This window comes from Chroicocephalus ridibundus, chromosome 5, assembly GCF_963924245.1.
Source record: "Chroicocephalus ridibundus chromosome 5, bChrRid1.1, whole genome shotgun sequence".
Classification (NCBI taxonomy): domain Eukaryota; kingdom Metazoa; phylum Chordata; class Aves; order Charadriiformes; family Laridae; genus Chroicocephalus; species Chroicocephalus ridibundus.
In genome coordinates this window covers 77,636,360-77,697,307 of record NC_086288.1, presented here as the reverse complement: position 1 = coordinate 77,697,307, position 60,948 = coordinate 77,636,360, and the positions used below count along the sequence as shown (strand labels likewise).

The following is a 60,948-nucleotide window of genomic DNA, read 5'->3' as shown; positions in this document are numbered from 1 at the left end:
TCAAACTTCACTATATTAATTAAAGAAAAGGAACTAGAGCCTCCAGAGTGGACTAGTGAGTCCTGGCTGCCACCAAACACAGCCCAGCACAATCACTGCTGCTCAGTGGCTGGGGCCTGTTCCCAACAAAACTGTATGGCACCCTCAAAAACAAGAGACCTGAATTTTGATTTTTCAGTGACCTGAAAAAGAAGCCTGAATTTTGATATGTAGGCAAAACACCCCAGCAGTTAGGTCACTATTTAGATCATGAATTTCTTTTTTTCCCACAAGGCAGAGGCAGCATGGCAGCACATGTGTATTCTCCCTGGCTGAAGCGAGAAACAGAGTTAGGAGCTAAGAAATTAATAGATGAGTACGACGGGGGAAAAGAGCAACAATTTGAAGTTCAGACTTAAAGTTTAATGTTAAATAAAAATTATTGAAGTTGGTTAAGCCAAACTTAAGTCTTTACTTACTATTATTTTATTTATTATCATATATTGTATAGTGCATATTATTTATTATATTATATTATATACAATATTTTGTATATTATATATTATTGTGTATTACTTATTATTATTATTTTACTTCAGGATATGTAAACACTTCCCAATTTCTTTTCCTATTCGATCCCCCATTCATTCTATCTATTTTGAAGTTATTTAATATTACAGCGATGTTCAAAGGGCAATCGTACAACAGATCGATTTGAAAGAGGGATTTCAATCTCTGCTCCGGGCAATAGCAGCCGGTGGTGCCTGGAGTACCTGGTGGTGGTAACAGCAGTGCTGGCTGCAGGCTCTTAGCAGTGGTGACAATGTGTGACACCGAGGGTTCTCGTGCTGGTGGCAAGCGTTTCGTGCACTTTAAACCAGACGGAGCTGCCAGGGCCCCTCGCTGCCCTCCTGCGCTCTCTTTGCTTCTCCCTGGAGAGCTCAGCGCTGGCTCGTGCTGGCTGGCACACACCGCTTTTGTGTAAAAAGGGCAACAGGTGGCCACGCTGACCCGAAGGTCACGGAGGAGCCCCTCCCTGCTGCCTGGCACCTCGGTGGCCTGGGGACGAAAACTGCATTCGCATTCCCATCCCACCTGCAAGCGGGTACCCTTGCAGTCACACTTCCCATTCCCATTATATGAGGATTTGCTGACAGAACTTCAAAAAACCACGCGTTTCGGGCAAAACCACTTTTTTTTAAACTCTTATTTGCCTGAAGTGACCGCGGAGAATGAGGACCCAGGGGTGTCAGTGTGGAGCGCCGAGTACCTTTAAAAAAAAAAAAGGCAAGATTAAAATAGACTTGCAGCTGAAATTACTAAGGGTTGAAACATACGATTTGGCACAAATCCTTGAGGAATGCAGCAGATATCAGTTTGGCTCGACTGAGTTAATGACAAGCTGAAAATTATCTAATAAGCCCAGACCAGGAAGTATTTGCTTACTCGGTTTTGTGCTTCGGTTACTAACTGCACACCTACCAGGTTAAATACAGGTGCTGCTCTTTTCGCTAAACCCACGCTCTCTTAGAGGGAAACCACAAACTTCACAATTGTTTAGCAAATCTCAAAAGCGGTAAGAAGTTCAGCATCCTATACTTCCCCTTCAGGTTTTGACGTTAAAAAAAAAAAAATAATAAATTGCATGTGTGCGGGTTGCGTGGGCTCTTTCCCATTACAAGCGTGCCAATGCAAGCTTCCCTCCGCTCTCTTTGACTAACGCACCTCACCAGGCAATATAAGGTAACCTTTAGTTAACAATTTAGAGACTAGCTGGTAACAAATTAGAAAATTTAGAAATTTATGATTAGCGGTTCACAAAAAAAGGAAGGAAAAAAAAAATAATCCAAGCGCATGTAACCTTTCCAGAAAGTGGGATAATATTTTTTCCCATCATGGCAACTGCTTTATCACCTGTGATGGCCCAGCTCCGCTCTGCCGTCAGCTGGCCTCTGAGGTCCCCAGCCCCGGGAGCATGATCCCCGTGTTCTGCACCCCCTTTGGAAAGACAGCAACATTACACCAGGTGCATCCTGTAGCAAACACCCTCTTACGAAGCACAGGCTCATCTTGAACCGTCGGTGGTAACTGCTGAATCTGAAAAATATCTTTTAGCTTTGTGAAAACATGAGTTCATTCATTTTCCTTTGATAGACTCTGCATTCTCTTTTTGCTTTCAAAGGCTGATCGAATGCAACTGCCTCTCGACTGTTATCTACCCCATAGGCACAGAAAAAAAACCCTTTCAATATATCAAGCCTGGAGCAGCCACTGTCACAAAGTACGCTGAGTTATCAGAAATCTTGCTTTCACGGGGACAAAAGGACCTTTATCAGGTTCCCAGAAAGCGGCAGAGGGCATGGCTTTGCCCCGTGCAGAAGGACTTTTCCCTCCCATGGGAAGGTCTGAGCTTGCCTAGAATGCCACGAAAACTCGTCGGCGCCCAGCAGCATCGTGCGGATATTCAGAACACAAATTCAAAGCTCCATCATCCTAAACCTCAGGAAAATCTACCCGACTAAAGCACGCCAACTGATGTCTCCTGAAATCTGTTATCACCTACAGTAGCGTAGGGTGGCCAACCACGAGGACGTTTCTGACAGCTTAATTTGATAAGAGTTGCGAAATGGAAATACAAAAGGGGCAGGGGGGAGGTACACAGAGATCATCGTCAACGTTTTTCAACCAAGCCATATACAGTAATGGTCTCCTCCTCCTTATAACTATAGTAACTAATAAGCCAGCACTCAATTTTTACCAGTCCTTCAGCGTGATCCAACACATAGCCTCATTCGACTTCTTTTGGAGTTGATGAAAATCTTTCCCCTAGCTTCAACAGAATCTAGATTAGGATATTAATAATTCACAGCGGGTGCAGTGTACTGCCTAGAAGATCTATTGCTGCTCAGTGAATTTTTATCTACAGTAAGATGGCACTGGTTTTCCACACTGCCCTTGCTACAATCAGATTTTAGATACATGTATAGCTTAAGAACGTGTATTTCTTAAAATGCACATTCTCCAGCAAGTAAAAAATTCCCTTCAGCGTCCATAAAGGATTCCCCTAGAGTTTTGCCCAAAGCAAATGGGTTTTGACCAAAGCGCCTCTGACAATTTTAAAAACTTCAAGTATCCATGCAGTTAAAAAAAAACTTGTCAAGAAAGAACCACGATCGAGCTTTTCCACGGAGAGAGCACGTGGCGCGTTGGCAGAGCAGCAGCACCCTCCCGGCAAGCGGGGACTTCTCTGCGGGACGTGCAAATACGAAAGAGCCTCCTCCCCAGACTGCGGTTGTGTTGTGCCTCTGGTTAGAAGAACAGCAGTCGAAATCTTGAGAAGCAGAACGCTAGATGTGTTGTTGGTTTTGGTTTTTTTGGGGGGGGAGGGCCTTGTTTTTCACTCATTTGAGACCACAACTGTAAAAGTAATTAGTTCTTTATCCCGAAGGAATAAAAAAGTAAAACAAATTCAAAGTGAAAGGTCAAAAATACTGTTTCGGATTTATAGGAAGCTACTTGTATCTTTCAGATAACACTCCAGTTTTAAGATTTGTGTAAAATCATTTACAAGTGACTCCCAGTCCAATGGAGACAAGTTAACTTCTGGTGGTGTGGGACTCTCAGGTTAGTCTGGCTCTCTCAGCCCTATTTCCACTGAAATCCAGGACAAGATTCCCCTGGCTTTCCATATGGTAAGGTCTGGAAGGCCGTCTCCAACTTGTTTAACGTTTCCTCTTTGAAACAGGAACTCCAAATCCAGACCTAAATCCCTAATTAAAAAAAAAGGAAAAAAAAAAAAGGGTTCATTCTTCTTCCTCAGACACCCCCAAGGTACGCTTGCTCCTTCTTCCAGTAACTTTCCGGCACAAATGGGTTCCAACTTCTCAGTTAGGGAAAGTGTGGGGGTTTTTTACTAAAACCTGGTATTAGGATCCTTGTTTTTTCTTGCGAAGTGGGAAGAGCGCCAAGAGTGAGCAGACGTGGTCAGTGGGAAGAACCAGGGGGGATTTGCAGCCCTGGTAAATCCCCCTTTCTTCCCCAGGAGCCGCATTTCTGTCCTGCTTCCTTCCATGCAGAAAAAACTGATTCTTTTCCAAAGCAAGCAAACAAATGGGTTTTATTTCAATCCTTCGGGTCATAGAAAAGCACTTGCTTGGGATAGATTAGTCACGATTTGTAATTCTCTTTCCTGTTTGCAAGTATTAGAAATAAGTCTAGAACACACACGCCGTGTTTCAGCATGGTTATGAAACATTCATTTTCAACATGATGCTATCTTGTAGACTTTCATTTTCCTTTATCCGTTTTATTCATACGCAGTCTGCGTGCGTACATTTGAAGTAGACTTGTCCAGAAAACTACATGCATTTAATAATATTAGACTTGCTGATAGGACACAGGGTAACGGTTTCAAGCTGAAAGAGGGGAGATTTAGGTTGGATATCAGGAGAAATTCTTTGCTGTGAGGGTGGTGAGCCCCTGGCCCAGGTTGCCCAGAGAAGCTGTGGCTGCCCCATCCCTGGAGGGGTTCAAGGCCAGGCTGGACGGGGCTTGGAGCAACCTGGGCTGGTGGGAAGTGTCCCTGCCCAGGGCAGGGGGGTGGAAATGGATGGTCTTTAAGGTCCCTTCCAACTTAAACCATTCTGCTATGATTCTATGCTACAAATTTCGCAAGCCACAGGAATACAGAAAAAAAAAAGAAGCGTTCAACCAATATCCAGGTTTGTCAAGGGACTGACAAAGTGGGGAATATTCTCGTTTATATGTACAGCACCTGGAAGTACATAGTGCAGATGAAATTCAGAAAGATTGTGGAGAGATGTTTAATCAAAAGATCTTTGCACAACTGATAAGCATGCGATCGCTATCTTACCCTGACTGAAGGGGCTTGCAAATAAGTACAGGATGTAGTGACTACACACCTTATCAGTATTTTAACATCATAACTAAAGCACCAGGCATCTAATGGTATATCTATCCTAAATTTCATCAGGCTACTTGTCCTGATAACATCCAGAGTGTTTTCCAGGTAAAGTCAATAGCAGCAGCAAAATCTTTGGACTGTGGATAGGAAGGAGATATTGTCACAGTAAACCCATTACTTGATGAAAATCTGTTCTAATATCTTAATCGTGACTTCCTAACTTGTTTTTTGTCCCAGCGAGAGTCTCCGTATTGACAGCCCGCATGCTGTTGTCACACCACGACCACGTTTTCCAGGAGGAGCCCTTTCCTCCACTGCTACCCCAGCACGGTTATTCCACATCTCCCACACCAGGAACGCGGGCCAGTCTTGGCATCAACATTTATTCTATAGCATTAGAAATGATCAGTCTTACACAGGCTGCGTATCACATTGGTAAATTGTGGGCCAAGTTGAAAGATGCAGCGTTTAAAACAACATTTATCTGAGGCTCCGGTAGGGGACTACGGTATGTAACCAGGAACAGGCTGGAGCTGACACACGTACCACTGGGTTATCCAAATCCCAGGCTGAATAAAAAGAGCAAGCCAGCAAAGACTTCTGAGACCAGAATCACCGGGTTACTTATAACCCTCCATATACTCCTCTTCTCTCTCTGCAGCAGGGTCCCCCCGAGAGCTACTGTCACATCTGGACTGGGAATCGCTCCCAATTTGGCTCTCAGGAGCATGGCTGCGAGCCAGGAGAGATAAATCAGAAATGAAAACCTTCATGAGCAGCTGTCGGGTTAAGCAAGGTTATAAGGAAAGTAAACCAAGGAACTTTCCGCAAGCTGGGGTGGGGGGGGGGAAACCAAATCATCATTCTCGTGACAAAGCCCCCAGCCTGCGCCTTGGGTACAAAATCCCAACCCAGAGACATCTTCCAGAGCCTTTCCATTTGGTTCGCCCAGGAACCGCAGGCAGCTCACGTGCATCTGCACGTGGTGCAGCAAAATAAAGGAAGCACGGGTAGAAACTGGGTAAAAACCACCCAAATGAACAAGCGCTACAGAGAGATCTCCATGCTAGTGCTCTCAGTGGTACAAGACAATTAGGTAATTGGCAAGATTAGCCCAGGGCTGACTCAACTAGACAAATGATTCCAGATGGCTTTGAACAGCTGATTATCCAGCATCCTTGCGTAGAAAGAGCATGACCTGAGAAGCCCAAAGAACGCGGCTCCCTCTCTGCGGTCACTAGGAGCTGGAGAGGCTCAGCCTTCAGTGGCCATTTATCTCCTTGTCACAGCAGGAGAGGACACAGTGCCGCTCTTCAGACACTCCCTGTGCCCCAGACCGTGCTTTAGCTTTATTTCCCCCCCAATATGGCAGATCCAAGACTCCTCATAGTGAGCAGCACTCAGCATGGATCACCTGCAAGGGAACAGCAGCACATGAGCGACGGGCAAACGCTTGCCTTCACTTTGAGTTCCACTGCATGACCGTAGAGGGCTGTTCGGTACCATTTGGGGCAAATAGAAGGTGGGAAGTTGGTTAGTGCTATCCCTACTGTCATGCAGAAAGGGAAAAGCAGAGGCGTCTCCAACTCCAGGGAATTCTTCCAACATTTTCTACACTCTGCAGCATCCCACACCTTCAGGTGTAGTCCAAGGCCAAATATTGTATGTCAGTTAATTTGGCTTCTTCAAGAAAGCAGGCAGTTTTCTTCTCAAAAAGCCTGCAAGCTTCATTTATGTGAAGATAGACTAAACTTCTCCTTTAACCTTTAAGTTCTGGAAGAGATTAGGATCAATGAATGTTCTTTTCAGCCATCTTCTCTTCTACATAATGAGTTGAGCCCAAAGCGAAGCTCAATCACCCCCAGGCCTCCAAAGTTGTTCGAAGTCACACTGACCCTTTGCCGCAACAGGGTGCTCTTCCCTAACCCCCGACCCAGATTCACTTAAACAGCAACTTGAATTTTGAAACCTCATACCCTCACAAGCACCCTGCGCTGCTTGCACACACCACCGCTTGAAAGACCAAGCGTCTGAGCGGTATTTTGATGGAAATGCTGTAATATTAGCTCACCTGGATATTTCTATTTTCCTGCCTTCTGCTCCTCACATCTGTGTGTGGAAGGTCACATTCAGGCAGTACATCCAAACCCAGCATCAACTTCCATTAGACGATACAAGGCTCAACGACCGCTGGGCTCACAAGGTTTGCTGGCAAGCTTCCTTATGCCTTTTCTACGCTCCTACCAGTTGTGCTACCATTTTCCAGGGAACGCACTTCCATTTTCAATAGGAAATAACTAGTGCAAAGCATCTACAGATAGGAGGTTGATGAATTTTGGGTATAATATTGATATCTGTATCTCAAAAATCTACAGTCTTTTACCATCAAAGCAATTTACAAACACCAGTAACAAACCCTCAGTGAGACAGGAGTGGGTACTATAGTGCTAGGCTGGACCTGAAGACAGATGGCCCCAGATACCTCCCGACTGATAGGAAGGGCTGTTCTGACAAGTGCTACATTTAAGCAAACCATCAACGATCTTAACAGTTATTTAGGACCTCCTTTTTATGGTAGGGCCCAATGGGTTAAAATGCAAGCCTGGATTTTACGGTGAAGGCTTTATCATTTTAAGCAAAACAAAAAACTCAAGCACGCAGAAAGGAGAGCCCTTGGTGCTTGGGAGAGATGGACCAGATAAAAAGCAAGGCCGATTTTCAGCCAGTTGTGGCATTTCAACAGTGGCAGGGCACTCGACCACTATCCCTTGGGGGAGACAGCCCTCCAAAACCATAAAAACCGAGAGGGAATACCCACAAGGCGATGGGGAACAACGTTTTAAAACACAGTCCATCACACACAATTGGCCAGGGCACAACAGGAGAGGAGAGCACGACTGAAGGCAGTCATAACTACATCTCCAGGGGAGCTCTTAGTCTCCATAGGTAGCAACCACAATGCTGACCTACCCTCTTACCTGGCTCTGTACACAGCAGTCCCTCTCTTACCTCCTGACTAGCCCTGCTAGGAGGAAAAACTCCATGACTACCCAAACAAAATGTTAGCTACGGTAATATGTTGAAAGAAGTCATTCAAGTAGCTCCTACTCCCCTGCATTAGCTTTATCAGCTTATTCAGCGTGGATTGCTGATGCTTCATTTGTATGGTTACCCGCTCGCATCCACACCACACAGGCACGGATGGTGCTTACAGACAGCGGAGCTGAGAACCTGCAAGGCTTACAAAGTAATTTAAAGATGATGTGTTGGAAAGGATTTTTCATTTTTAACCGTGACTGTCTGGTAATTACGTACCTCTTGCTTCCTTTCTCCTTAACACAGGTGGACATAGTGATAGGAAATCCATCAGAGATTTAGCCTCCAACTCTAAACCCACCATGTCCAAGGGCAGCTCTCACATTTCTGCCCTACTGATGGCAGCCATCAAAACCAGACCATCTTCTGGATAAATTCAACAATAGTGGTAAAAGTCCACTGAACCCTTGGCACCTGCCCTCTCTTCTGGGTAAAAATATCTACTCTGTGGTCGGATCAAGGATTTTATATGTTAATAAGTTGGGAAGGGAAAAAGTGCTTAGGGTTAATTTTTTTCCAGGTGGGCTATTCCCTCCCTTTCCTGGCTGGAGAGAGGTACTTAGCGCTGAAAGGTTTGTTTATAGAGCTGATACCTCTTCAGAAAGGATGGAGCAGCCGGGTTCGGAATTCACCACCCCTCTCTGCAGTGGTGTTCCATAGCTTTGCCACTTTACAGCCCTGCTGCTGGGAAGGGCTTCACGCTGGAGCGATCTGATACAGCGAGGGCTTGAGCCACACATTCATCTGTGCTCCTTCTGAAAGCCCAAGAAAAATAGTATTTGTTCAGGTTTATATATGCACCGGCATGTTTGTTCAAGGACGTGTCAAAGAAACAAGGAGTCCTGAGCTGTCCTCTGCGGTACAAAGATATCCTAATACTGCAGCTGCCTTTAAGGAGGAACTCTTTTTGCTTCTGAGAGCTCTTGTGGTGCAAAGTCGGGGTCTGGGGTCTGACTGCATTAAGTTGTGCCACAGCAACCCTGAGACCAAACTGCCCTGACCAGCCTTCAAGCACTCAGATAAACTCGGCTCATTTACCCGAGTGTGGGCGGAAGGGAGAAAGCTTTCAATGCCATCAGGGAAGGACAGACAGAGTAAGAAGCGAAAGACTCCGCTGCACTGCAGTAAGGTCAGAAAAGTTTGGACAAACCTGAAAAATGAGTGCACAGACTCTGTATCTTAAAGCATCGATCACAGTTCTTAAACGGTAACAGAAATAACACCCAGTGCAGAAAACAGGAATTTGGGAGATGGGGCAGTACCTGACCCTTGCACAAATCTCAGCTCTAAAACTTGGTTGCTGACTTAACTGATTATTTGTTTTAAATATGTAGTTTGGCCAACGGTCAGATAGCAGCAGAGAAATAGTCTGACTTTTCCCTCAGACCCGCCGTGCCTGCGAGCACAAGCCAGCCGGCTGTCGAGCCTGCACTCGCCTTTCCAAGCAGGCTCTCCGTCAGCAGAGGGGCTTTCTCTCCCTTACTCCCAGGTGCTACGTTGGGTCAGTGATCACAAACGGCACTTGTACACCTGCTCCTGTCTCCCTCTCTTGTCAAGTATTCATAGAATCACAGGATGGTTAGAGTTGGAAGGCACCTTAAAGAGGTCATGGGCAGGGACACCTCCCACCAGCCCAGGTTGCTCCAAGCCCCGTCCAGCCTGGCCTTGAACCCCTCCAGGGATGGGGCAGCCACAGCTTCTCTGGGCAACCTGGGCCAGGGGCTCACCACCCTCACAGCAAAGAATTTCTTCCTAATATCTCATCTAAATCTCCCCTCTTCCAGTTTAAAACTGTTACCCCTCGTCCTATGGCTCCCCTCCCTGATCCAGAGTCCCTCCCCAGCTTTCCTGGAGCCCCTTTAGGGACTGGAAGGGGCTCGAAGGTCTCCCTGGAGCCTTCTCTTCTCCAGGCTGAACCCCCCCAGCTCTCTCAGCCTGTCCCCACAGCAGAGGGGCTCCAGCATCTTCATGGCCTCCTCTGCACTTGCTCCAACAGGTTCATGTCTTTCCTGTGCTGAGGCCCCAGGGCTGGAGGCAGCACTGCAGGTGGGGTCTCCCCATAGCGGAGCAGAGGGGCAGAATCCCCTCCCAGAGCGGGAGAATCACCTCTTCCTTCCTATTCTCTTTTCCCTGCCCTTTATTCCCAAGGCATACCCTCCCTCTCTCCTGGCAGTAGTTTTCCTGCTTGCCCTCCCTCTAAAACTCCAGCCATCTAACCCCAGCACATACCCTAACCTCCCTTCCCACGCCCAGCTCTTCTCCCCAGCACAGGACCAGCACGGTTTACACCCCCCAGCTTCAAGAGGACAACGCACAAACTTGCCATCACCCTTTTTTCCCCTGCTCTAAGCAGCAGACTGGACACACAGAGGGGAGAATAAATACCCAAGTAAAAATGTCTTTTAAACACCTCCAGGGATGGCAACTCCACCACTTCCCTGGGCAGCCTGTTCCAATGCTTGATAACCTCTTCAGTGAAGAAGATTTTCCTCATATCCATCCTAAACCTCCCCTGGCACAACCTGAAGCTGTTTCCTCTTGTCCTATCACTTAATAAGTGGGAGAAGAGACTGACCCCCGCTGGCTACCCCCTCCTTTCAGGGAGTTGCAGAGAGCGAGAAGGTCTCCCCTCAGCCTCCTCTTCTCCAGGCTGAACACCCCCAGCTCCCTCAGCCGCTCCTCACCAGACTTGTGCTCCAGACCCCTCACGTTGCCCTTCTCTGGACACGCTCCAGCACCTCAGTGTCTTTTTTTTGGTGGTGAGGGTCCCAAACTGGCCACAGCACTTGAGGTGGGGCCTCACCAGTGCCGAGTACAGGGGGACGGTCACTGCCCCAGTCCTGCTGGCCACACTATTGCTGATACAGGCCAGGATGCTGTTGGCCTTCTTGGCCACCTGGGCACACTCTGGCTCATATTCAGCCGGCTGTCGACCAGCACCCCCAGTATTTTTTCCACCAGGCAGCTCTCCAGCAGCTCTGCCCCAAGCCTGTAGTGTTCATGGGGTTGTTGTGACCCAAGTGCAGGACCCGGCACTTGGCCTTGTTGAACCTCACACCATTGGCCTTGGCCCATCGATCCAACCTGTCCAGATCCCTCTGTAGAGCCTTCCTACCCTCCAGCAGATCAACACTCCCGCCCAACTTGGTGTCATCTGAGAACTTACTAAGGGTGCACTCGATCCCCTTGTCCAGGTCATTGATAAAGATATTAAGAGAACTGGCCCCAGTGCTGAGCCCTGCATGGTGCAATGGATCACCAGCCTCTTACGCATGTGATGCAGTAAGAGAGAAGAGGAAGTCCTGACCCATTCTGTGTCAGCACAAGTGTCTGGTGTGTTAAGAAACTTCCTGGGGGCTGTGCAGCCAGCCAGCTGTGGTCAATGTAAGCCCGCAAATCCTGATGGCTTGAAACTGAAAGGAGACAATTTCACTTTTCACAATTTCACTCCTTGTATGCATTGGTTCTCTGATGACTACTTCCTACCCCGAGCACTGTTCAGAGAGAAACTGAGTATCCAGCTACATCAGCCAGCGGCTACGCAGGGAAAGCTCTGGCATGGAGCCCTTGCAAGGCTTGAATGGGGAATGGAGAGCTAGGAACAAGTACTTGTGAGGACACCAGCCTCCTATCACTCCAATAAACGCTCTCTGAGATCTTACTTTTCAGGTAATGTGTCACATTAGACCGAAGCCCTGCAGTGTGTCAAATGTCTTCTGCAGAGATTTCGTCTGATCTCCTTTTGCTGCCAGGGTAGTTTTGAAAAAAGATTCGATCTTCATCTAACCTGAAGTGTAGTCATTCAGATCTCTTCCCCTCAAAGCAGAGAGGAAGGAGGGCAATACCACGGGAGCTTAAAAGCCTCCACTCTGGCAGAAAGACAGTTTCCCACAGTGCAGGTACTGCCTGCAGGTATGTCTCTCTTCCCAGCATCTCCTCCAGGTCTAAGACGGGAGGTGGTGGGGCTATAAACAAACCACGGACAACTTTACAGGGTGCCCAGAGGGCAAGCTGGTGTGTGACTGAGGAGAGGCTGGTACAACTGAGCCAGCCTTTCAAGAACTCCCTTTGAAGTTGAATATATCTTATTTCCAATCATTAAAGAAGTCAATTCCTGTTTTCTTACAGAAAAGACTGTAATCGTCTCCTACTGCTCGGTCAACGTCCTTTTTTCTTTCACAACCACATTTCCTAATTTCCTTCCAGATCTACACAGAACCAACCACAAGACACATCTTTGATTACATCAAAAGCACATCTCCTTTAACAATGCAAATCTTTCCTCCTATTTCACGGTGTTATCGTCACTAGAAGAAAAGTCACAGTTTCAGCCTTACCCTCCCGAGGTCAATTTTTCTGCTGACACATACCCAGACCAAACCAGGCCCGCTCCCAACTAAGTCACAGTGATGCTGACTCCTTTAGGTTTCTGAAACTGTCCCGGGATTTGGCCCGCAGTGGCATTGCCCAGCCACCTCAAATCTCAGAGCAGCGTTATCTCCATTTCACAGATTGAGAAAGAAGGGCAAAGAGAAGCGTGCTGATTTGCCCACACAGCAAAAAGAATACCAAGAATAAGAGCAAAACCCCGAAATATTTCTGCCTCTATGCCTACTAGTAAGACTTCAATGAAAAGTGGCAAGATAAAAGTACATATTTGTTCTCTGTTACTGCAGTGCCCACTCATTCGAGAATAAGCTTGAAAATCAAAGGATCTTTACTTCTATTTCAAATTAAACAGATCAGATCTATGTTGCAAAACTTCTCTGGTGTAATTCAGGGAAAGGTGGCAAAAGATACAATCTCATATCAAGATAGTTTGGCAAGGATCCCTGGTGTCAACACAGCGACACTGGAAAGAGCTGGCATGGTTTATTGCACCCAGAAAAATAAGGAGTCTTGCCATGTCCACGCTGGTTGGTAGGCGCCATGGCAAAGCACTCTTTCCCCAGACTTGGCTGTGCTGCTCCACTCGGGATGGACTGCTGCAGCTGATATTTGCGTAACTCCCGCTGGTGCTAAAGTCACTTCTTGAGTACTAGCTAAAACAAAACCAACCCAAACCACCTACCCATTGTCTGTACTTTCTCTTTTGCACGTTTCCCAATATCAAGTATTTTTCTTAAAGAACACAAAAAGGGATAAAACAATTTTCGAAGCAGAATAACATCAGTACTCTAGTGTACTTCATAATTGTCAGCTTCCACCTTTTTCATTGTATAAAATGTATTCGATATAGAATCATAGAATGTGTTGTGTTGGAAGGGACCTCTAACGGCCATCTAGTCCAACCCCCTGCAGTCAGCAGGGACATCTGCAACTAGATCAGGTTGCCTCATCCAGCCCGGCCTTGAATGTCTCCAGGGATGGGGCCTCCACCACCTCCCTGGGCAACCTGGGCCAGTGTCTCACCACCCTCAGTGTAAAGAACTTCTTCCTAATGTCTGATCTAAACCTGCCCTGCTCTAGTTTAAACCATTGCCCCTCATCCTATCGCTACATGCCCTTGCAAACAGCCCCTCCACAGCTTTCTTGTAGGCCCCCTTCAGGTACTGGAAGGGGCTCTAAGGTCTCCCTGGAGCCTTCTCTTCTCCAGGCTGAACAACCCCAACTTTCTCAGCCTGTCTTCATAGGAGCATAGGAGAGGTGCTCCAGCCCTTGGATCATCTTCATGGCTCTCCTCTAATATCTAAGATTATTGTAATATCTAAGATTATTGCAAGAGGAGTCAGTAAAAACTAGCCTTCCTGTTGCAACCATAGCATTGACGTTTTTTACCCTCTTATTGCTCACAGCTCGACAAACTCCTGAATTTCTTCTCTTGCGGACGTCCTCAGAAACGATGTAGAAACAACTTGAATCACGCTGTCAACTCAGCGTCAAAGCTAGCGGGTCTCACATTCAAGTGAGCAGTGAAGTCATTAACTTAATCCTTGGGCTTTTCCTACTGACGAATACATCAGGTTGAGACCTCTTATATCTAAAAGGATACTCAGACCTTTGTACCCTCTGTAACCTTTCAGGATTCCCACAGTATAGTCGCAGCCAAGAGCGCAAAACGTGCCCATTCAGCTCTGTACGGTGATTGTAACAAAAGGAAGCAAAAAAGATTCTCTCTTCCAACAGTCAAGAAAAAGGTCTACAACATCCATGTTCAGGCAGAAACTACAGGTAAGACAGGAGTTTGCGCTCTGGGGGTTTTTGGCTCCTTTAAGCAGAATTATGTGTTGAAGGCAATGTTTTAGCTGACCTTTCTCCATCAAAAAAACCTAAGCCATAACAATAAAATATCTGAAGGAATGAAGCTAAGGCTGAGCGTAGAGTGGCTAATGTCATCAGCGCTGAGCTAATACGTGACTAAGCTTTCACTTACGTCGGACCCTCACACAAAGCTCTTCTGTGTCCTCTTCTTCTCGAAGCTCCCCGGCAGCTTTCGGCGGCACTTGCCCTTCCCAGGATTAGCCCGAATTAGGTCAGAGTTTATCTGAGGAGGGGAGGGACCCTCTTTTCTGCTTTCTGTTTGCACACTACCGGGGAAGAGAAGATCAGGGGCTCCTTCGAGCTGTCAAAAGAAGAACTAGTGTTAGGATCTGTCAGATGCGATGGCATAATTCCAGAAAATCTCTCAGGAGTTAATGATAATTGAGTGAAGAGGTGCAGATTTTGAAGTTCAATCTCAGGTTCCCATTTGTGACTTGTAACCCCCAGGATAACAGCACTGAGCTCCAGGAATTATTATCCCTTCAAACTGATGAACAGAAACCTGAAGTTCCAGTGGTGACATTTCATTTTTATCCTTTCATAAATTAATTTTTCAGGTAAATTTGGGGGTGGGGGGTGTCACTTGTGCTGAATTTTTTTATTTTTTATTTTTAAAGTGAATTTAAGCTCATTTGAACACCCCGAGAGATGTTAGAAACTTGTTCAAATTAGCCTGGTTCCAGGGTAAAGCCTCCATCCTACGCTGATCCACTATGGGCAAACCTCTTGGTCAACGCGAAGACCTTCTGGAATTTCAGGAAGAGTAAATTGCGGGAGGCAGAGTTAAATAAGCAGCATCGTTTTCCTTTAATGACCCACTAAAAATGACACAGCGCTGCAAGAAGATGTAGTGGAGACCATGTAAAGCCCAGGTGAAAACAGTAGTAAAAGGACTCCTGGATGCAAGGTTTGGGTAAAAACTTGGGTATCACTTGTGTGATAAGAGGTTCTCCAGACCTTCAGGTAGCATTCCCTGGACAGGTGTCCCACCGCTGGAACAGGCTTGAGACGTTATGTGACTGCGCACAGGAAGAACAGCAGAGATTATCACGGGAACAACAGGATCCTGGGGGAAAAAAAAGTGTCAGATTTGAGATTTACCTGAAAAATGTTGGGGGGAGGGCGGGCAGGAAAGAGGGAAGGAAGCCAAATGCAGCCCCACAGGATGTGAAGTAAAAGTAAATGTAAACTTCGTTTATGTACACACCGCTGCTTCCTGCGCTGGTTTTCTCACAAGCAGAATAGGAGTCACGTTCAGTTTGAACAGAAATATTATTTTTTTCAAAAAACACACAAACTGCCTAGTGAATAAAGAGAAGATCGTGAACTGAAAATCCATATTCTTCAGGAGACGGTAAAAATCCCTTCAAGTTACTGCAGTGCAGCTGTTGGCAGTTCCTCACGTGCCTGACGTTCGCTGTTTACAAAAATCTGCGAAATAACAACACTGGTTAAAAGTAGGGGCAGAAATTTCACCCAGTCAAGTGTGTGTGGTGGGGACCTTGCTGTCACTGGAAAGCCAGCAATCCTCTTTTGAATGTGACACAGTTATGGCCAGGTGGAAAAAAAAAAATTAAAAAAATTAAAACAATAAAAAAAAGATGTATCTTCTGAATGTCATTGCTAGGTCCGTTTTGGTACAATCCATCAGGAGACATTAGTGCAAGCGTGCGGTGATCCCAGGATTATAAAAAAGATAGCCCAAAGGGGTTTTGGACACGGACACATTTCAACTTTACTGCTTCGCAGAAAATAACGCCACCCTGGTGAAGGCAAAGCAGTGTCCCCACAGCCACTCGTTGAAAAGGACAGACACTATATAGGAATTTATACAATAAAGTAGTCATCAACACAAGCTAATGTAGATGCCTGTAATCCCGACAACTGCAACTGTTCAATTATTATTGCTTTCTGGAAGCAACTTGTGCTGACAATCAAAACCCAAGGCCTTGCAAAACAATTGGTGAGCAAAACAGACACGCAAGGTGAGATTCTGAGCAGTGTAGTTAGAGGAGAGGTTAAATCCACATCCAGAAAAAGTCATGCATAAAGTGATTTTAAATCCATTCATACTATTGTTTGGTTTCGTGACATGAGCTCCCCTCCTCCCACCACCCATCCAAAAAAAAAAGATAAAAGATTGGTAATTTTCTGTTTTCACTGCAAGCGTGTAACATCTGCCCAGCACCATCGGGGCGCAGCAGCAGGAGCAGCTCTCCCAATCTAAGCCCGTACAGCTTCTGTGTCGGCGCAGCCCCCGGCCCTCAGCCCTGCAGGGCTGTGCTCACCGCCCCGTCCCCTCCCCAGCTTCTGATGGTGAAGAGCAAGGGAGCTGAGCTCAACGAATCCAAAAGAACAAACTAAGATGACCTGAATAAATTCGTATAATCATAGAATGGTTCGGGTTGGGAGGGACCTTAAAGATCACCCAGTTCCAACCCCCTGCCCTGGGCAGGGACACCTCCCACCAGCCCAGGTTGCTCCAAGCCCCGTCCAGCCTGGCCTTGAACCCCTCCAGGGATGGGGCAGCCACAGCTTCTCTGGGCAACCTGGGCCAGGGGCTCACCGCCCTCACAGCAAAGAATTTCTCCTTGATATCTCATGTAAATCTCCCCTCTTCCAGTTTGAAGCCATTACCCCTTGTCCTATCACCACATGCCCTTGTAAAAAGTCCCCTCCGTCTTTCATGTAGGCCCCCTTTAGACACTGGAAAGCTGCTATAAAATGCACTTTGAATGTACTTTCTAACACATTACCAACCAACTAATTTGCTGTAATTTCAGGGTATGTGCATCCTGCTCTTGCAGACAATATCGCTTACGGGGAGCAACCCTGTTGCCTGCAGTCTGGTTATTTTTATTAATAAGGGTTTGTGGATCCTGCCCTCCACACATAAAACGATTCAAGCCACACGCAGACTAGGCCAAAAAGCGCAGCAGCGACAGCACAGTTTGCACCATGCTTTCACATGGCTTGCCGTGACATGACATTTCTCCCCACAAGCCCGCATTATTATTGCTTACAATGAAGATGTATAATAATCGACGGTTTAATAAACAAGAATTTTTAAAAACTACTTGACCCTTTACAAGGAAGAATCTCCCCACCCACTGCCTACAGAAATTATGGAAATATCAGTCACCTGCTGGTTTTAGGCAGAACTTATTATCAGTTTGTTAAACTCCTATTGAGTCATATGTATATACACACATATATGTGTAGCTGATATATATATATATATATATATATATATAAAAATCAGGCTGATATTTCTGTAATATCCATTAGTAGTCTACAGAAAACCCAGATTCACTAAGGCCAAGCACTGTTTTTCCTGCGGCGCTCCTTCCTAAGGAAAAGTAATTTCAGATGGTAAAGCTGAACTGGGGATTATCTTTATACAGCAAGATCTTGGCTGCATGACAGAAAAATTAAAGGGCCCTGCTGATCAGCTGAAATACTACCGCTCCAAGTATGTCTGGATGACAGCCAAAGTCTTGGAATTGTTTTGCCATGAAATCTGCTTTTAGACAGGAAGAACAGGAAAGTTTTCAGTCTGGAAGAGGCTTCGTGATGAAAAGCTTGGAAATCAAGCCCATTATTCACATCCAATCAAGTCTGCCCCTCCCTGCTCCTCGCCCACCCCCCCCCCCCCCACACTCCATCCCCAGCACGGGCATGCCCATGCAGACAAGCGCACCCCCACACACCGCACATGCCCCGTGCCTCTTACGTGCTTTTGGACTTTGTTGTCCACAAAGTCACTCAATATTTAATTCAAAATCGTGCTGCCGATTTGCCGTTTGAGCGAGCGACGCTTGGTTCACATAATACAGGTCATAGAGATGACTGTCCTTTAAAATCACAGAATGGCAGGGGTTGGAAGGGCCCTCTGGAGATCATCTAGTCCAACCCCCTGCCAGAGCAGGGTCACCCAGAGCAGGTGGCACAGGAATGCGTCCAGGCGGGTTTGGAATGTCTCCAGAGACGGAGACTCCACCACCTCTCTGGGCAGCCTGTGCCACCCTCATGAGTTATTTGCCAACATTCAAACCTTCTGGTAGACAGAGGTGGGAGGAAAAATGATGTCCTGAAGAAAGAGTCAGGTGGGGAAGGGGGACCAGGCAGGGAGACCCTGCAAATCTCAGATGAGGGGATTTATGGGCTGCAGGTTGGATGGTTCTCCCTTCTCCCTGGGTCAGCAGCTACATATATATATACACATATATATGTAAAGACAAACTAAGTTCAGGTGTTACAAAGAGGGTCCACCTGCTTTTTCTTCCGCCTGCCCGCACTGCATCCTTGATCCGTAGTGGCATCTCATGCATCACGTACTCCTATCTGACTCCCAGGTCTCTGCGCAGTCAGTTCCGCACAGGGCGGTAGTTAAGATGCGGGTGGTGTGTAGAACCGTCCTGCTCTTGCGGCCACAATACAGGTAGCTCCCCAGGGCCGCTGCTGCTGGTGGTGAATTATTGCAGTCGTGAAGTCAGCAAGAACCCAGGCCAGGGTCTAATCCTGGAAATTGCAGGCAATTAAAAAACAGAGCCTGCGCAGCTGTGAAACGCTGCCTGAAGCGGAGCATTTGGCTGGCTTTGCTTCACCTGGGACACCCAAGGAGCATCCTCCATCCCTACCCAGGCCCCCCCTGCTCCCAGCGAGGACTGGCGGCGGTGGAGAACAGCCCCAGTGGTTGCAAAACCACTGGCTCTGCACCGATCCCATCTTTCTTTCCATACAAAGCGTTCAAAAGGTTTTTCATAACACCAGCTCGTCACCACCCTAGATATTAGGCTGTATAGATATTGTTGTGGTTTCACAACCATAAATCTCGTTTCACAACTCCTGCTAGTGAACCAAAAATCACCTTGCATCAGATGGCGGCAGCCTAAGGTTTGCTAAGTCCAATTTCTGTAAGAAGGTATGACAAGTGAACTTTTTGGGCTAGCTCAGGTCCTGTCCCCTCCTCCTCTTTCACGCTGCCATGGGACGCCTGGATGCCACGAACTCCCCGTCAGCTGCTCTGGTGCGTTGGGTGGACAAGCAGCCGCGTGTCCTCGGCTGATCCGTGCCCTGCTATTTCCAGCACAGCGGTGTTAGCCTGCCCCAGCCGCGCCAAGCCGGAGTGCGTGCCTTGCCGATATCGCCCTGGAAAGCCGTGGGCACCACCATCGGGCACTGCCACCGGGGCTCCGACATTGCTCTCTGATTTGAATCCAGGTTTGATCAAGCCTGTCTCACACCCGGCATTGCCCTCGCTCCCCTTCTCCCAACAACAACTTCAACTGGATCTTAGCTCTGGATTTCAAGTAACCCACCTCCCCGCAAGTGGCGTAATAGCCACTTGTTGTAGAAAATGTACTTCCTTAAAGGATTTATTGGTGTGATTTACGTGATTGAAGTACAGCTTTTACAGCAGCACGTGTAGAGAAAAGAATTTCAAATTAACACATAGAGATCGTTTGCCTCTGAGTTATTTTTGTTCCCAGCTCGGGAGGGCATGACAATTGTCATACACACGTACGGCAGGGAAGGTGGCAGGGGTTTCAGTCACCAAAGGTTAGGCATGACTGAGAGACATTTCGGCATTGCTTTGAAGCCTTTTGTCTGTGCTGTGTCTATACTTAGCAACCTATAGGCAATTTCATCACTACAGTTTTACCCAGCTGTCTCTCGGATCACTTGCGGCTGCTACAGAAATGCTGAAGCGGTCACGCTTTGGCTTGGAGAACTGAAGAGAGAGAGTTCATTTCAACCCCAAATGTAGTTAGTTCACAGCTACTGAGCATCTCCTCGGCAAGCCATGGGGTGCAAAGTCTACCTACCTTGGCCCACAGAAGGCGTTTACAGCCACCAGCCGCTCGATCTCACCTTGTCCCTTCAGCCGTCGGAAGGAAGAGAGTCTGCAGAAAGGACAAGACAGCTCCTGTAGCTCTGAAAGAGTTGAACAAGGAACAAGTTCCACCTCCATGACCTGAAGCCCACAACGCTCCTCGCCCTGCTGCACAGGTGGGGTACTCTTGCCTACGGCCCTGACCTCATGGAGAACATCTTACAGGCTTTGAGGAGACTTCTTGGTGGAACCCCTCCAGCACACTTCTGATTTGGCTATATGTTTTATCTGTAAGCCACTTTCTCTTGTTGCAGAATCACCAGAATCCATGGATTTTACGCATTTACATCCTATACTACACTATACTTCATCCAGGTCATCAAATCCATCGTGTAGGTTTTTCAAATTCTTCTGCCATCAGCTCCAGGACAGCTGAGGACAGCTCCAGTGAAAAGGGCAGGTGGCCACACCACTCTCTAGTCTAACAGTGGTCAGCTGGCATGGGATACCTGGCTCTCCTGATCCACTCTGCAGTAGGGTGGCATGGATTTATCAATGGAAGGCATTGATCGACCAATGAAAGATAAAGTGAGGCATAGACCACTTCCAAAGACATGAACTTTCGCATCTTGGGCATGTTGTTATAACATTCTCAGAGTAGCAGGGGAAGTTGCCGCTATTCCTCACCTACTGCTGTCATGAAACCTGTTTAAATTGTCCTGAAATCTGTTTGCGTTGAAAGGGACTTTTTCTGTTGCAAGAACAATGCTAAAGTTCTGAAGATGACCAGTTGTTGACAACTTTTTTGTTACACGGGGTGATGTGCTTTTATATTATATTGCCTACCTGCTAGGAATATTTTGTTCATTACGTTATTTTGCTGCTTCATGACTTCTTTCTGATCCTGAATACCCTCAGAAAACAGATATCCCATTTAAATGCCTTTCCTGTCTTTCGAAACGTGCGGAATAAGCCATTACAAACATTCCCAAAGGCAGCGCCTCGGAGCGTGGTTTATTTCCTCTGAGCTCCGCTAACTAAGGTCATCTGAGTCATGGATTTTTCTGCCTGCTTAAGTCTGTGATCTAACTATTACCCCTAAATACAGCGCCGAAGCCCAGTGTTGCAAGTCCAAGGGTTTCTGTTTCCTTCTTACACGTAGCTTTGACTTTGCTCTGGCAGCCCCGTTGTAGCAATGGTTGGTCCTGAGTGCTCAGCGTTTCCCAGCAGCCTGGGCAAGGCTGAACTGTGCTCGCTCTGAGGATGAAGCAGAACGGCACGTCTTCCTCTCCCCTTCTGGAATGGTCAAAATTCAATTGGACAGCGGGGGCAGGAGGGCTCTGACAGACACTGCTGCCTCCGGGAGGATCACGGTACTAAAGGGAAGTGAGCTCCCTGATCCCAGGAGCAGGAGGTCATGGTCTAGTTCAGCTCTTTGCTAATTTTGTCCTTAGCATATTATCTTTGCTAATATGTCCACAGTATTCAGCCTGTTCTTGTTCCCTCCTCATCGCATGCAAAATACGTATATATGTGTGTGTGTGTCTATATATATATATATATATATATGTATAGACATGCTGACCTGGGGAGAAGGGAGGAGGGAAAACCAGACAACCTGCAGCCCATAAATCCCCTCACCTCACTGCTGGCATAACCTGAGATTTAGAAGGTCTGTCCACCTGGTCCCCCTTCCCCACACGACTCCTTCTTCAGGACATCATTTTTCCACCCACTTCAGTCTACCTTTGGGCAACTGTCAACTCTGCTTGCATCTAATGCCAGACTTAGATACTGCCAAGTAGTTTAACATACTACAAGGAGACAGAAATTCAGATACGACCTTGAAACCTAGTGTCAGCTCCTGACCAATTCACTCAGTATCGGTTTTCCCCTTCCCTAAAATCGAGTAACAACCAAGTTGTCCTTTGCAGACCACTGTGCTGGTACTAGCTAACAGTGATGAGGTACTGCGATCAACTGGTATCACAGTCCACAGAAATACCATCTATTTACTCTGGTCTTCCAAAAGGATCGCCTTTCCCAATTTATTGGCCGGCTTTGTAGTCGCTCGGGTGCGACAATGTCATGCTTACACGTGTTGGTACTGTCAAAGCATTTTGACATAGTGTGGCGCAAACAGACGTGTTACTGCATGAAAACTGACAGTTTGTCTGCACAAAGAACTCGGGTTCATTAGCCTAAAATAGCTTTCAGATTGGTTTCATTTGATAAATCTGTACAACTCCCCTTGGTGGATATTACTAAAAGTCTTTAAGAATACCTAGGTTGGCATCACATCATACCCCAATAGCAGAGAATTCGCAGAAAGGAATTCAGATGTTGAGCTGTCATGTATTAGCAGATACTATTCTATTAAATCAGATTTCATCTCAAGAGAGGTTGGGAAAGAGAAGGGGAAGGGATTGCTAGGTTATTATCGTTCTCTGCATCTATTTTGCGTTGTTAAGTTGGTTTATGGAATGGTTATAGGGGTATTCTTGCAAAACTAATTCTAATTCACTGCATAATCCTATTTGTTTACTTTGGCTCCAAAGAAAGCCGAGTGTAACATGTCAGTGTATGTATACTCAACACTAGGGCTCTCTTACATGTCACCACAGGTATATTTTATCTCACAGCTGGCATCTACATATTTATTTTATTCCCCAAACAGTCACAGGGGAATGGTTTCAGAGAGACAAAGGGAAAACATCTGTTCTGCTCAGGAGTCACAAGTGAGCAGGAAAAACTTAAGAGCCAGTAAAACTATACTACGGACCATGAGGTGAAAACAGAAGCCAGGCATTGTTTTGTTTACAGCTAAAGTCCAAAGTGACCCCAAATGATGCCAAGACCCAGCCCACTTTGGCTGAAAGAGGATCACAGCATCGGAAAGTGAGTCAAGAAAGAAAGGGATGCTTAATCACAGTCATGGCTTCTGCCTTCAAGCACTGCAGCTAGACTTACAAGGACAAATATACCCTGACTTGAAAACCCAGTACAGCATCTAATTTTTCTCACACTTCTCATCTTGGATCCAGCCCAAGAAAGGGAGGAGAAGAGACTTAAGGAGGCGGGTAGTCTCTGCTGTGTTGCTGCTGCTTGCAATCCCCACTATCTCCATCATCTTCAGGTAGGCCTGTACGTTCTCTTCTCTGCTGTGTTATTACCTGCACTTCACCTAGCTCTTTCCCCACCAGCCTTCTGACTCAAGACTTTTCTTCTTCTGCCTTCTCAATTTATCACAAATATCCACAGCAATTCCTTTTCTGCTCGAGGAACCACCCCATCCCTCAGTCGTATGCTTCATCATCATCACTAATTCTTTGAATTCACAGCCCTTTTTCCTTCCATTCAAAAGGAGGATGTTGAATTAAGATGTCCTTTGCAAACAGTTCCTCTCCGGTTTCTCATCTAATGTGTAGCAGCTGGTCTTTTGCCACCATCTCCCGAAGCTTTTTCCTGAAACACTCCTTCATTCTGCGAGATCTGGTTTGTGAACAGTGATTACACTTTGGCCCTTTCTTCTTTGCTTCATCTTTTTTTATCCATTAGCATGGTGCCATTTCTCTGCTTTCCATATCCTCTTCTGCTTTCGATTCCTTTCCCCTTCCCTCCTATGTCAACTTTTCTCCACCTAGCCCAGTCCTCCTGCTTCCTCCGCACCTGTCGCCTGGACTGATGCTGCAGATCATCTCTGAGAAAAATCCTGTGGCAAGGATGGTCTTCCTCATCACAACAGCGTTCTCTCCTCTTTAAGAGACACCACCTCCCCCAGTTTGCCCCCAGCCTCTAATATTATATCTTTCCACAAAGAGAACAAGATGTTACTGATTTCATCCAAGAAAATTTAACCGTATTCATTTCCCCACAACTCTCCTTTTATCCTCCCATGTCACCAGATCAGAATTTTTTCATCTTCACAGATCTTGATTCCAGCCTAGGACAACAAATGCCACCAATACTACAGCAGATTAAAAAAAAAAAAATAAAAAAAAAAACCCAACAATCCCACCACTCCCCCCCAAAACAAGCAAACCCCAAACTCCGTCAGCCAGAGCTTATTGCATAAACAAGAGGGGGAAAAGAGTATACAGATCCCCGAACAGAATACCCCAGCATCCTTTCAGAGCAAGCAGCAGTGCTTCCCTCAAAATAATCCCGAGGGGAGCCACTAGCTGCAAACACAGTTCTTCTGGGCAAGCAGTCCTGAGGGCAGCCTTGTGCTGGAGCCCAGTGTCTCAGGTAGGTATCACGCTCCTGGGCTCACTCCCAACACCTGCTTGCTACAGGACCAGCTGCTCCTTAAAAGCCTTTGCTCCCTCTTACACCGCCCTTTTCTCTAACTCCTCACTTGCACTGGTGGCCCCGTCCCACCCGAGTGATGGATGTAGCTCGCACCTGCTCCCATCTCCTCCCATCCCATCCCCTTCCCTCACCCTGGTCCTAAACCTGCCATTCTCCCCTCCCAGTGCAGACCTGAAAGGCTCTCCCAACTCGTGACATCCACACTTAGTCACTGCCTTCCTGAGATGTTTCCATATTTTCCCCACTTCCTTCCATCTCAAGGCTTTCTTAACGCACTGCTACACTAAGAAGACCTTCAGAAAGACCTTTAGAAAAGGTCTGTTGGCACCACCATCTATTAAGCTGTACTACAGCTTCTCAGTTTCCTTCTACCCTGCCAAAACACCTTTAGCCTTTGACACAAACTGAGCTCCTTGGTCTGGAAACCTATTAGCACCCGGTGCCAGAGCAACCCTCTAGGCCCTACAGTAATTAATAACAACAATTCAGTCACCTATGGCAGAACATTTCACAGCTTGACTGCCTTACATAAGGAGACAATACCTTCCTATTTTGTTTTTAAGTATCTGTTTTACTCAACTGTCTTACTGGCCCTCAGGCTAAGTGGGAGGAAAGGAGAAGCCTGAACGTAAATCTTAAGATGGATAAGCAGAACGGCAGTATTCATTGAAGGCAACAGCCTTCGTGCTGAAAATAATTTTGTCTGAACAATTACCGGTTTAATTCCTGGCTTGGTACACAGAGATTTCAAACCCATGATCTGTAGGTCATTGTGTTTTTCCCTGCAGCTCAGTAAAACTAGTCATAAATTTGCATCAATTTCAACAGTTTCAGGCCTCCAGCTCACCATTTGCTCACCACTACATTTTCTCTTTTCCTTTTGACATTTTCAATACAAAAGTTCAGCCTGTCATTTCAAACTACCCTTTCAAACTAAATTTAATTTTAAAACAGGCCGAAAGCAAAAAGGAGTGTTTTCTTCCAAGCCAGCATAGATTTGTGGGATCTCTGTTTCAGAAAAAAACCTGAAGACAAAACTTCCATCTCTCCAATTTTTTCACATTCTCACCAACCCCAAAAAAATGTTATTAACACAACTGCAGTCTGCAAACAACTGCCTTAGCCTGGATAGTACGTCACCTTCTCTTGGTTTCCAGTGCTGCAAAAAAATGGACAGATTTTAACATTATTTTTCCACCAACACTACCGGTGCCATTGCCACAGGAACCCCACTGCAGATTCCTGAGTGCCATCTGATGGCCCTCTACCTCGCCATGCCCTACACCTGTCCAAGCACACCTCGATGGCATGGTGCTCCACCAAAGCACAGGCTTGGGCTACGTGCCCGAGAGTCATCCCTGCAGGAAGCTGTGCAGGCAGACCGCCTGGGAAATTTCCCTGCAAACCCCGTGGCCGCGTCCCTGTGGCCATGTGTGTGCAGCAGCCAAGAGGGCTGGAGCCCCTCTGCTGTGAGGACAGGCTGAGAGAGCTGGGGGGGTTCAGCCTGGAGAAGGGAAGGCTCCGGGGAGACCTTAGAGCCCCTTCCAGTCCCTAAAGGGGCTACAGGAGAGATGGAGAGGGACTCTGGATCAGGGAGGGGAGCCATAGGACGAGGTTTTGAACTGAAAGAGGGAAGATTTAGATGAGATATAAGGAAGAAATTCTTTGCTGTGAGGGTGGTGAGCCCCTGGCCCAGGTCGCCCAGAGAAGCTGTGGCTGCCCCATCCCTGGAGGGGTTCAAGGCCAGGCTGGATGGGGCTTGGAGCAACCTGGTCTGGTGGGAGGTGTCCCTGCCCAGGGCAGGGAGTTGGAACTAGATGATGTCTAAGGTCCCTTCCAACCCAAAACATTCTATGATTCTATGAGTCTATATTGCAGGTGCCCTTCCCACGACAATCCATCAGCTTTGGACGAGACCATCCAACCCATCTGTGAGAAGACAAGGTCAGGTCCGTGAAGCTTGGCATGGACGCAAGCCGTATTTCAAACACACCAACCAGCAAAAGATATCTAAGGTGCATCCTCACCTTGCAGATCACATTAAATCTGCACAGCCAGGCTGAGCTGGGCTCCTTTCTTGGGGTCACCAGCACCATGGGCAAGAGGGGCAGGGCACGGCTTCCCACACTCCAGGCAGACTTTATGACCTTTATGCCTTCTGAGGCTCCAGCAGATTGAGTTTCCTGGGGCCTGGACTCGTCCTCTCCACACTGCCGCTGACGCTCACCTCTGCCTGACTTGCAAAACTGCTTTTTCCACAGCATTTCGTCAGAGTCTTGTAGCAATTCGGGCCCATACTCTCTTTCACTGCCAACCCCATTGTGACACTGTGTGTTGGAGCAACACGTACCCATCCATAAACTGCAAAACTACTTAAAGTGGTCGTCTTGGCAGTTTCTTAAGCAGCAAAGACTGCAGCATAACGTGTCGAGGAAGCCAGTATTTTGCAGGTAACACGTGTATGTCCTTTGCGTGAAACAAGTGTTATGTGTTTGCTGGGAATACACCTCAACCTTCTGCTCGGCCTCCAAGAGGGAATCATCGTTGTTATGGGACAAGTTATGTAGGCAAAAGGTTAAAATAATGTCATTGGCTTGGGCTTCCCGCAAGAACGCAACCAGTTGTCTGAGATCAGAGTTAACCATTCACAAATGCTGAGGTGCCCCGAGGGGACAAAATAGGATTGCTCCCCTCCCATTGGTACAGATAATTAGAGGTTACTCGGGAGAGGATCATCCAGGCCAGAGATAACCTAATAAAGAAGGGAGGAGGTTACAAAGGCCGGCTTTCATTTGCACAATAATGGTACAACCTGGGCAGGATGCCCATTAAGTGATTCTACATTCAAAACCAAAATGAACAAAACCCTCAGGTCTCCTGGGAATACGGCAAGACCAGTTTTCCGTGAAAAACACACAGAAACATTCATGTTCTTGCACATTACTACTCACATCTGCACGTTTCAACACGCTAACTCACCCCCGCTTCTCACTGTTGGCCCAGGGCCCACATAAATATAAATTATACGTATCATATTCTAGAGGTGGGCCCATAGACCGAAAGGGTAAACAGATCAGACTGGGTTTACACAACCCGGTCAAAGGCTGGAGGAGCCCCTGCGCAGCTCTCTGGCAGCTACGGCGGCTCTTTGGTCCCACTGAAATCCTTCTTCATCCCAAGCCACAAAATGTTCTCAACATGTCGCTGAGCAAAGCCGTGCGCGGCACGCCAGTTTATACCATTTTAACTCAGTCATCCTTTTGATGATCATACCTGTCTACTGCTTGTAGAGCTTATTTGTATTATGCTGTTTGTAAAAAATCTGGAAACAATGCTACGGTTCCGTATAAAACAGGGATGCGCACATTTGCAGGAGAGTATGCAGGCAGAGGTGCCCCGAAGCTGTTCTAGCACCATATCATGATGGCAATTTTAAACTATTTTTGTCGTGAAGACATTTAAGGTTTAAAAATACCCTTTTGCTCTTAAAATCCCTTATTACATTTAGAGACTTTTTAGTGAAAAATTCAAGTTAAAATTATTTTATCTAAAAATGCAAAGTTCAGACTGACTCAATCATGGTAATCTGTATTCAGCTAAAACTCCCGATTTCAATGACAGTTTCTTGAGTAACAGCAGAGGGCTTAGTAGCTAGATAAAAATCTACTTTCAAAGCAAGTAAACAGACCCATCTAAAGATCACCCCACCTTTCTAACCGGGGGAGCCTCTAGTTACAAGGCATAGATCAAAAGAAACACCTGGCAGAACATTGAGAAATGGCCATACTTCTAGGCATCCCACCTCAAGTAATTCCTAAGACATTCCATGTACACTACATTTTGGGTTAGTATTCCTCTTTCTTTTTGCACCCACAAAAGGGAAAAGAACTGCCTGAAGCGCAAGAGAAACACAATAAGGAAGTATGCCTGCAGGTGGATCAATATGATTTTTCGGTGCTGAAATGTCAAAATAATCCAGGTTTGCTCCTTGAGGTCCTCCTGAATGAAGTACGCTGCCCCACTAAAAACATCTACCAGTTCCATCAATGTCTTCCAAGGGTTGGACAGCTCATCGTGTTACCAACCAGAATACACCAGCCCAGCCCTACCTTCTCCACAGCTGGATTCCTCTTGAGCCATCACATCTCCTTTCTTTTCTCCAGTCCTCACTGGACTGACTGCCCGTCACACCCACGTGCAGAGTGAGAGGGCAAAAGCACGTCACTCTTGTAGGGAAACAGATCTTCATTAGGCTGCTGTAAAACCAGCCCTGGTGCTGCGCAGGTAGAGGTCAGGCACCAAAAGATGAGGATGTCCATCAGAGTCTTAGTGTTTAACGAACCCAGGAAAAGAAACCAGGAGAATCATCTCGGAGAAGACTTAACGGATGTTTTACCTACAAGCCCTGAGTCCCAGCAAAAAGGCAGGCAATCAGAAATCAGCTTAATTTCTGGTAACAGGCAGCTCAAAAGCCCTTTGTAGCAGCTTCCAGTTAACCAAGGCAGATGAAGCCAACTGTGAAACGTTAGACAAAAGAATGAAGAGTAACATGCCTCATAAAATTGAGACCTGTAAGCGCGATGGTTTTAAGTACAAAAAGGAAGGGGAAAGAGGGAGAGGATCTGTGACTGGTGAAGGTGAAGGTGAAGAGCTGCCTTTGAGAAGTTCGGTGAACCTCTAACAAGAGACATAAGTCAGATCTGGGACAAGAAGACATTTAGCAAGTTGCTACAGGGAGATTCAGAATTAACTTGGGACAAAGCAAAGAAAATTTGCCGGCCAAAGCAAGGCATCCCCGTCACACTGATACAGAGGAACTTCACAGTGTACGGCAGTACTCTGATACGGCAGGCAGAGTGGAGAATATAAAGTAGCAGACGAAAACAGACGTGAATCAGAGAGACATGAAGCCGAGCAGTGCCAAAGTCCACAAGAAATCAGAGAATACTCTGGAAAGATGGCCAGTGCCAAGTGTTTTTCTATATTGCACGTGTCAGCATTGTTGTGCCCTGAGCACGCCAAGCTGTTGCTGAAAGGGCCTCCCTCTCCCCCAGCTCCCTTGAAAAATGTTGACTTTTTAAATCCCCAAATAGATCATTTGTGATTTAGACTACAAACTTACTTAACTCGCAGAACGAAAGACCAGTGAAGGGCAAAGTCCAGAGCTGAGCTGACATGTCAGTCCAAGTCAAACACACGCTGTTTGGTCTCTCGTGGACTGTGAACTGCAGCCATCCGAGGAATTACTCTGGACCAAACCCTGAAGAAAGGCATCAAATCTCCTAGCATGGGATGGTCTGGCCAGCGTTTTTTGGGGCCTTATTATGAACCTAAAGAAGAGCTCTCAGAATAAACCCAGGTTTCATTTGAAGCACCAGGAGGCTAATTCATAGAACCATAGAGTGGTTTGGGTTGGAAGGGACCTTTAAGGGCCATCTAGTCCAACCCCCTGCCCTGGGCAGGGACACCTCCCACCAGACCAGGTTGCTCCAAGCCCCGTCCAACCTGGCCTTGAACCCCTCCAGGGATGGGGCAGCCACAGCTTCTCTGGGCAACCTGGGCCAGGGGCTCACCACCCTCACAACAAAGAATTTCTTCCTACTATCTGATCTTTCAGTAATTCCTAGCATGATGCATCAGAAAAGGTGAATGGCAACTGTGCAGAACTTGAAAAACCTCAACGAAATGCCTCAGATGGAAAGCAACACTGATGGCGCTGTAGAAGCAAACCTACCCCACAAAGAAAACACAAGAACTACGCAGGAGAAGGTGCCCAAAGGAAAGGCAGCACCGGTGCGTTGGTGTCAGAAGGAAGGCAGCCACTGTCTCCTATGTGCCTGGTGAGGGTAACCACCAGGCCGCGGCATGAAAGCGTCTCAACTCCAGGTGGGAGCCCTTTGAGGGACATAAGTTACCTTGAGCATTGCACAGGCCGTCCCTGTGATTGACTGAAGGGTCAGGACGCTGCTTCTCCAGTGAGACACCTGGGCTGAGGCTCAAAGCTCCTTTTCAAGCACAGCCCACAAATACCAAAAAGGTCAGATAGAGAAAACATGATTTTCTGCACAAAAGACAGTGAAAATTAGGTCAAATAGTGGAGAAACTCAAATCCACTGTTTATTCTGAACCTGGTGTTGCTGCAACAAGCCTGTATCTGTTGGAAGAACTTTCTTCATTCTGTGGGACATACCCTGGGTTGTTTACCGATCTTCAGAGCGTGTTTAGAGGTCAGGTTGTATCACCTTTCATGCGTGTTCTTTTCCAAGAACCACAGGAAAACAAAAAACCCTCGTAACAGCTTATTTAGCTATTCGGCTATTTGCTTATTGAGTTAAGCAGTTCACTGAGGAACCTTTCACACCGATTTAAGAGTACAAATTCCACTGGAAAAGGAACAGTCTTAAATGCAGGCTTTTTTTAGCAAAATACTTACACGAGTACCTGAGCTTAGCTGGCTTTAAATTTCTAAAAATCTTAAACTTTCTGACAATACATCTTGTGGATACCGAACACTGGCAATTAGCCTTCAGCAAGCTTATTACAAAATACGCTTCTGTGGGTCTGGAGACTAAAATTTACACTGCTAAAGAAAGGCACCCGACCTCCCAAAATAGTACTGGAAAATTAAGTTCTCAGAAAAAGAGGGAGAACTGTCTGACCTGAAAAAATATATGACTTCTGCTATCACAGCCGCTGCTGTTAATGTTCTGTGATTAGGGTGAAATTTAATAAGGATTACAAATGAAGAATTGCTTATTAAGCAATTTACTTCTCCCTTTTACCAGGCTTGGACAATTCCCTACACTGCTCCCTTGAGTTTTCTGCCCAGGGTGTTCAAAGATGACTGTTAATGCAGCTGCTTGGAAAGATTATGCCTTAGTAGAATAGATCGAATCAAGAAAATCAGTCTGATTGTCTTCCTAGATTTTCTTTTCGTGTCTTCTTCCTTCTCCCTTAACCTGTTTTGCCCGAGGCCGCGCTTTATCTCCCTCTCCAGCCACCTGATAACACATAAAAAAGTGCTTTGAATGAAAGAGAAGGTACGTGCCATGGTTTGGTAAACAGGACAACTTCCAGTGAGGAATGTCTGTATAAAAGTCACGAATGAAAGCTGCTTCTGTTTCTTTTCTGGACTCCCATAGCTTCGCCAAAAAAAAAAAAAAAAACCAAACCCCAAAACCAAACAAACCACAACAAAAAAAGAAGTTGAATATTTGCAATAACACTTCCAAAAGACCGCGAGCGGGTTCTTTTGCGTGGTGGTGGTGCCGCATTAAGTGTTCCCAGGTAGCACGAATGTGCCGTACAGCACCACACCGAGATGCCCGACCTGCCCAACAGGCTGCTCGATTTTTTTTTATTTTTTCTATTTATTTTTTTTTTAATTATTCCAGCTTTTAGCTTTTCTCCTGCTTCCCAGACAGGAGCTGATCCCTCTGTAGGCACCGTGGAGCACATGTGGCTGTGGGCTCCCGGCTGCGTGGTATCCCTTCCCGGGCTTTAGGATCCCTTACCGATCCTTCTCCTTCTGGCACCCATCTGGCAATTGCTTGTGCTTGAACATCAGCGTTAAAAGATATTTTTGCAGCTCAAGCAGTCTTTTATGCACTCAGTAGCTGTGAGCGAAGAAAAAATCTCTCTCTGCTACCAAACAGATCCCCAAGTCCTATTTTAGAGCTTTTGTCACACTGAGGTTAAAGACCAGAGCAGATTGAGAGCTGCCCGCAAACGTTTGATCGAATTTATCCCTAATACAAATTCACTAAATTCAGAGGCAATACAGCAGAGGTGAATTTAACCTGTTGATTCCACACATACCTGAAAAACCACAGCCCTCTTCGGACGTTAGCTGCCTTAAAAAATAAAGTTGCGTTTTTCCTGGAAATAAATATTTATTCAGTGCAAAAATCAGCACCATTATTAACAGAGAAAGTTTGTACTGACACGTCAGTGTTTTAACTCTGTGTTTAGAAAACCAAGAAGATGAACATGCAAGTGTAAAGAAAAACACTAAATAGGCTGAAACTGCCAACAAGTGAAAACAGAGGCTTTTAGTGCCAGCAGAGACATAATTTAATGCCCTCTGGTGCTAATGGAATGACTCCAGTAGATGCACATGGACTGTTTTGGAGTTAAAAGGCACAGTGATTGTAAAATAAAATTGGTTTTGCTCTGAAAGGGAACACCCGGGACCGAGAGCGGTGGTAGCCATGGCCCCTTTCCTCCTCCTGCTCATTGCCCTGCACCCTGCAGCACCCACAGCCCCGCGTCGCTGCCCAAGGCCGAGTCCTCCACTGTGGACAGTAGAGGGGCACCCAGGCAACATCCCCACACCAGGAAAACTGGTGAGAGGAAATAGCAAGAGAATCATAGAATCACAGAACAGTTTGGGTGGGAAGAGACCTTTAGCGACCATCTAATCCAACCCCCCTGCCATGAGCAGGGACATCTGCAACTAGATCAGGTTGCTCAGAGCCCCGTCCAGCCTGACCTTGACTGTTTCCAGGGATGGGGCACCTACCACCTCTCTGGGCAACCTGTTCCAGTGCCTCACCACCCTCAGCGTAAAACATTTCTTCCTTATATCTAGTCTAAATCTTCCCTCTTTTAGTTTAAAGCCACTACCCCTTGTGCTATCACATCAGGCCCTACTAAAACGTCTGTCCCCATCCTTCTTATAAGCCCCCTTTAAGTAGTGGATAGGCAGAAGGCTGCTTGCGCGCGTCCCAGACAAGGGTAAGTGGATGAAGAAGTGGAGGGAGGGGTTCCAAAGCACAAAAGAGAGGACAGAAAGGGAATGGAAACTGGCAGAAAGATGCTGGGAAAAGAGTCTTCTTGGGAAACCAGATGATCTTCCCTTCCCAGCCTATCTCTTATCCTTTTACACCTGCCATTAGGTATCCTATGTACCTGTGAATGCTGCTAAACACTATTTACTCCATCAGTATAAAATGGTTGTTAAAATTTCCCTGGACACCTTGTTACTATGCTCGTAAGATGCGGTATTTCCTCTCTGCCAATCTGCAGTGTTTGGGGAGTTTTCTCGGATTGGGACTCCGCTAAGAGAAGCTTGCAAGCACCTACCAAGCAGACCGGCAAGTTCACCGTGGACACACAAAGCTGTGACACAGCAGGCAAGAGGAAAACTTTCACTGTTTAAACACCGCTTACTCTCCCAGCTTTAATTTTTATCTCTCATCGCCCTTCTCCCTTATTATTCAATTAGCCGAGCAGGGGAGCCTGCTCGCCAGAGCGGTGGGGTGAGCTGCTGGCCTCCTCGCCGGGCTGGCAGCTTGCGCAACTCAGATCTGCTGCGACAGGACTCCTTCCTCGCCCTGTTTCTTCACGTGGGATTGGCAGTTGTCAAACTAGGCAGAAGGGATAGCTCGGGATGATACAGGTGCGAGAATTAAAGTCAATTAACTTTTACCACTTTGTAAATTATTATAAGGTTCTCTCCTCCCAGGTGGTGCACATGGCAACCAGGAGCAGGGCAGAGGGAAGACCATCTGAAGACAGCCTGCAGGGCAGAAGCTGGAACATGGGAAATTACGTCTGAACACGAGGAAAAACTTCTTTTCTTCAAGGGTGGCAGAGCCCTGGCACAGGCTGCCCAGAGAGGTGGTGGAGTCTCTGTCTCTGGAGACATTCCAACCCCGCCTGGACGCGTTCCTGTTCCACCTGCTCTGGGTGACCCTGCTCTGGCAGGGGGTTGGACTAGGTGATCTCCAGAGGTCCCTTCCAACCCCCGCCATTCTGTGATTCTCACCTTAAAGACCATCTAGTTCCAACCCCCTGCCCTGGGCAGGGACACCTCCCACCAGACCAGGTTGCTCCAAGCCCCGTCCAGCCTGGCCTTGAACCCCTCCAGGGATGGGGCAGCCACAGCTTCTCTGGGCAACCTGGGCCAGTGCCATTCTGTGAAGAAACACGGGGGTTTGCAAACCATGGTCTCCAGAAGGAGGAAGAGGCCAGTTATAACACAGGAGAAAGCTGCTAAGCTGCTCTTCCCCGAACTCTTCCTCTCCTTCCACCGTGTGGTTTCAGGTGGCAGCACACACTGTTGAAGTGCAGTACGTCGGTCCCATACGTTTGACTTGTACACCAAACACCTGCATTCACAGAAACAACAGCAAGGGACGTGCTCAAGCAGCAGCAGAGTCCGTCGTGTCACTGAGCTGCCATTTATGAGGTTTCCAAGGGTTTGGGACAATTCTCCTCTGGACTTTCTGGTTGGTCTCAGAGCCGTTACACTTACTGCAGGCTGATGGATGCACCTGGAGCAACTCTTTGTCCAAGGTGACCAGGATTTTCACATTTCAAATGTTGCACTCCTGAAGGTACCTCTCCATTTAATACCAAAAGGCATTGCCGTGGTCTGATTTTAGTGGAGATTGGGTTTTTCCAGATTCCCGGCTTTTGCTGGAATCAGTATGACTCCAATAAGAGTGGGAAGAACTTTTATCAGGTTCCTTCTGCACAGATCAATGCGGCAGCAGGGGAAGGAGGCTGTCAGGAGACTGGGGGGGGAAAAACAGCCTGCCTCAGGTTTATCCAGATTATAGGGATCCTGAAGTTACCCTAAAGTTACCCCACGACCTGGAAAAATCTGCTCTGTTGGCACAGCCCTTGGTGAGATCCCTCTTCGCCTTTTTGGATGGCCCAAGTGCCAGGTTAGGGGACATGAGACCTTCCTACCTCTGCAGTTGTCAGCCGTAAATGGGGTTATCTTCCAAGATATCTAGGACACGCTGAAAACCAAAGAAATTGAGAGGATGCAGTTTACTAAAGCACTGCCTTGCAGCAGACAAACATCATCTTCTTGTGGAGATGAGGGCAGAGCGCTGGTCCTCGTAGCCAGTAATTCTGCTGACATCTTAGGGAAATTACTGGAAATATTGGCATCTCCAGTACCGAGCTATTTTTAGGACCATTCAAGATCATTTCAAGACAAGTGATGTTGAATTTGGAACAACCCTCAAAACACAGAGTAGCTGTCAGCGTGGCTTATACAGAAGTGATTCAGGATGTGGAACGTGCTCTTCCCTCGCTCGCCGTTTTTTCCACCCAGGTTTTTTTGCTGTTCCCCTGCCCTCAGCTGAATGGTGAATCACGGTCCTCTGACAATCTCATGTTCGTGAAAAATCATTTGCTTTCTCTTTGCTCCAGAACGCTTCCTTGTAAGTCGTGTAAATCTGGGCTGTGCAAATTATCCTCACACCTTTATGGGGTTTGATATTGTGAGGTGCCGCAAAGCTGTTTTTGTTTTTTTTACAACAGGCAACTTTTTCTCTATAGGAAGCAGTCTGATCCGTAGATAAAGCGAAGATTTTATTACCCAACCATATCTCCAAATACATCAGTAGATTACACAAGAGACTCTGCTGCTGATGATTTCCTCCTACATCATATGGCGGATGCCAAGAACTTTTGTAACCTTTGCCCTACATAGCTCTGAAGGAAAAGTGGTGAAATACGAAGAAGTTGTACTTAAAGATGATGGTAAGCAGGGTTCATTGGCCTAGAAGGAAGAACACAAAAGGCGTGACAAGCTGCACTGTCCATACCTGTGACGGTCTCATGTCCCTGTGGAACTCCAGGGAGGAATTAAGCACGTTCATTTTGCTGAGTTGCGTTGCTGAACACAAGACAAAGCTGTTAACTACTCAATTAGTCTTCCAGGATAAAAGTGAAGGTGACTGTCTTTCCTTGTGTGCTTATTACACAGGCCAATTAAATCAACACACTTCTAGCTTTGAGGAAGGTCTTTACACTGAGGGTGGTGAGACACTGGCCCAGGTTGCCCAGAGAGGTGGTGGAGGCCCCATCCCTGGAGACATTCAAGGCCAGGCTGGATGAGGCTCTGAGCAACCTGCTCTAGTTGAAGATGTCCCTGCTGACTGCAGGGGGTTGGACCAGATGGCCTTCAGAGGTCCCTTCCAACCCAACACATTCTATGATTCTACAATTTGAGGGTCTCATATTTGTAGCCGTTCCACCTGCAGAGCTGCTCAACTGTCCCCAGGATACTCAGCTGTCCCCATCCCGTGGTCGTGGTCGTTGCTGTTCTACGATGAGCAACCCAGCTCGGTGCTAGACTTAATGAGGCCGTTTTTCTTAATTGATTCTCCTGCATTTAGCCTGGGAAATAGAGCAAAAATAGCCGTATCCTGGTCTGCTTTAAATTAGCTCCTAGCCAGGCTGACTGATAAGCGAAAAATTAAATAAACCCTCACGACTGCCCTCTAATGCCAACAGCAGAGCTCTGCTCAGACAGCGCTTGCATTACGTAAAACCTGATAAGAATTGACTTAGTCAGGGAACACGGCATTTTGAATCAATGGCTTGAGCAAAAAAGCACACATCCTTCTCTAATTAGTGAGCAATTGCTCATATGTTATAGCATTTCCCAATAGTCATTATTGTTGTTATTATTTTGAAAGGAGGGTGACTTGCTTATTATTAAAAGGCAGTATTTAAAATGCAGCGATGTTTTTATTGCTATCTATTGCTACCTATCACTAAGCTTATTCAAAGCAAGGTATATCTTTTTGTAAAGAATTGGAAAAGAACTAACTTAGGTGATAATATAAATGCCTAACACGGCATGTTTGGGTTGTGTGAGCTGTATTTTTAGAGATGTTATCTGCTGGCGTCTGCGCTAAGGACAGCCCCTGCCGTCACCTGGTGTAAATCCAGAGCTCGCGTGAATCAGCCACTGCTTCGTAATACAGAATTTCACGAATCTGATCACACACAAAGTTAATTTTAGCAACTGCATTTAAAAAAAAAAAAGAAAAGAAAAAAGAAAAGAAAAGAAAAGAAAAGAAAAAAAAGAAAAAAAAGAAAAGAAAAGAAAAGAAAAGAAAAGAAAAGAAAAGAAAAGAAAAGAAAAGAAAAGAAAAGAAAAGAAAAGAAAAGAAAAGAAAAGAAAAGAAAAGAAAAGAAAAGAAAAGAAAAGAAAAGAAAAGAAAAGAAAAGAAAAAAGAAAAAAGAAAAAAGAATAAAAGGTGTTAGAAAGTTTAGATGACGGTGAAGATCACTAGAGGGCAGTAGCCAACCCCGAATCTCCCCAGATTTTCCCCCAAAGCCTTTAACGCGAGGAAAGGGCCGAGCAGCCTCCCCAGCGAAGATGCTCGTGTATTGGAAGGCGAGAAAGAAACCTCCTGCTTTGACAACAGTGTTAACATACCGCAATATTAAGCCATTTTTTAAAAGTTCCTGGTGACAAGTAATCCAGTGCTGTTCCTTTATCTACTGGTGCCCACCTTTAGCACCAGAGAGGGGCTGTGGAAGATTCGGGGTGTTGCCTCCTCGCACATGCCGGGAGGAAACCGTGGGACTAATTCTCCGCTGCCTCCCATCGTGGCAGTCTCATGTGCCATTATGCCATTCCGATCTGCATTTTATATCAAACTTCGTGTGTGCATGTAACAGGACAGTGCAGAAATCAGTACTTTTTCTATCAGAGATTAGTATTTTTTATATCAAGGCCAGATATACGGATGCTTCAGTGAAATAATGCCAGACCGGTCGAACGGAGTATGTGATTCCAGTGCTTGGCACTGACAAACTCTTCCCATCTCTCTTTTCTGGCACGGGCACTGTCGTACTTGATTTTCCTTATCCCATCCCAAAACCACAGTTTATTAGAAAAGTCAGTGACTAATGTCTGAAGCGCCACGACAGGCTGGGTGCCCAGCCGTGCTCCTGTGTCATAGAATCATACTATCACAGAATGGTTTGGGTTAGAAGGGACCTTAAAGACCATCCAGTTCCACCCCCCTGCCCTGGGCAGGGACACCTCCCACCAGCCCAGGCTGCTCAAAGCCCCGGCCAGCCTGGCCTTGGAGGGGGTAGGTTAAGAATGTGAAGGCAGAATGGACCCTGAGACCATGCGTGAGGCGGCCGCACGCTCTTAGGTCACGTAGAATAACCTTCCAGCAAACAGCCCCTGGGGACAGACATGGCACTAAAGCCAGAGGGGACGTGGGCACTTCTTCCCGGCTGGTATAGTTAGTTCAAAAAATGAGCTGGATGAAATGAAAAGCGGTGGCACCATGTCTAGCACAGACACCCTTTCTAGCATTCCTAAAAACATCCTCTTTTCATTTAACAGTTTTACAGGCATTTATTTAGTGCTTCACATTTCTGCTTCGGGATCCACGGCTGACATAGAGTTTTCATAAAAATTACTTTTCTCTCCCAGCTGTTATGAGGAATGCTTGAAAAACTGAGTAACTGAGGCTGGAAAAGGAAAAACCAACAGTAGAAAACCACAGGAACATCCCACCTTCTGATGGATAATAATAATAATAATAATAATAATAATAATAATGCTGACAGTTTTAAGCTCTGATTTTTCAGTCATCATAACAGTTTGGGGGCTTGGCTCACGGCTTATGAACGCTGGGGTTTCGATATACTCTGAACGTTACCTGTTAAGTGGGACTGATCAGAGAAATATTTCATCACTATCTGATACCCCTGTGCCAGATCTACCCAGTTTTGGCAGAAGAATGGCCCTATGAGGTTGGACCAGAGCTCCGTTATCCTCCCTCTGACATTAGGTAGTGGTGCAATAGGGAGGAATTGAAGAACAGGGTGAGCAGGGGATGGTGCTTACCCCAAATACTTCGACAGCTTTTAAAGACGGTCTCTAATAGTCCTGTTTTGGCAGTGTAGCAGAGGAGGTCTTGCCTTGCTATTGCCAAAGGTGGACATACGCAAGAAGTGATTATTTAAAGCCAGGACATGCAATCAAATTCTACGCTTGTTTTTGCGGACTTTGTGGGTTATGTTATCATGTGATGTTGTTACGTTACCATAGCCTCTGGGTTGCCTTTGCGCCACGAGTTCACAAAGAGGAGAGGGCTCTTGGCAATGTTCAAAGACAAAGAACTTTGCTTGATGAAGGACAACCAGAAGCAGGACATTTTCCAGTGCTCGGCCAAGACAGGACTTCCACAGAACAAAGCCTCGGATAGCAATGGAAAGCCTTCAACTCTCGTAATGTACCTTTTCCCAGCAGGGACCAGAACAGTCCCTCCCAGTTGCACATCCCAGACCTCCCTTTCTGGTCATATCTATCTCTCCTCTCTTTGAAGAAACAAGCCACGCAAGACACTAGGTTACTCCAAGCAATTACAGGATTTGGTGCTAACGTTCAGAGAAGCGAGTGATGACTTGGTAAGATCTCTTTGAGATCTTACATTTATCCTGTTTGCCATAAGCTGACATTGGATAAACCTCACAGAAGCACACAGCGTACCATGCGAGACCACCGTTATCACCTCACTCTTCCTACAGAGGAAGGGAAATGGAGGGGCAGTTCCCATCATTGGGCCTCTTTTTCTGCGTGGATTTTTTTCTGCCGTGACTGTCACAAGCTTAACATTTAGACTTAAAAAGCTGGGCGCAGCCTGGCCACAAAGCACTCCCAACATTCAAAATCTCTCAGAGTCAGCAACAAGGGCACATTTCGGAAATAAAACCCAATGTAATAGGGAGTAGTGTTTGGTCTGCTCCACCCCTGGGAACTCAGAGCAAAGCTGGACTGATCTAAAGGTTATCGCTTCGCTGAAAAGAAATCCTTTAAGTTCCTCGTCATCGTAATAAGCTCAGTACTGCGGGTTCGTAATAGCAGTGTGCTTGAACTATGGCATTGCTAAATTAGTAGGCTTTGCAGAGTCCATAAATCTCTCACGGGGGTCCTCTTTTCCACTTCAGCTAGAAAGAAAGTCATGGCTAGGAGTCACAAAGGACTCTAGAGGGAATTAGGCTCTGAAGTCCTATTGAATTAGCATTGTTTACAAAGCAGTCATAAGTATAATGGCTGTTAACGAGTCTTTAATGAGACGTGATACAATGCAACACGTGGTGAAGTACAATAAACAAAAAGGCTGTGCTTCCCTCCCATTTATTCTGCCTGACACAGGTGTAGAAGCCCTGAATCTAAATGAATCACATCCTATTGAGAAGGGAGTAAAAGAGATCAATCTGGTCTGTAACTTAAAAAAAACCCAAACCATACATTTTCTTTATGCCAAACCAAACTGGGAGTGAATTACATCAGGACTAATCGTTCACACCGGCAGCTCACAGACTTACAGAACCACAGGATGGCTGAGGTTGGCAGGGGCTTCTTGGAGGTCATCTGGTCCAACCCCCCTGCTCAAGCGGGGCCACCTATAGATGGTTGCCCAGGACTATGTCCAGACAGCTTTTGAGTATCTCCAAGGACGGAGACTCCACAACTTCTCTGGGCAACTCGTTCCAGTGATTAGCCACCCTCAGGACAGAAAAGAGTTTTCCTTGTTTAGACAGAAACTCCTGTGTTTCAGTTTGTGCCCATTGCCCCTTGTCCTGTCCCTGTTCACCACTGAAAAAAGCCTGGCTCCATCCTCTTTGCACCCTCCCTTCAGGTATTTATGTACATTGATGAGATTCCCCCAGAGCCTTCTCTTCTCCAGGCTGAACAGTCCCAGCTCTCTCAGACCTTCCTCATGCCTGAGGTGCTCCAGACCCTTTATCATCCTTGTGGCCCTTTGTTGGACTCTCCAGTGCATCATGTCCATGTCTCTTGTACTGGGGAGCCCAGAACTGGGCCCAGCAGACCAGGCGTGGACCCCCCAGTGCTGAGCAAAGGGGACAGATCACCTCCCTTGACCTGCTGGCAACATTCCTCCTGGTGCAGCCCAGGATACCATTGCTACCCTTGCTGCAAGGGCATGTTGCTGGCTCATGTTCACCTTGGTGTCCATCAGGACCCCCAGGTCCTTTTCTGCAAAGCTGCCTTCCAGCCAGTCATCCCCCAGACTGTACTGGCGCATGAGGCAGTTCCTCCCCAGGTGCAGGACTTTGCACTTCTCCTTGTTAAACTTCATGAGGTCCCAGACAGCCCATTTCTCCAGCCTGTTGAGATCACTCTGGATGACAGCACAAACCTCTGGTGCATCAGCTGCTCCTCACAGTTTTGTGTCATCTGCAAACTTGCTGAGGGTATGCTCTGCCCCATCATCCAGATCATTAATGAAGATGTTAAACAGGACTGGACCCAGCATTGACCCTGGGGCTATGACACTAGTTCCTGGACACTAGACTTCCTACCACCCTCTAAGCTTGGCAATTCAGCCAGTTTTCAATCCATGTCATCAGCTTCTCTACGAGGATGTCCAAGACCAGGTTGGACGGGGCTTTGAGCAACCTGGTCTAGTGGGAGGTGTCCCTGCCCAGGGCAGGGGGGTTGGACTAGATGGTCTTTAAGGTCTCTTCTAACCTGAACCATTCTATGATCTTACGATTCCATGTTATAGGAGACAATGTCAAAAGGTACAACTTTTGACTACAGGTAGTCTGTCTACTACAGGTAGACAATATCCACTGCTCTTCCCTCATCCACCAAGCCACTCAGTTCATCTTAGAAGGTTATCAGGTGGACCAAGCATGACTTCCCCTCTGTGAAGCCATGCAGAGGGAAAGTTTTTATTGTTTTTAAGTATTTACTTTTTTTAGTTTTTAGGTTTTACTAAGACTGGAGAGGAGGGGGTAGACATTTTATCAGCATTATACACGTCATTGCAGAAAGAGCCCTTGGACTCTCTGTACCAAATCCTTCAGCCTTCATTCACACCAGGCGGCCAAGTCTAGCTGGTTGGTTATTTATACCACCTCGGTCACAAGGTATCTAAGGTACACCTCACCAAAAATTCAAGATTTTAGCACTCTGGTCTCATTTTGACAGGCTGTCATTTAAAGAGCAATGCATCCTGTCTTAACGGTGACATGAGGGAGATGACGACTGTCATCAGGAAAATTGTAACCATCTCGCCGCGGCTTTGGGGGCCTCAGCCTTGTGCAAACACCCAGTGCACGGTCTCAAGTTTTGCCATACACACACAAGCCTTTGACAAGTAAAAGCTGCATCAGGTCTTCTGTCGGTGTACATCAGCTTCTGCAAATGGGTATAACAAATATAACTACACCCGGCCTTGATCAGTCAAGCATTTTTTTCCTATATAATGCTGTACACATTAGCTATATTGCATATAAGTCTGAAATTTTATGTTTGACAAAAATAAAGTCAACCAAGGAGATATCACAAATTGCAGTAACATGAGAGAATGACTCCCAAATAATCCGTACTCCAAAAAACTTTGCTTTTTGAAGCACTGGTTTCTGCAGGCACCAGCCAGCATTTCTTTTTTCTAACTTTTTATGACAGGAGATATCCTGTCCGATTGCGCAGTGCTGTCAGCCAAACGGCACTGCTCCAGAAAGATCATCAATAAAAGATGGTTGTCAGTTCAGTAGAGAAAGAACGAGGCTGCAGACAAGGCAACGGTCACCTCTGTGTCATCGTGGGGACGGATCATCTCGGGGATGACCAAGCCAGGCGGCTGAGTGGGTGGTTTTATGCCTTTTGAGGCATTCTCTGCACCCACTGAAATTTCCTTTAAATCCTCAAATAAAGTGAGGTCTTTTTCAGGTGTCCCAGTTTTTTAATCTTCCTCTTCTGCTGCCACGGTCATGCACAGGGTGGATGCTGAGACTGACACACGGACTGCAGACTGCAACATGTGTTTAAATCGGTATGGCTGAAGAGGTGTAAAATTACATAAAGTGACTCTTTATGAATATAACAACCTTCTATTACGCTATGAAATATACTCACAATGAAATGCGCCTCCTCAAGGGTGGAATATGACAAGCACATAGCAGCACTCGGGGACACTACTGACCTGGAAGTCCTGTTGGCCACCACAAGCACCAAGAGATATTTGACAACTTCCTTTTGACAACGACCCCTTTTAGGATCGGTGTTTAGCTTATGGGCATTATTGTACCTTGGAGCTTCCTAGAGCACTCTGGGCTTTTGAAGAACGCGCCCCGTAATCAACCCAACAATAACAGAGAGCCTTGGGAGGGATGTTCTGTGAAGAACCACCTTGGGATGGAGATGGGTGAGTCCTATCATGTTTATCACCTCCCCCCTGTGGAAGCCACCACTCATGGCAGGTGAGCAAAGCGGAGGAGTGTGGTCCTTCCACTGGGACAGGGGAGGAAGACACGGTGGCAGACTATAGCTGGAAGCAACAGTAGCAGCAAGGTAAGAGGTACCTCTGCAGACGGGGAACAAGACGACGACCAAACAGCCCCAGACCTGGAGGACAGAGCACTAGGAGCTATGAAAAGCCTGGAAACTTCTATTCCAAACTTGCTAGCCCAGCCCAGCCTCACTGAGAGCGCAAGTGTAAACAAACTCACTGCAAAAGACAGTGCAGCGTCAGGAACCGCCCTATGTACACTTGAGAGCTAAACCCCTACTAAATGAAATGCCTTTTCTCGTAGTTCAGGGCTCTGTTTCTTCCCAAATCCAGGATTGCCAAGTAATAAAGCTACCTCTTCCTGCAGGTAGGACCTGTTGCCCCTTTTGCGTTCTCCCATTCCCTACCAGCCATTAGGTCGGCCAGGAGTGGGACTGCCTTTCTACAGCAGGACCGGCAGTACCCTCCTCCAGAGCCCCGCTGCAGTCCGGCAGGCAGTAGGCCACCTGCAGCCCCAGCCGTGCTGTGACACTTGATTTTCTGCACTGCTTGCATGGGCAACACTTTCCATAGGAGGCTCGTTAGCTGGCTTCTTGCACGCACACAAGGCCAATGATTTGCAAGCCTAAACTCCGCAGCTTCAACTGGTTGGTGAAGTAATTGCATATAACCCCAAGTTTATCATAGAAGAGTTTGGGTTGGAAGGGGCCTTTAAAGGACACCTAGTCCAACGCCCGTGCAATGAGCAGGGACATCTTCAACTAGACCAGGTTGCTCAGAGCTCCGTCCAACATGATGTTGAATAGGTTACCTAGCTTAAATAAGTTATAATAGGTTATATAGAAGTCAGAAAAGTGGGGTAGGGAAAAACAGGGAGACTATCTGTTTTCATAAAAAGGCAAAACTAGATGCCACTTCACCATGAAGATGCTGGGAGGGCTGGAGCCCCTCTGCTGTGAGGACAGGCTGAGAGAGTTGGGGGGTTCGGCCTGGAGAAGAGAAGGCTCCGGGGAGACCTTAGAGCCCCTTCCAGTCCCTAAAGGGGCTCCAGGAAAGCTGGGGAGGGACTCTGGATCAGGGAGGGGAGCCATATGACAAGCGGGAACAGTTTTAAACTGTAAGAGGGGAGATTTATGTGAGATATTAGGGAGAAATTTTTCACTATGAGGGTGGTGAGCCCCTGGCCCAGGTTGCCCAGAGAAGCTGTGGCTGCCCCATCCCTGGAGGGGTTCAAGGCCAGGCTGGACGGGGCTTGGAGCAACCTGGGCTGGTGGGAGGTGTCCCTGCCCAGGGCAGGGGTGTTGGAACTAAGTGATCTTTAAGGTCCCCTCCAACCCAAACCATTCTGTGATTCTGTGATTCTATGATTCAAAGCAGCTCGACACCTCCCAAAGGACACACACACACACCCACACCCATCCCAGCCCCCCCGCAGAGCCCGTGGCAGAGCAGAGGAGGCAGCGCCAGCACCAACGGGACAGGGGCCAAACGCTACCGGGAGGCGACGGACCGCCCGGCTGCGGCCACCGCTCCCGCAGCATCCCCGCGCCGGCAGCGCACGGCGGGGCCGGGCCGGGGGCTCCCCCGGGGCACAGCCCCTGCAGACGGGGACCCTCCCGGCACCCAGGCAGCCCCTCGGCCGGGGGAGAGGGCTGCAGCCGGCGGGGAACCTGGGCGGGAGCAGAAAACCGGTGAGGGGAGACGGGGACGCGGGAGTCCGCCTTGGGTACCAAAGAGCCGTGCACGCGTTTCCCGCAAGGAGACCCAACGGGCGCTGACGGGGACTTAAAAACTTAAACATTTTTTTAAAAAGCCTTTTCCGAGCTTCCTTACAAGGGTAAAACTCCGGCCGTGGCAGTGCCGGGTGATGCTCCCCGCCGAAAGCCCTGCGGGGACGATGCGGCGGTACCCGCCGGGATGCCCCGGCCGCCCGGCCCCGCAGCGCCCCGCGTCCCCCCGCCGCCGTCCCCGGCCCGCGATGGGGGGAGGCGATGCGGGAGCAGCCAGCGAGAAAATAAACAACTTCTCCTCGTGTACAAAGTTGCCTCGCAGGTGCCTGCAGCTGGCGGTTAACACAGACAGTAAGAGGATCAACTCCATCTCCGCCAGTGGAGCGAAAGAGGGGGGGGGGGGAAGGAAAAAAAAAATAAAAGCCCCCGCATTTACTATTCAGAGTTTAGTTAATTTGGATGATAACGGTTAGTGTTTAATCCCATTGTACGAGGATGAATATACCGAAACCTACAAGGCTCCTGGAAGAATAATGCGGCACCGCACGCAGGGGCGCCCGGGCGGGCAGCCGGCCCGGACCGGCGGAGACGCGCCCCGGGGCCGCCGCCGCCTCCTCCCGCGGGGCCGCTCCGTGCTGCGGGAGAGCCCGGGGAGAGGAGGAGGGGGGGGAGCTGCGGTCCAGCCCCGCGGGGGGGGCTGCGGGCCGGAGGGGTAGGGCCCGGCACCGCGCCGTGCCCTTCTGGGGAGATGCCCCGGAGGCGCACCGCCGGCCGTGGAGAGGGCGGAGGGGGGGGGGTCCCCACCCGCCGCCGCGATGCCGGGTGGGGGGGGCGGATGGGGGGGTGGGTGGGGGGGGCGGCTCCCCTCTCTCCCCCCCCACCCCCCACCCCGTTGCGGCCCCGTCGGGGGCGGTGCGGGGCGGTGCGGGGCGGGCCGGGGGCTCGGTGCGCTCGGTGGGCTCGGAGCGCGGCTGGCCCGGGCGGAGGGGCGGCGGAGAGGGAAAGCTAACAATGCTGTGAAAATATGTTTGCAGAAAATAGACAATTGTTGGATTAAACGTATTCAAGTATGAAATAATGCCTTTTTGTGTAAAAAAACCTCAGCAATGTGAGCGTACAAAAGTTCCCCTGTGGCAGTTACTTGCTCCCTTTGTGAGCTGTGCGCTCCGGCGTCTCCACTTGGCGCGTTTAACTCGGAGCCCCCCTTTTAAACGCGATTGTTTCTTTCTTTTTAATGACATTTACCGGATCAAAACATGCTGTTAATTCGATCAGAAAGCTTTACCCTCCTTAACAATGCCACAATAATTTCTCCTGAAGTTTGTTAAATTGACCAAAATTAGGCAAATGAATAGGGGGTCTGTCGGCGACCCCGCTCGCAGGTGACACCGAATAATGCACTCTCGGACCAGCTGCGATCCCCTCTTTATTTGCCCCTCTTTTCTTTGACCCGCATTATTAAAATTTAGGCCCAATGAAACTATTCATACTTTTCAATGGGACATTTTCCTATAGGATAATAGGCTACAAATTGAGCCTCTCCAAAGGAGAGGGTGGGGGGGGATGGGGGGATGGAGGGAAGCAGGGGGGGTAAAACAACAACGCACAGACGCGCACACCACACAAAAAAAAGGAGCGTCGTGTGCCAAAGGCTGGCGAGAGCCTCCCCGGGCCGGCGGAAAATAAAAAAAAAAAAAAGAGGGGGGTGAAAGGGAGGGAAGAGGAGGGGTGTGGGGGGGGATATATCGTGTGCCAGCCCCCCGGTCCCACACCTGCCGGGGTGTAAACAAAAAAAAAAAAAAGGGGGGGGGGGGAAGAAAAAAGGGGAAAAAAAAAAAGGCAAAAAAAAAAAAGCCTCGCTGCCATCTCTTATAAAGATGGACGTGTCACCAAGTCGTGTGAGAAAAGCCTGAGAACAAACGGGGCCACTCCGTCTCCAAGGGTTCTCCCTTGAACTGGGCGGAACAGCCTATTAAGGGCTTACTTAATTACTTTAATGACTCTGGACAGGCTTTAAAATGCAGTCGGGGGGGGGGGGGGGAAGGGGGGGGGACACGGGGATTTGCAGGCAGGAGGCGGGGATGGGGACGGGGATGCGGCGAGCGGGGCGCAGGGCGCGGCTACCCGCGCCCTGCGCCCCGCTCGCCGCATCCCCGTCCCCATCCCCGCCGCTATTGTGGCACCGTCACGTGTGTCCCCGAGGTCCACGTGGGGTGACACAGCTGGGCAGCCCCCGACCACGAAGGGCGGGGGGGGGGGGGGGGGGGGGGGGGGAAGGAAAGGAAGAAGAGAGAAGGGGAAAAAAAAAAACCCCAGCAACAAAAAAAAAAACCCCACCGACCAAACCCTCATCCCTCGCTCGCCCCCTGATCTTTAATGCATACATTCCCCCGGCGCCGCTCGCCCTTAATCCTATGGGATCAGCGTTTCGCTGTCGTCCCCCCCCCCCCCCCCCCGCCCCCCTCCACCACCACCACCACCACCACCCCCCCCCTCCCCTCCTCGGGGGTCCCCCCTAAGAAGTGATGGCTTTATAAAGGGGTCCGGAGAGAGAGGGGAAGCAGTGCCCACCATGGCCTCCAAGCTCAAGGAGCGGAGGGTGAGTCCTCGCCCGCCTTGCGCGCACGGCTCTGCGCGCCCGGCCCCCTCACCGCCTTGCCCTTCAAAAAGCCCCCACCCCCCCCCAAAAAAAAAAAAAACCAACCCAAAACCTAACCCCCCCAAAAAAATAAACCCCAGGTCTGCCCTGGACGCCGGAGCAGATGGGGATCCCCGGGGAAGTGTGTGGGGGGAAAGGCTCGGAGAGGACCCGCCGCCGGAGCATCCCATCCATCCATCCATCCATCCATCCCTCCCGGGGTCGCGTCGCGCCCGGGGACCGGCTGCCTCGGAGGGGTCGTGGCCGAAAAGATGGGGGGGTGGGGGGGGCTGCCCCGACGGGGCCCGATCCGGCTTCTTTGCCCCCTCCCTCGCCTCTAACTCGCCCCGTCTGTTTTGCAGAGGACACCGGTTTCCCACAAAGTGATCGAGAAGCGGAGGAGGGACCGCATCAACCGGTGCCTCACCGAGCTGGGGAAGACGGTGCCCATGGCTCTGGCCAAGCAGGTAGGCGGGGGGGTGGCGGTGGTCGGGGGTGGGGGGGGGTGGGGGGGAGCCTCTCCCCGGTGCGGACCGACCCCCCCCCGCCCCCCCCCTCCCTGCAGGGAGGTTGCTGGGGAGGGGGTCAGCCGCAGGGGAGAGGTGATGATCCTCTGCCCCTCGCCCGTTGCAGAGCTCGGGGAAGCTGGAGAAAGCGGAGATCCTGGAGATGACGGTGCAGTACCTGCGGGCCCTGCACTCGGCGGACTTCCCCCGCGGCCGGGAGAAGGGTAGGTGGGCGGGCGCGGACACCCGCGGCGTGTGTGTGTGTGTCGGGGGGGGGTGTCCCCCCCACCTTCCCCCCCCTCCCAGAGGCCGGACCCCGAGGAACTCGCCCTCCCCTGCCCTTTGCTTTCCAGCAGAGCTGCTCTCCGAGTTCGCCAACTACTTCCACTACGGCTACCACGAGTGCATGAAGAACCTGGTCCACTACCTGACCACGGTGGAGCGGATGGAGACCAAAGACACCAAATACGCCCGCATCCTGGCCTTCCTCCAGTCCAAGGCCCGCTTCGTCACCGAGCCCCTCTTCACCTCCCTGGGCTCCCTCCCGGAGCCGGACTTTTCCTACCCGCTGCACCCCGGGCCCGAGTGTCCCGGCGATGCCGTGCTCCAGCCGCCCCCGGGGGGGCCTTTCCCTTGGCACGGCGCTTCCCGCAGCCCCCCCCTGCCCTACCACCTCCCCAACGCCGCCGTGCCCCTCGCCAGCCCCGGCCAGCAGCGCAGCACCTTCCTCTCCTCCGTCCAGGGGCTGGACCGCCACTACCTCAACCTCCTCGGCCATTCCCACCCCAACGCCTTCGGGTTGCCACCGGGCCAGCACCCCTCCATGCTATAGAGACTCGCCCCCCCCCCGCCCTTCTCACACCACCGCCCCCAATCCCCCCGAAAAAATCCTATTTATGACGGCGGACGCTGCGAGTTGCGCACGGGCAGGATGTCGGGGGCAGGGGGATGCCCGGGGGGCCCGGCTTTGCTCCCCCCCAGCCCTCTCTGGGGGTCTGAATCTGCCCCCCGCCCCCCCCCCTTCCGCTCTTCTTCGCACCTCCGGGTGCGGTGCCTGTACAAGCGATGCCTTGGAATAAATGTTTATACCGGCCGCCCCTTCTTGTCTCCGGGGGGGTGGCGGCGAGGGGGGTCTCCCCCTTACTCCACCCAGGGGAAAAAAGAAAACGCGAGAGAAGCGTGTTGGGCGAGGGCGGTGGGTTGGCACCCGCGGGGGGGCTCGGGGCCGGGGGAGCCGGGGGATGAAGCCCCGGGGACGCCCCGCGGGGTGGGGGATGCCCCAGTGTCCGTCCCCCCATTCCCCGCAACCCCCTGGGTGCCGCCTTCCCACGCACCCGTGGAGGCGGGAGAGAGGGGGGGGATGATCCCAGGGACACGCATCCAAAAGGCGCCGGGATCTCCCCTGTGCTTTTTTTTCCAGCGATTTTCTCTGCGGCGCAGCTTGTGCAGAGGAGGAAACCTTTCTTTTTCGGGGGTTTATACCGGCCGCCCCTTCTTGTTTCCGGGGGGGTGGCAGTGGGGGTCTCTCCCTTACTCCACCCAGGGGAGGCAGACTCTGCGGAGGTGCAGAGCGCTGAGAATAATCATAGGATTGTAGAATCATAGAATCGTAGAATCATAGGACCATAGAGCAGTTTGGGTTGGAAGGGACCTTTAAAGGCCATCTAGTCCAACCAAATAAACCAATACACCAAATAAAAGCTCCTGAGAGCGAGTCCTTCAAGACTCATTGGCTGTGACACAACACCCTCCTGCCCTACCTAACAGGGCAATTTCGGTCCCACCTGAACCCCAAGTGTCCCCAAGTGTCCCCATGCCTCTGGCAGGAGGTCCCCATCCATCCATCCATCCATCCATCCATCCATCCATCCATCCATCCGTCCCTCAGGCATCCTGGGTTTTCCCGGCAGGGTCGGAGCCGCCGATGGGGTAAATTAACTTATTCCAGTTGGGTGGGGAGGCTTTGAGGAGATTTGACCCGGTTTGTTTGCCCAGGTCACGGAATGGGCTGACCCGCAATTTGTAAACCAACCCGACCCTTTATGCGGAGACAGACAAAAAAAGATCTTCATTACAATGAGTAAAAAGTAGAATGTGTATTTTCCATTTAACCTGTAAATACAGGAAAAGCTGCTATTTCAGATTAGCGGGGAAAAAGGTCACGGGATAATGTAACGTATCAGCCAGAGAGGGGAGGAAAAAAACCCCTCATTTCCTTGGGACACCTTTAGGATGGTAAATCCAGCGGGAACCCCTCGCTCAGCGTAGGCAGAGCAACGTGGGATCAGCCCGACGCATTCAGCAGCGGCAGAAGGGCTGGTGCCTATTATGAGAACACATGTCCTACACTCATTTTCACCCGCGCTGGGCGCAGAAAATGGAGAAAATCCAACACGATTTTTATTCTGTGAGCATTAAGCTCTTGTGAAGCCCCTTTGGCATTGAAGCATTAAAGATATAGCGTTTCCCTGGAAATATAAATTATTAATATATTCGGCATTTTGGTGCCTGTTAACCAAATTAAACAAAACTTTCCTTTGCTAAGTAGATTTTCTCTCTGGGATTAGCAGAGGGCCACCATGGTCAAAAATGGGGTCATTTACATATAATTTTGCAAACTCGCACTGGTCCATGACAGTCTTTGTACCTCCAATGTTGCTATTCTGGATTTTTTTTTTTTTTTCCTTTTTCCTTTTGGTTTTCATTTAGCTGTGGAGGATAAACCCTGCTTTAGCTTTTCAATGACTTTAGGATAAAAGTCTCTCCCCTCTGCCTGTTGCAGGGCTCTGAGTTCATCCTCCCCCAGCACCACAGATCCCGGCTTCTGCCCCTAAAATTATTTTGGTATCCACTAAAGCTAGCGGTACCGGGGATGGGGATGGGGCGCGGAGCATCCCCAGGACAGGCATCCCTGTGCTTTGACAGAGGTCCAGCTCATTTGGTTTTGTTTTATTTTATATTTCTGTGCTTGGAGGGCAGAGGTTTTTAGCTTGCCTTTTTTTTCTTTCTTCTTTTTTTTTTTTTTTTTTCTGGATTTCTTTAGCTCTGCTGTGAGCATCTCCTGCCGGCTCTGGGGGGAGCAGGTAGGAGCTGGATGTCCCCTGTGCTGGGCCAGCGGGGAGCTAAAGGCAACACCTGGTCCCTGGCACCCGTCTGGGTTCGTCTTCCGACACGGCAGTGCCATTTACTGGTGTCTGGCAGCAGCTATCGCAGGAACAAATAGAGTTTGTTCCTGAAAATAAACTACTTTGCCTCCCAAAGCCCCCAGAATATTAGCTTCTGTGTCACTCATCTGCTTGGCTAAAAATGCGTATGATGAATGACTTGTTCTATCATTTCTTATTCCTTTCCTTCAGCTAGCGTCTTCCTCCTTCTTAGACATTTAAAGCTCTTTTGCCTCATTTTGCCTTGCCTTCCCTCCCCATGCCTTTCATGCCCTCTTTTCCACCACTTCTCCTCCCTGTTATCAGAACTCCTCTTTTTCCTTCACACTTTTCAGGTCCTACGTACGCAGCAATTCTGCTTATCCCAGAAAATAGTTGTACAGAGTAGTCACATCTCAGTAATTTCTGTATGTTAAAGGTTAAGAATCATTTTGGGATCGATGGATGGAAAAATTGGAGTTTACAGTTCTGTATCTAATACTGACTCTTACTTGTCCTTTACTCAGATAGTAAAAGAGTTTATGTTGAACTTTGCAATATTACATCATTGAAAATATTTCCAACTTGCTAATTTATCACAAGGATTTATTTCCGCTATCATGGAAGGAAAATTTAAATAAGTAAAAAAGGTTTACAAACTTTGGGCACATATAACACAGATCAGAACTCTTCTCTCTTCCCATGGTTTTGCGACAGTCTGAAGGCATCATTCAAACATCTCGGGGCTCTGGTGGCTGTGCCACATTGTAGAGTTTCCAGCCTTGGAAACAAAGCCTGTGCCACAGAGCACAGTCCCTGAATTCATGCCAATGCAGTCATTTGGGGGGCAAATTATCAATCAGGTCACCAGCTAATGAGAAAAGAGTATTTTTGTCTTACCTTGGGTGAGCTGTGGTCCTTGCCCACAGCATTGGACCACAAACACTTGCATTGGCACAACTGTAGGGGCCGAGCCATGGGGAGAAGCAGCCGAGGGAAGGAGGATGAGCAGCTCTGCCAAAGGGTCTTGATCACAGACCTGTTCCAGCAGTGATGGACGTGATCATAGAATCACAGAGTGGTTTGGGTTGGAAGGGACCTTAAAGCTCATCCAGTTCCACCCCCTGCCCTGGGCAGGGACACCTCCCACCAGACCAGGTTGCTCCAAGCCCCGTCCAGCCTGGCCTTGAACCCCTCCAGGGATGGGGCAGCCACAGCTTCTCTGGGCAACCTGGGCCAGGGGCTCACCGCCCTCACAGCAAAGAATTTCTTCCTAATGTCTCGTCTAAATCTCCCCTCTTTTAGTTAAAAACCATTATTCCTCGTGATAGCTGGCTTCCTAGTGGTACAGCTATGGAACCTTTCCCATTGTACCAAAGACCCTGCCAGTTTGCAAGTCTTGCTGTCCCCCTGCTCCGTGGGATGCCACTGCTGTTCCCGTTTCCCTCAGGCACCCTGGGGTGGCCTGCACGATTTGACCGGGGTCATACCAGGAGTGCTTAGGAGAGCAGAGGGTCTCAGGTGCCAGGGTACAACCACCGCCCTATCCAGGTCACCTTCTTGCCGTGCTACCACATCCTCAGAGAGAGTTAAATAGCATCCAGGAGCTCAGACGGGTGTTTCTCTGCATAAAGTGACCCAAGCGTGAGGAGGAGGTGAGCTTCTATTTCCTTGTGGCTTTTGGGAACAGTCCGCGTATTGGGGACATGCTGCTGAAGCAGCTACAGGCTCGTCCAGCAACCCCTTCGCAGAGGCAGAAACCCTCCAGCCGACCGTTTCACATCTGCTGCGTACGAGCTGCAGCACCAGATCTCACAGATTTGCCTCCTCTCACATCAGCACGTTTATTTCTAGCAAACTTGCCCACAGACTGTGTAAGAGACTCAAGAACGAAGGCTGTTTCCGGAAAAGAACACCAGAATCTCCTTAAGAGAACACATAATTATGGCGAGATGTATCAGAATGGCACTTTAACATGTCTATAGGTTAAAGCTCTGATACCTGCCCACAGAGCACACTGCATGCAGAGCGGCACGTTAAAACAAACAACACTCATTTAAAAAGGTGAGAGAAAGCAACACCAAGAACAACTGGATGAAACAACCAATGTAAGAAAAGAGGAGCAACATGGAAGATTCACATTCAGAATATTAAATTCAGTTCAACTTATTAAAGCAGACTGTTTTAACACTCATCTTCAAGCTACACCAATTGAAATGTGCATTATGTTTCACCAGCAGTAATACAGTTAATTAGTCTGAAAAAATGCTTTTGCTAATAAAAAAATGGGAACTTTTGCACATATGCTCTGAAAAGTTTAAAGGCAACTTAATTTTTACTTTAAGAATACAACACCTCAAAGTGCAGTCCTAGTCTACGGAATGATTGTGTAATGAAAAAGAGGTAGCTCTGGGGTGTGCTGGTGTTGGCTGGTATGGAGTTAATTTTCTTCATAGTAGCTGATATGGGGCCGTGTTCCAGATTTGAGCTGAAAACGGTGTTGATAATATGTTGATAACACAGGGATGGTTCAGCTATTGCTGAGCAGCTTACACAGCATCAAGGGCCTTCTCTGCTCCTCACCCCACCCCACCAGGAGCAGGCTGGGGGGCACAAGAAGTCAGGAGGGGACACAGCCGGGACAGCTGACCCCAACTGACCACAGGGATATTCCATGCCATGGGACGTCATGCTCAGTGTATGAAGCTGCGGGAAGACAAAGGAAGGGGGGGACGTTGGGAGTGATGGCATTTGACTTCCCAAGTCACCATTACCCACGATGGAGCCCAGCTTTCCTGGAGATGGCTGAGCACCTGCCCGCCCGTGGGAAGCATGGAATGAATTCCTCCTTTTGCTTTCCTTGTGTGCATGGCTTTTGTTCTACCTTTTAAACTGTCTTTATCTCAACCCATGAGCTTATTCTCACTTTTCTGATTCTCTCCCCCATCTCGATGTGGGGGGAGTGACTGAGCGGCTGCGTGGTGCTTAGTTGCCGGCTGGGGTTACACCATGACAACAAGGGAGCCCTGCAAGGCCACAGAGAATTCATAACAGGGTCTATGACTCGGTTGTTTTACTTTTGGTGAACATTATGAAGGCAGTTTTACCCCTGCTGAAGGATTAACGTAAAGCATGTAGAAGGGTTTACATCAGCTCATTTTGTGGCCCTTTATTTAGAGACTATCTCAGTCTCCTGACAGCTTGGTGGAAACCAGGCAGCTCCTCAGCTCTGAGCTCATCTCTGTCTCTTGTGAATTCTGGCATCAAAAATTACGCTTCCAGTCCCATGGAGCGTACAGGCGTTTAGAGTAGGGTGCAGTCCACCTGAAACCCGTAAAACCGGGATTACAGCAGAAAGTGCCTTCACTCTGCTTCAGTAGCCTGTGCCTCCATCTAACAGCCCTTAGTTGCTAGCCTTAGGTTTAAGACTTTCTTCTAGGAAGTTGGAGTCCCAAGGTTGAAGTCTTTGAGGCTAAAAATTGGGTGTCCGCTTTGGGAGCGCCTGCTCATAACCACTCTGCCCCTACAAAGCCACTTCTGTTGTCTTTGAAGGAAACAGCGTGTCCTGGTTAGCCCTTTGAAAGGAGAGATTAGACGGTAGTCCAGCAGGCGAGGGTTCGATCTCAGAATATCAAGTAGAAGGAGACACCTGGTTTAGAGTTGCAAGCGCGAAGCTGAGGTCCCGATGGTGACAGGGTTTGAGCGCCTTCTCCACACCAGGGAGGAGTGGGCACTATGGCTTTCGCACTGCCATTCCTCTCCTCTGGAGGTACACGTGGCCCGTGTGCCGCCTGCTTTAGGTACCGCGTGTACACTACTATGCACTACATACACAGGAAGCCTGTGCAGGCCCTCTTCCGCAGTACAGCTGGATTCGCTTCAGTTTTTCTCATTATTTCCTAGTCTAGCTTGGTTGTTCTTCGCTTAAATGTGGCTTTCTTAGATCCCCCTGACTTCCCGTGCATGCCACATTAGCGCCATTCCAGGGGATGAATTCCCCGAGATTAGCCTTTAAAGGTCAATCTTTTATGACTAAGTTATAGGATTGGTCTTTTTTTTTTCTTTTCCCCCAAAACGAAAACGCCCTTTGGTTTATCCCAGGGCAGCCTCGTGGTGTGATACAGACAGGTATCGGATACACCTGTACAACCTCACTCATACAGCAGGAGATGCCACTGTCGCTGGCAGTAAAAGCCAGGGTACAGAGTTTTTCTACCAAAGGTGGTAGGAGGGAAATAATCTACCCTCGTGACCAAACTGACCACTGGGTTTTCAGGAAGAAAAGCTTCTTTCTGTAGAGGGAACAGTAACAACAAAGCTTATAGAAGGAATGGCACATAGCTTCGGTTTCAGAACGGGACAAGTGTAACAGGGATCCATGACATTCACTGAGCACAGACTGCAAAATTTCCAAAACCTCAGGAAACCCCGAGACAATATATATTACATACAACACAACTATTGGAATGTTCTAAGGGGATCAATATAACCTGAATCTTGCGTATTCCACTATAAAACCCCTTTTTATCATAGGATATAATAATAATTTTTCTATGCCACAACTGTTTTTCATACACTACTTCTCTCTTAAAGAAATGAGAAAAAAACATGTGTTGGAGTTTTATTACTGAAAGCATCGTAAATTCTCTATGACGCCTGGAGAAGGAGAGAAAATAACTGGAAAAAGAGCAAGAGCAAGAGTACATCCTTTGCTGAATAATGCCCAAACCTGCTAAACAGCAAAGATCTATGAAAATCAGCAAAATGACGATTAAAGGTACCACTGTTTACAGCAGGTTACAAGTCATTGTCTGCAGGAAAGCCACTCTGTTAAAGCAAACAAGAGACTCTTAAATGCTTGTCGTCTACGTGCGTATATTGTGGACCAAATCCTTAGCTAGTGCAGGTGGGCAGAGCTTCCCAGAGATCCCTGAAGCTGGAGCTGCTTCCACGAGGAGGAGACGTGATGGAGTTGTATCAGCAGAGAGCTTACCAAACATGTGAGAGAGACGTACTTCAGTGGCTCCTCATGCTCATTTTACGAATTCAGCTATGCAGCCACGTGTTTATAAAGGTGTATGGAAAGCAAGTAACCTCATCTGGTCCTAAGCACACAATTATTCTGATCATGAAAGCAAAATTGTGTACAGAACAGCTACAGAACGGGTCCTGCTGCCTCTGGTACTCAGTGCATCAAATACTCCTCCAAGAAAAAAAAAAGAAAACACATCTAGGCACAATAATCTATACTTAAATGAAAGGTCAGCCCTCATCTGTGTGCATACGCAGGAGCTAATCCAACTCTGCAAGGCCAAAGGATCTCCCTTCCGCAGCGAGGAGGTTCCACGCAGCAGAATGCCATGCTGTTCTTCACCAAATATTTCATCTTCTCCAAAGCTATTTGTAACTCTCCATGCTGCACCTTTGCCTCTCCTTTTCAGAAAATTAATAACTTCTTAGTAGCATTAATTTTCTTAGTCTGTTGTATGTTACATGCAGTTAGTAACTGTGTTATATTAGGCTTTGCCTTGTGCTCTCAGAAGGAGCTTCTACCACCCCTTCACGAAGCAACTTACAGCACGGAATATGGCAAGCACCAAGTGGGTAAAAGATATACACCCCTACGAGGAGAATACGACATAGCTAGAAGGACAGGCAACTGGGAGAACATAAATGCTCTTCTTCCAGTCATGGGAATATCCTATGTTAATTTACAGCAGGTTTGCAAAGGGGTCTTTTTGACTGTATTTGGCTAGCTTTTTTATGAGCTTCTCGCAAAAAGGATTTGTAATCAATTTGCCTCTTCAGATTGGGATCAAATTTGGAGAGCGAACGGTAAACTTCATCCTCTTCTAGCAGGAAGTTACAGGGATTTGGGGACTGGAGTTCTGGAACAGAGAGGTAACGCCTGCTGCCAGCATCCAGCTTCCTAAAGGCTCTTTAAGGAGTCTGCCAGGCACCGTAACTGCAAAGAGGAAAAAATCAAGGTGATATGTTATTTCAGGAAAATGACAACCATTCGGTAGGGCACAAACCCCCTTTGAGCATCTCATCCCCGCTGCCAGGGCACAAGGTTGGGACACAGAGTAGGTCCACAAACGCACAGGGAGGACGCTGGCAAATTTCACTCCTTACCAGATGAAAATGTAAGGATGGGGTAGGACCAATGTTTTTTTTTTGTTCACGTACCCGGCAAAATTATTTTGTCATAAAGCAACATCACACCATAAAAGAAAAATCTTTTCAGTGGTCTGATAATAGAAGGACATACTGAAATCTATAAGCATCTGACTTAAATGTCAGATGTCTAAAAGGTAGAGGTTTAAGAATGAATTAATAACTCTAAGCGATACCTCTAGTCAAGAGGGACAAACAGGTGTCTCTGGAGGACAATTTATCAGACTGATTGCAGTCTCACCCTTAAAAATGGTCAGATTTTCCTCGGAATATGTATCTTTCCCCTTACGAATCAGGAGGGAATGTGGGATCAATAGGTCAGGCTCAGATACATAAGTAAGGGAAAAATCAGGGCAGCTGAATCCCGCCCTCGCTGCTGCCTGGCAAGTAGCCTAATTTACCCACTCAGATATTTCGGAGGGGCTATGCTTCTCCATGCCAAAATATCACATTTCATTACGAGAAGTTCAGCCTCCAAGTGACTCAGCCAAATGAAAACAACTTCTTCCATCTCGACTGCAAGACCTGTTGCTCATTACAAAAAAAAAAAATAAAAAAAAATCTGACTTTTTTTGTGTTGTCTGTTATGCAGACTGAAGGTGTGGCAAGTCCAGCCACTGAAGTGACACAGGCGATGAGTGTTTCAGGGTCCCAGGGGCTGGTTAACCTGGTTGTCAGATATTTTTGATGTACTGGTTGCATGTACTGCTAGAAGAGGAGGGAAAGGTGAGAAGAATTTTGGGTGGGGAAGAATGGGGCTTTACTACTTCCCTCCAGCAAGCACCCTTTCAGACAAAACCATTAGCCACCCGCGGAAAGCCAGTGTACCTTTCTCCATAGCCTGCTTGTCAAAACGCCAAGCTCAGAAGCTCGTACCCCCCCACAGCACTGCTTTAGCTCCGAGACACCTGCAATAAAAGCAGCCAAGTTATTCCTCTGCCGCTTTTGCCAACATGAAGCAAAAGGGATCCAGGAACTCCATGTACCCTGGTGAGACACTGGCCCAGGTTGCCCAGAGAAGCTGTGGCTGCCCCATCCCTGGAGGGGTTCAAGGCCAGGCTGGACGGGGCTTGGAGCAACCTGGGCTGGTGGGAGGTGTCCCTGCCCAGGGCAGGGGGGTGGAACTGGATGGCCTTTAAGGTCCCTTCCAACCCTAACAATTCTATGATTCTATAAAACACCCACATATAAAATCAGAAAATCGATATTCTCAAGTACATGCACACTAGGCGAGAATTTTGCCGTTGATTTCAATGGAAACCAGTTCTCCGCTCCTCTCTTCCCCGCTACAGTCACTGAAATTTTACCAGCTCTGGCTGCTAACATGAGCAAACAGAATAATGCTGCGTTCGCTTGAATGTACCTCGGAACCGGCACGAGATACACTATAGGATAAACAATGTTTAATCCCTTTTTCAGATTAAACTTCATCATCAGCCAGTTTTGCTGCTGAAGCGTGTGCTTCGTGCACTTTAAAAAGAAGGCTTCTCCTTAGCCAGGTGCGGTTTTGGCACTGAACCCCCACTCACCCAGTTTTGTTACATTTTCGGAACGGGGCACCGTGTTAAAACACAGTTTCAAGACGACCATTTTTTCCCCCACTAAAATAAATTCCATTTGCCCACACCCTGCCCGCCAGGATGTCAGAATCACAGCAGAGCTTTTTCATAACCATAAGTTATCAGTTTCCTTTCAGTGAACGGGACATTTGGGGAAAACATGCAGAGCTCAAGGAGTAGCCAAATTTCTCACAAGCTCCTGAAAACCCAATGTATCGTCCTTATTTATAATTAAAATTTCTCAAGCTTGCAGAATTCACGTGCTATTTGGGACTGGGTGTCAAACCTTCCCTCAATATGTCAAAATACAAAATGCAACCGCGCTAAAATGAGCAGCAACAACAACAGATAATGACTATTCTGAAGAAAAGCAGGAAGTTACTCTAATTATTAGCCAAATAACCGTGTACTTAACCAGCAAACTCCCAGCAAAGTCATTGATGTCTTCAGAAATTCTTCTAAGGGCCGTGGTTTTGTGCCAACAGACATCAGACTGCTAAAACGGTGCCTGCTCAGATAAAAAAATCCTCTGAACGAGGGATAATGAGTGGATCTCCGGGGACATCAGCACCCATCATGTTCTACATTATTTTTCCAAGGTCGGATGTCTTAGTACTTCAACAGAAGATACATGATCTCCCGAGTGAGACACCGGGAGCTAATTTAATCTAAATCTTCAAATTCCTTCGCTATTGCTGTGTAGCATTTATTCAGTAAGCTTTCAATACCCCTGCACAGCTTGAGGCGGGGAAGGAAACTGATGCAAAAAGCTATAAACAAGACTCTGCCTGTTATCACGCTGATACAATTTCTCCTTGTGATTTGTCTCCTGGTGCCTTCAGCTGCCTCTATGTACTTGATACATCATAATATCACAATATCTACCTGGTCCCAACGATGTGCTCCAGGATCCACTGTAGTCCTGAAGTTTCCCAGGAGATGAGATTACCCAGGTTACAAACAGCAGAATGAATTTTGACAGCTACTCAGTCATAGAATCATCATAGAATGTATTGGGTTGGAAGGGACCTCTAAAGGTCTTCTAGTCCAACCCCCTCTGCAGTAAGCAGGGACATCAGTTGGCAGATGAGAAACGGGGAGCAGGACTCTACTGATAGAGGACCACAAGTCAAGATTAAACTCCACTGCCAGGTTGCAGTTCAAAATTCCCCTCTCATTTCTCCTTTAGAATCTTCATAGAATCTTCATGGTTGGAAAGGATCTTTGAGATCATCGAGTCCAACCAAACAACCTACAATCTCTGCCACTAGAGCATGCCCTGAAGTGCCACATCTAGACGTTCCTTAAACACTTCCAGGGATGGTGACTCAACCCCCTCCCTGGGCAGGCTGTTCCAGTGCCTGACCACTCTTTCAGTAAAGTAATTCTTCCTCATATCTAATCTAAACCTCCCCTGCCGCAGCTTCAGACCATTTCCTCTGGTCCTGTCATTATTCACGTGGGAGAAGAGGCCAACACCCACCTCTCTCCAGCCTCCTTTCAGGTAGTTGTAGAGGGCAATGAGGTCTCCCCTCAGCCTCCTCTCCTCCAAGCTCAACATGCCCAGCTCCCTCAGCCTCTCCTCATGTGACCTGGTCTCCAGACCCCTCACCAGCCTGGTAGCTCTCCTCTGGACACCCTCCAGCACCTCAATGTCTCTCTTGTACAGAGGGGCCCAGAACTGAACACAGCACTCGACGTGAGGCCTCACCAGTGCCGAGTACAGAGGCACCATCACTTCC

At 48.1% G+C, this 60,948-nt stretch overlaps 1 protein-coding gene and 1 long non-coding RNA gene across 3 annotated transcripts; one reads left to right on the top strand and one right to left on the bottom strand.

The window, feature by feature from the left end:
* Positions 1 to 572: 572 nt before the first annotated feature.
* Positions 573 to 28,602, bottom strand: LOC134516478 (uncharacterized). The gene is made up of 5 exons (XR_010071330.1): positions 28,517 to 28,602; positions 20,089 to 20,166; positions 15,218 to 15,326; positions 14,373 to 14,561; positions 573 to 1,249 (listed from the first exon to the last, which is right to left on the bottom strand). It is a non-coding gene; the product is annotated as an uncharacterized LOC134516478 (long non-coding RNA).
* A 19,052-nt stretch (positions 28,603 to 47,654) lies between these two features.
* On the top strand, positions 47,655 to 49,386 carry HELT (helt bHLH transcription factor). Of its 2 annotated transcripts, none has more exons than XM_063336545.1 (4): positions 47,655 to 47,782; positions 48,184 to 48,288; positions 48,455 to 48,551; positions 48,684 to 49,386. In XM_063336545.1, the coding sequence occupies exons 1-4, from the start codon at positions 47,756 to 47,758 to the stop codon at positions 49,157 to 49,159; spliced, it is 705 nt and encodes a 234-aa protein (XP_063192615.1). In that variant the 5' UTR covers positions 47,655 to 47,755; the 3' UTR covers positions 49,160 to 49,386. The 2 variants fall into 2 exon arrangements, with proteins under 2 accessions (XP_063192615.1, XP_063192614.1); XM_063336544.1 differs by having other exon boundaries at positions 48,681 to 49,386.
* The last annotated feature ends 11,562 nt before the right edge of the window (positions 49,387 to 60,948 follow it).

Excerpts from the sequence above, each read along its gene's own strand:
- HELT (XM_063336544.1), top strand. The coding sequence starts at position 47,756 with ATGGCCTCCAAGCTCAAGGAGCGGAGG. Across the intron at positions 47,783-48,183 it reads CCAAGCTCAAGGAGCGGAGG|AGGACACCGGTTTCCCACAA; the intron begins GTGAGTCCTCGC and ends TCTGTTTTGCAG. Across the intron at positions 48,552-48,680 it reads CCCCCGCGGCCGGGAGAAGG|CAGAGCTGCTCTCCGAGTTC; the intron begins GTAGGTGGGCGG and ends TTTGCTTTCCAG.